The 71,934-nt window shown below is 48.5% G+C and overlaps 1 long non-coding RNA gene across 1 annotated transcript; it reads left to right on the forward strand.

Moving 5' to 3' along the window:
• The first annotated feature begins 1,670 nt into the window (after positions 1-1,670).
• LOC138285419 (uncharacterized) lies at positions 1,671-32,690 on the forward strand. The gene is made up of 3 exons (XR_011201590.1): positions 1,671-4,151; positions 11,571-12,224; positions 31,269-32,690. It is a non-coding gene; the product is annotated as an uncharacterized lncRNA (long non-coding RNA).
• The last annotated feature ends 39,244 nt before the right edge of the window (positions 32,691-71,934 follow it).

Raw genomic sequence — 71,934 nt, forward strand, 5'->3', positions numbered from 1 at the left:
TCCATAGGATATAATGGACTCGTAATACGGCTGGTGGTATATCCGTCACTTTACCGTCACTTTTGGGACGGATTAACACCTCCTCCAAAGTTGTAATCAGGCCCCTAATGTCTATTTTTATTTTCATTTCTACTTTTTCATACAACCAGTATTTTTCATGGATTAATTGCTTCAATTGGGGCTGAAATCTGTGCAATTGCAGCAGGACAATAAACAGGGCATGTCTTGCAGTGCAACACACCAACACACACAGGTATGTCCTTAGCCTAATGATCTCACCAATACACTAAAGAACATTTCTATCAATTGGTTTGTTAAATCCTAGCTCTGTATTTCACAATGTGTTTTGCAATGCCTTATAACTAGTGATATGTAAATTTGATACTTATAGTGCTGCGCTATTATATATTCATATTTATATTTTAACCTTTTGAGGCTCTGTGTTGTTGTTTTATCCATCACCTGCCAAAACATCGACTTTGGCTCCTAGCACTGCACACAGATGGTAGAGACTGGTAAGTAAATTTTCTAATCTTTTGTCTTTGAAATTGACCTCCTAATTTATCACTTACAAGGGAGCTGTTTTTATTTTGTCAAACATACTATTGGCACACGGATCACAATAATGCAATTGTTTTATAAATGATATATTCTTCTATAAAAATGTTCCTCACACTTGCCATTGTGTCGCAGCACTATACGATTTCTGTTAGACTTTGTCTTAACTTGCAGGAAAGCAATCAGTTTGGGTCTCGAAATGAGAATGGAAACCATATAAATAGTACCTTCTTATATGATATACAATGATGTATTCCCTATGTATGACTCACCCTCTCTCTCTCACTCCTGTCACCTTCTGCAATACAACAGTGTTAGATCGGTCAGTCCTGGGTTTGCCTCCCCCTGGATTTTTTGCCTTTCCTTCTCCATTTTGCTGGACTTATTTATGTTGGCCTTAGGACTCTTCACACTTTACCATTGCTAATCAGTGCTAAAGTGCATGTGCTTACTCCTCAAAATGTGGTAACATTGGGGCTCATTACGGCATTGGCGGGTGGATACCGCCGCCCGACAAGCGGTAACCGCCGTGCGGCCGCCAATACGGCCGCACTCCAGCGGCCCCCATCACGACATTCCCGCTGGGTTGGCGGGATAGGAGCCGGCTCCTAATGGAGCCGGCGGTGTTGCGGCCGTGCGACGGGTGCAGTTGCACCTGTCGCGCTTTTCACTGTCTGCTATGCAGACAGTGAAAAGCTGGCCGGGGCCCTGTTAGGGGGCCCCTGCACTGCCCATGCCAGTGGCATGGGCAGTGCAGGGGCCCCCAGGGGCCCCAGGACACCCCTTACTGCCAGCCTCTTCCTGGCGGTGCAAACCGCCAGAAACAGGCTGGTGGTAGGGATGTCATAATCCCCAGGGCAGCGCTGCTTGCAGCGCTGCCCTGTCGGATTATCACGGCCGGGGCTAAAACGGCGGGAAACCGCCGGCCCCGGCGATGCGACCGCGGCGCTACCGCCGCGGTCGTAATAAGGGCCTCCGTACCGCCAGCCTGTTGGCGGTACGGACGCTACATTACCCGTCGTAATGACCCCCATTGTCTTATTCCCCAATTGGCATATTTAATTTAATTACACTTCCCTAGTAAGGTGCACTACATATGCCCTGGGCCTGTAAATTTAATGCTACTAGTAGGCCTGCAGCATTAATTGTGCCACCCAAGTAAGTCGCCCTTAAAAAATTTCTCATGCCTATCATTGCAGAGCCTGTGTATGCAGTTTAAACTGCCATGTAGACTTGTCAATAAGCCTTTAGCCAGGCCCAAATCTTCCTCTTTAATAGATATATGTCACCCCTAGGGTAGGCCCTGGACAGCCTAGAGGGCAGGGTGTAATGTAGTTAAAGAGTAGAACACATACCTTTTAGTTTCACATGTCCTCATGGTGAAAAACTCTGAAATTCATTTTTCACTACTGGAAGGCCTATCTCTTTTATTGGATAACATTTGAGTTGCCTTATTACATTACATTTACAAATGTAACTTCCAAAGAGTAGGAGGTGACCTGTTCATGTCTGGTGTCTCTGAAATCACATTTAAAATCCTATATTATGGTAAAGTCTTATTTTAAATTCTAATTCTGAAAATACCTCTTTTAGAAAGTTGGCATTTTCTTACCTTAGCCATTTGGTGCCTGTAGCCTGTCTCTGGCCATGTGACTGGGTGTAGCAGGGCTTTGTTTATTCCTCCTAGAGTTTCGGTTTGACTTAATGGGTCATCGTGGACAGGATGCGAGGGAGCAGCTGCACACAGCCTCACCTACACCTGGATAGGCTGTGGCCTCTCCACACACAAAGGGCTTAATAACTCTGTATTGTCACTTCAGCCAACTTGGAGCCACGTCAGGGAAGGAAACGGATTCCTTGCATTGCAAAGCCACTGCATAGAAGCTTCGCCCACCTTCCAGAACCTGGACTGCAAAGTATAAATACTGGACCTCAGACATCACTACTTCAGTACACTTTTGGACTTGTAAATACTCTGCCAGGAAGAAGGACTGCTGTGCTGATGAAGGCCTGCCACTCTGTTGGACTGCTGTCTTGCTGCACTCCTGCTCTGCTGACCTGTGTCCGCTACTTTCTTAACTGGGAGTGAGCATGACTGGACCTGCATCTTTCGACCACCTAACCCAGAGTGACTCCATGGGCTAGTTGGCTGGCCTCTTGATTTGAAGTCTTAGGGACATAAAAGACTTCCAACCGCCTTGCATCTGCACCTGGACTCTGCCAACTGTGAATCTGCCCTGCCAAGTGATGCCCCCCCAATCCTGGACCCTTGGACGGGGACCTGAGGTGCTTGCTCCAGCGTAACCGATGCATCATCTGCTGCGGGACCAGACATGATGCATCACTGCTTTTTTCATGGAACAGAACTGGTGCATCACCACAAAGCGTGGGTCAGAACAGACTCACATCGTCGCATCGTGGGACCAGCGCATTGCCTTCGGAATCAAATGGCATAACGCTTTCCCTGGTGAAAGGTTCGCACATCTCTCATCGATGACAGCCTTGGCAATACTGCTGAACCTCTGCATCACTCACACTGCATGTATCAGAAGCAACGCATTATCTCAACTGCACCACACATCTTCAACACCAGTTTTTGCATCACAAGCCCCGTCGACTGGATCCTCAATGTCAACGCACCAGGATCACACACCACACGCTTGATGCATCTCGGAACCAATGCATGACCCCAGCTGTATAATGCACGTGTATTTTGGACCCATGCAATGCTCCACAACCAAGATTTAAGGTACTTTGGTTCAGCAGGCTTAACTAGGTCCCTGTAGCTGACTCGCACTCCATTGCGGCCAGCCTGAACATTTGACTGTACCGGTTTGGTGCGAACAAATATCCCTGGTTGGTTTCGAAATGCTGTTTTACAGTTTATTCTTTAAAAATTCTTAACCCAAGTTGGGATTTTGCTTTTTTTAGTATTGTTTTATTTATTACATTAACTTCTATTTTTCTAACTTGGTGTGGGGTCCTTTTTGTGTGTTGTTTTCATTGTTTGAAGTGTTGCACAAATACTTTACACATTGCCTCTATGTTAAGCCTGACTACTCTGTGCCAAGCTACCATAGGTTGAGCACAGGTTAATTTGGGGTTGCTTGTGCCTTACCATGACTAGGATTGTGGTTGCTGCTTGGCAAGGGCTCACACGCCACTCAACCAGTTACCCAATTTCTAACAAACAGCCAAATGTGTTGACTTTGAGAGCATCAGCACCAATGACATCGGGGGACATCCTGGCAGCAGCTATTAGACCCTTTGCCATCTATTGGTAAGTAGGTCTGGGAAACTCTGATCTTACCTTCTGCATTTCATCATTAGGCTGTTCAGTATCGCAATTATCTATCAAATGTTAAACCTTTTTTTTATTTGTGTTGAAGATTTTTCTTTCTTGTACATATCTCTAATATGTCAGCATTTTTTGTTATTCTTTTTTATAGACTAGCAATATCCATTGAGCAAAATTATTGTCTTTATAGCTGCTAGATCAAGGAATAAATTGGAAGCAACAATTACAAGGACGTAGGTTCAGCAGCTGTCCTCAAAGGTTGTCTCCAAAAATGTAATGCCTGTGGCTGGAGCTGGTGAGTTAACATGGCTGAGATATAATAATACCACCCATGTGTTAGCCCTTCATATTTTTTTTTTTTTTTTTATGTTCACCTGGTACTAACTTTATTATTTATTTGCATAACAATGTTTACTAAAATACTGTTTTGAAATGTAGACATTTTTGATGTAACTCAGCTATGTAGATCTTTTTCTTCCAAGTACTGGGGACATTGCATTGGCCATGATGCTGAACTATCTACAAGCAGAGGATGGTGACCAATCTGAAGAGAAACTCCAATCTTCCTCCAAACAACAATTTCAGCAGACAACACTACTCAATAAGAAATGGAGAAGGAGGAGTGGGAGCTGCTCAAGAAGGGGAAGGGCCTGAATGAGGAGAGAGACACTACTGCCCCACACAGAATGTGAAAACAACTTTTACCTAATCTACAAAACTTGCAAACAACAAGAAAGACATTCATTTTGTAATTTTAGTATTTACATATATAGATAATTACATTGAAAATGTTTTTAAAACTTCATTATTTTTAGGAAAACTAAAATCTGTCCTTGGAAATGGGTGAAATTTAACTAAATGGATTCTTAAAGCACAGAGGAAATTAAAACTTGGAGGAGGTGAGCAAATAATAAAAACATATGAAGAAGCATCAATTTACGAAGCTTTTATACAAAGGAGAACAATCAAAGCACAAGGTAAATAGGCCAAAAAAAGATTCCACTGTCTGAAAATATAAAAAAGTAATAAAGTAATTCCACCAGGGGACTGTTTGAGTAATGTTCCTAGCTTGGGAAAAAAAGCTACTGGCCATCTTCGCTCTCTGTCTTCACCTCAACAATGGTGAAGTCTGTTTCTGATACAGATGTTAAAAGACTGGCCGTGGTGGCAGAACCAGGCACCCCAAGGGAAGAAGGTAAACACCGAATTAGCAGGAGAAACTGGGATGACAGATGAAATGGGAGTTGAGACAACATTAGGTGGGATGGCTTGGCAAGACAGACACAACATAAATACTGCTATCAAGGAAGTCATGAGGCCTCACATAATTCAGAACTGTTCAGTGACCATCTCTCAAAGTATCCAGCCTTCTCCAACTAAGTCCTGGATATCCTGAGAGCTCACTTCATTAATTGCTGGTGGTCTTCTAAGACAAACTCTGGGAGAAGGAGGTGATGGCTGTGCTGGGTTGCAGCTTGAAGTCTCTATGGAATGGTGGAATGGAGTTCTTGTTGGAAAACTTTCTCACATGGTGAGAGATATGTACCCCGGCCTGGAGTGCCCAAGATGCATTGATCTCTGGATCCCTAATACTGATGTTGTTGTCATGGGTGAACACCGATTATGTGTGTGCACCATGACATAGGCTTGTCTCACAAATTGCAGTCTTGTTGACTGGGAGGGGAGCTTATAGCGCAACCCTCATAATGGTGAAAGGCAATTGCCTTTACCAGGAGTTAAGCAGCACAAGCACAGTGGTGGCAGCATGCTATGTAGTGATCTGTAGACGTGAACGGGCCTTTCTACCTGTGTCACTGGAATTAGGCCTGCCATCTCACATATGTAAAGTTCCTCTGCTGTGTGCTTAAGTCACCTTTGGCTGCGGTGTGTGTGCATTGTATGCATGTGCTGGGTGTATGTGTGCCTGTGAGTAGTACAATACATGGAAGAATCTTGGTTCAATTTTGGGAGACCCAGGGCTGACTGGAAGTGGAGAATTCCCCCAGACAGGTTGGTGAATTGCTTCATTTCTGTGAGCTGGCTGCGACACACTGGAGGAAGGAGAGTCAGGCTCTCCAACACACTTCAAAGAGTGCTCTTTGATTGAGGAAGAGGTCACTGGCAAGGGGTGTGGGCACATCTGAGAAACAAGATGTGGCTGAAAAGAAAATAATAAAGACTAGGGCTGAGGCCTTGGGGTAACCTTTTGATACACATATCAATGTGACAGACACCCAGGTGTGAAACTTGATCCCCCCCATGACCTGTATTGTATGGCAGATTTGGAATCACTCATGAGGTGACAGACTGATTTATGGAGAAAAGGCAAGGTAGAGGAGAGGCCACCTCAAAAGGGAGCAGAGTCCAAACTTCAAAGATTCAGACCCAAAATGACATTTTGAGTCTGGAAATGGACTGTAAGAAGGAGAGCTCAAAATCCTCAATATCATCAACTGTCCGGCAGCCAGATGGGATGTGCGAGGAGCAGATGCTCTGCAAGACATCTGCATGTGACCAGCTGGATGATGGGACACAACCCAGGGGCATTCAAGACCACTTGCTCCTGGAGCCTGGAGCACCAGTACCTTTCTGCTTTCCAATACCAGTGTGCCCTCTGAGGAAGAAGATATTGCTGGAGGGAGCAATGTCCAGTGGGAGATCCTGATGAGTGGTTCTCTCTAGTAAGATATGATGAGGTGGCTGCTGCATCGATCCGATCATTGCCTGTGTGTAGCTTTAAGTTGGAGATCCTTTAGCCCAGAGGGGATGGCCATGAAGTTCTCAGTGCCAATCCGGCTGTCATTCATGTGCATTGCATAAGTCAGTGAACGTTATGCCAGATGGGGCCATTGGGAAGAGGAAGCAGCTGCTAAGCCGATTGGGCCATCACCTGAGGGAGGAGCAGGTTTGGTGACCCTGAATGCCAAAGGCGGCACTGTAACAAGACAGGGATCATAGCCTGGTTTATTCTACCATCTCGAGGAGAGACTCAGTGGAGAACACCAAAGGAAACTTACTGTCACTCCAGAGGAGCACCAAGGGCACTCAGCCATGGACCCTGAAGAACTGCATGTGTGATACTCATCAGAGGCAGTCAAGGCAACCACAAGGAAGAAGTTTTCGAAGATCAGATCCAAACAAAACTACAACTATACATACATGTTAGTAATTGTAAATGTTCAGTCCTTTCATAACACACAAGTAACATAAGTTTAAGACAACATGGAATGTTAGAACAGAGCTCTAAAGGAACACATAATCCAACACCTCTCTTAAGATGCATGTGCACTTACGTGAATATTCAAAAATAAACTTATTGTCTGTCTACTGCTCAAACTCTTCCAGCTACGTAGGGAGGGTCAGCCAGGCTGCTCCCAGGACCCTCCTGTACAGTAATGTAATTCATGGGATATCAGAACAGTGGCTGGGAGGACAAGTACAGAATGTCCTTAGCCTTAATTAGGGCCCAGCAACGATGGTCCTCCCAGTGCTTACAACAGAACTTCACCCGCCGGGTGTTGACACCCAATGCTTTGCAGGGCAGGTCAATTGTAGTGTTAAGATGTTTGCTCAGAATGACCTCAAAATGGCAGACTTCCTTGTTCGGTTTGTTGCAGTAGGCAGAGATGTCCACCCAAGTGCAGAGTTCTTCGTCATGCATCTGGGGCAGAGACTCCACATGCATGGCTGAGACTCCCCAGGTGGGAGGGAACTATCTGTATGCAGGAAAGAATGTGAGATACCAAAAACACATGCAGGAGGGAGAACCCTGTGTGTAGAGAAAACCCAAAACAATTGAAAGAATTGCAAAACTGATAACGTAATGCCTGTGTAACTAATGTATGTGTGTACAATAAGGTTTTAGTATGTTTTATCTATATGAGAGTTTGTACCTGTCTTGGTAATGACATTTGTTTGAATGTTTTGGGAAATGAAGAGGCCAATTATTTTTGACTAGAATATAGACTCTTTATGACATTGTGTGAAATAAATAGAGATCCCTGAGAATGGTATGTAAGAACAGTGTGGTAGTAGCCCACCCCTCATCATTGATAAGAGATTGTCCACCCACATAACTGCCGGAACCAAACCAGCATTTCAAGGAAAGAAAATACTTACCTAGCCAATCCTGCATTTGAGTACCCTGATCCCTATTCTGTCCTCCACCCCGAGTGCCTGCCTGGATGTGGTTGTAGATCAGAGTCAAGAGCTATATGAAATGGGCGTTGCATGGCAATGTTGTGCAACACACAACAGGACACAACAGTCTTGCACATAACATCTAGGGGTACCCACCCTTACAGTCAAGGTATCTGAATCACAACGTAAGGATTCCAAAAGTGCATTAAATAATGGCACATGTATGTATGGGTTCTCTGCAACAAAGATGTGATATTTCGTAAAAGAGAGTTCTTTTCTAAATGTAGTATATCATATCTGCTTATATGCAGTGAGTGTCAGGGTAATGTCTTTGTATTGCCCTCTAGTGATTAATGAGTATGTACAAGATGCACATTTAGGCCTAGAGTGAGATGTTCTTACTTACCCCGAGCCATGTCACCAAACTCTCTAACAACCAAGCAACCTGACTGACAGGAGTGGTAGCTGTCATGTGCACTTGCAGACACATCAGATAAGCAGCAGGCACCATAAACATTAGTAAAGCAGAAGTTGCACTGCTGACAGGTTGCACTTTGATGGAGTGCCAGATGTGTATGTTGCAGAAAAGGTGTGCTGTGAGGTGGCTGAAGTGCCGCATGGGTACAGTCAATGGTATCTAGCACATGAGTAAAGTGAGCAAAGGCATAAAATTCCCTTGTCATCCTTTGCCTTTCCACCAGTGAGAGTGGCATGGTGATAAACGTGTGTACTCTGGTGTTGATACATTTCAGTACCTCATAAATGCATTAAAACTGGCTTGCATCTGAGATTCCATCACTGTCAGAGCTGAAAGATCCAGTGGCCATGAAATGGGATCCAGCCACTATTTTGATATAGGTAGGGATAGCCTGAGAGTTAGTTCTAGCTGAAATTAGCTCATGCTCCCAGCCTGCAATCAGGTCGAGGATCACATCAGGTGAGAACCAGCATCTGGCATGACTCTTTACTGGTCATGCAAAAAAATGTTGATCCTTTGCCTGTAAAACATGTCTCCCCTCCCACTCTAATAATTACTCCTCAAAATGAGAGACAGACCAAAAAACACATTCACCTACATAGTGAAGGCATAAAATGTTGTTTGGTGTTTGAGCAGCTGGGCTGTGATTGATTGGTGTGAGGTGTTTCTTCTATAGATGAGTGGTAGAGTTCAGAAAAATCACTCCTTACATTACCTGGTGCATTGTGAGTGTTGTAAACCTTGTTATAATATTCAGAAGCATTTCCTTTGAAGGTAAAATTAGGACTTTAAAATAATATTAGCATATTTATAAAATACAACAGGGTTTGCTTTTTAGAAAGAAATACAAGGGTAAGAAATATTAGCCTTGGCTTAAAATGTAACTGGATTTGATATAAAAAATAAAACAAATGTTTGGGTGATTAAAAAAGGGAAATAAAAGTACATTGAATTTAATTACAAAGTATACAAATTAGGATCTTCAAATACAAAAAAAGTTCCATTATTTTGCAATATATTTCAATAGTTATTTCTTAGCTCCATTGTTCTTTATATCTTGCAGTATCATTTGTGATGATGTGCAGTGTTGGACTTACTCCAGGTCGAGTTGGAACACATTTACTAATGTGCTGGGTTCTTTTTGGCTGCAGTAACTTTAGAAGTACAGTTTGAGAACAGCAATGGTATTCTTCTTTTGTGGGCGGTACTTACCCATCTCTAAACCCCTCCTATTTAGTATTAAGAAATGTTCCTTCCAGAGCTGGACTGGGAACCCAAAGCAGCCCTGGCAATTCTGTCAGACCAGCCCTCGCACAGAGGCTGAAAACGAGAGTGAGTGGGTTACGCTGGATTGCTGCTGAACGCCTGATGCCAACTACGGCCAGTCTGGCCCTGCTCCCTTACATATTTACTACAAAAACGTTTGGGTACATGTGTGAAGATCTCTGCACTCTGGCAATGATCTCTGCCAAGAAAAGATAGGAGAAGCAGAGGCAGGCACCCCACACATAAATTGGTTAATTGCATTTTGTAGTATCCGAGTAGCACTATTGTACTACTAAACGAACTACAGAATGCAGTTTATGAAAAGACCTGTAAGTGTGTAACGCACGGCTGTTTGTTACCTACATGCAATCCTTCTCTTGCATGCTCGGAGGACCTACTTCTGTGCCACATCTGGTTAAGTTCATTGTGACAACAGTGATGACTAATTTACAACCTACAAATATGCTGCTTTAAACAAGCGTTGGCCTGTAAACCAATAGACATTAGAGAGCACACAACTAATGTGTTTATTGCCATCATTCACTACACGAAGTGCAATTGATCTCTGCTTAAAGTCCAGTTGTTAATTGTTAGTAAAAGGGGAAATCTGTACAGGCGTTTTGTAGCCTAGGGTTTGACTTCATAATTCACCGTGTCAGTTGCACTAAAGAAAAGATAAATTGAAGCCGCATGCTTACATACCTTTAACAAGTGCTTGGAAATTAGTTTATAAACCCCAAAGACCCCGGCAGTCTGTGTTTAAGTGCCTGATAAAAACAGCCGTCTGATTGTATCTGGACTCGTGTCACTGACAGGGAAACAGAGTTAAATACAAGAAAGCACTTGTTTGTGCTGTTGTCCTGGCAGGTCTCTCATTCGAATTCCACTGATAAGAGTTTAATCATCCTCTAATCTCGTTATCACTTCTTGGGTGTTGATCAATTTTAAGTGCTTAACGTTTTGCAGAACCCCTTCAGAAATTTTCACTTCAAAGTCAGATGCAGAACATGCCAGTGCTCCTAATCTTGCTGTTCCATTAATCTGGTTGAGAATGGATAGCTGTCATCAGTATGGCAGGTTTCATGATAGAGAAGTGCAAAACTGTTTCTACTTCATACTTCGCCGACTTCCATCCGAAAGGGAAAGACATTTTCATCATGGCCGCCAAGTTTTCCCTAGGTAAATGTGAGACTTACTTCTGCAAAATTATATATTTTTGTATCTGTAGAGTCTGTGTGATTCACTAAGGCATATAACACACTGATACGTGCATTTTGCATGATATGTACATTGATCACGTACGCATTCTGATAGCGACTGTATGGTTGTCCTGCCCAGGGAAATGTCAGGGTAGTGCCAAGCTAATGCAATGAATACAATGCAACACAACCCTCCAATACCGAATGTGCGAGAATCAATTACAGTAAACTTAAGTCACTGTCATGAATTTTGATCTGTGCGATACTATTGTATCACATGTCAGACATTTGATGTCAGGTAGTCGCCAACAGAACACTATAGAAACAAAAAATGCAAACAAGAGGTAAAATGTGCAGCTGCACTGTTACAGTGCGTTACTATTAATAACGGTGCAATAAGGTTACTCTTAATATTGCTTCGGGTATTAGCCCCTTGTTTACCAGAGGACTCTGTATTGACATTTTTGGGGGAATTCACTAACAGGGGTAGTTCTAGTTTGTAACTCTGTTTAGCATGAACCATGTGCCAGGTGGCATTAGAACACTTTACGGAAATCCGATTAAGACAAATGTAGCACGATATTAATACCGAATTATGCATATAAAGCATTTCTATATTTCTGTTTTACAGATGTGGAGTACAGCATAGCGCTGACAGAGAAAATACCTACAATGAATGACATGAAGGAATAACAAGAGTCCCAAAGCAGAGAGAGAGCCTCCTGCATTTCTAGCATAATAGTGGGCATTAAGAGGATCGGGAGAGAACATGTATCCTAAATAGAAGGCCAGATAGCATGTAAAGGGCATACATACCCAGGCTTTGGGGCAAGGGAGTTTCAGAGACTCCAGTCACGTCCTGTGAATGATTGTTCCACGTTGCAGCGTTTTTTAAAACACGACTGTTTCAAGAGGAGGAGACCCCTGAGAAGTTCATTTTCTGAGCCGGGGTACCAGGGAGTACAAGTGTGCAGAATTCTATGCACCATGCAGGACATTTTGCAAATGTACTTTGTATTAATAGGTAGCCATTGCAGCATGTTATGGACGCAGATAATATGACCAAACTGCAGCTATCTGAGACAAAGCAGGCCGCAGCCAATAGGACAGCCCTACGAGAGGGAATTACCATACTCTAACCTTGATACTTATGCACTTCTGCACAATCCCCTAAAGTCGGTTATCCTAATTATCCAAATTTGGGGGTAGAATACGAATTGCCACATTCCAAATCAGCTGATATTTGTTGGACATGAAGACACCAGATCCATAGATCTCGGTCCTGGTAAGTATATCCATTCCAGTAACTGTCTCTTATGAGATTCCAGGCCTATAATTTTGGAAAACGTGATAGCCCTATTTAATGAGTTCCATCCCACATGCAATTCCTGATTTCAGGCCTGATGCGGTGTTATGGAGAGCCTTCCTGCGCTCATCAAAACTTAGATTCAGGAGGAGCATATCTCTCCAGGGAATGCCTTTCCTTCTGACTCACAATAAAGACCAGAAGGAAGCTAGAGCAAAGTTTTGGAATGAACTTTCTGCAGTTCTGGGGCTAGAACATAACAATACGAGTTTTAACCCCTTAGCAGCCAAGGACGTAACGGTTACGTCCTTGACTGCGGCGCTGAGGTGCCAAGTCTTGACTGTGGCGCTGCGGCGCCAAGGACGTAACCGTTACGTCCCTGACCTGGCTCATGGGGGGATCATAGGAGCCTCTTTCCACCTCTGACCCGCTCCCCCCAGTGAGGCTGCCCCTCACACTGGAAGCTCAGCTTCCAGCGTGGATCGGAAGAGAAATGCAAAAGCATTTCTCTTCCGATCATGTGCTGGGGACGGAAGAGGCATCAAAGGAAAGGAAAGGTCTTTCCTTTCCTTTGATGTCTCTCTGAGCATTTCTGCTGCCCCATTGTGAAGATATCGGCAGCATAAATGCCCACTAGACACCAGGGAATATTTTAAAAACATTTTTTATGGTGAGTGTAATATGCATGAGGGGAGCGACCCATTGAGCAAGGGTTGATCGGGGGGGGGGCATTTTTTAGAAGGCCTTTTCTGCCCCCCTGGGGGCAGATCGCCTATCTTAATTAGGCTGATCTGCCCCTGTGGGGTCAGAACCCACTAGACACCAGGGATGTTTTTTTATTTTTTTATTCTTGGTTTAGGTAGAAGGAGAGCGGCCCCTTAGGCAAGGGCCGCTCCCCAGGGGGACAGTTTATTATTAGGCCTTTCCTGCACCCCTGGGGCAGATCGGCCTATTGTAATTAGGCCAATCTGCCCCCGGAGGGGCAGAAATCACTTGGCACCAGGGATTTTTTGTTTTGTTTATTTTGTTCTACAGATGGGGAGCGACCCCTTAGACAAGGGTCGCTCCCTTTTGGGACAAATTTATTTCAGGCCATTTCTGCCCCCCCTCGGGGGAAAATCAGCCTATTTTTCTTAGGCTAATCTGCCGCCAAGGGGAGCAGAAACCACCAAGACACCAGGGATTTTAATTTTTTTGAGACAATTTCACACAAGGGGAGCGACCCCTTTGGCAAGGGTCGCTCCCCGGGGGGGCAAATTTATTTTAGGACATTTCTGCCCTCCCACTTAGGCACCAGGGACTGGTGTGTGTGTGTGTATTGTTTTGGGTGGGGCAGCCCCTTGGGCAAGGGTTGCTCCCCAAGGTGGCAAATTACTGTTGGCCATTTCTGCCCCTCTTGGGGGCAGATCGGCCTATTTTTGTAAGGCCCTTCTGCCCCCAGGGCAGGGAATTTGTTTTAAAAAAAGAGAGTAGGGGAATTGCCATACCCCCCATACCAACTAAATGGGGACAAAGTTGTTTTGCCCAACGATGGGCAGATGGGGCAATTGCCCCCGATCCACTCCCTGGGGAGGCAGAAAGCCTACTAGATGACAGGGAATTTTAAAAAAATAAAAAAATAGTGGGGTGGTGGCTACCAACCAGTATTGGCATGGTTATGACCCCACCCCAACTGAAGGGGATAATAGTCTTTCAGCTCTCCCCCTGTACATGAAAACATCTTATCCCATGGCAAGCAAGAGGACATTTGATTATTTTGGGTTTTGGTTTTACATATGGGCCATGAGAGCTTTTTTAACTCTCAAAATGGTCCCACTTGGAATGGTGAGGGCTGCACTTTTAGTCTTTAGGACACTACCATGTATAAAAATCTATGAGACCGAGAACATCTGAAAACTAACCATGTAGGTGAGTCCCGGGTGGTGTGCTTCACTTGCACCCCACACCATTTTCTTACCCACACTGCCCTGCAAACCTCCAACTTTGCTGGAACTCACACATTTTTCCCACATTTTTTAGATGGAACCTTCTGGAATCTGCAGGAATCCACAAAATTCCTACCACCCAGCATTGTTGCATCTCTACTGATAAAAATTCTGCTCCACTTGTCAGCCTAAAAATGTTTTTTTCAAACTGCCCTTTTGGACCCACTTTGGTTCCCCCTCAATTTTGACATGTTTTTGGCTCTTCCCTGTCACAGACACTTGGCCCACTTACACAAGTGAGATATAAGTTTTACAAGGCGACTGACGGGAATGTTGGGAGGAAGGAAACTTGTGCCGCTGTGGTGATCCCACACAGAAATGTGGGAAAAATATGATTTATTAGCTAAATTTCAGGTGTGCTGAGGATTCTGGGTAAGAAAACACTGGGGGATCCACGCAAGTCACTCCTCCCTGCACTACCTCGGGTGTCTAGTTTTCAGAAATGTTTGGGTTTGGTAGGTTTCCTTATATGGCTGCTGAGCCCAGGACCAAAAATGCAGATGCCTCCCCTGCAAAAACAGGTAGTTTTGAATTTGTTAATTGTGATGTGTCCACATAGTGTTTTGGGGCATTTCCTTCCGCTGGCACTAGGCCTACCCACACAAGTGAGGTACCATTTTTATTGGGAGACTTGGCAGAATGCTGGGTGGAAGGAAATTTGTGGCTCCTCTCAGATTCCAGAACTTTCTGTCACTGAAATGTGTGGAAAAAGTGTTTTTTTTGCCAAATGTTGAGGTTTGCAAAGGATTCTGGGTAACAGAACCTGGTGAGAGCCCCACATGTCACCCCATCTTGGATTCCCATAGGTGTCTAGTTTTCAAAAATGCATAGATTTGGTAGGTTTTCCTAGGTGCCAGCTGAACTAGAGTCTAAAATCCACAGCTAGGCACTTTGCAAAAAACAGGTCTGTTTTCTTTAGGAAAATGTGATGTGTCCACGTTGTGTTTTGGGGCGTTTCCTGTCGCGGGCGCTAGGCCTACCCACACAAGTGAGGGACAGTTATTATCGGGAGACTTGGTAGAATGCCAGGTGGAAGGAAATGTGTGGCTCCTCTCAGATTCCTGAACTTTCTGTCACCAAAATGTGTGGCAAAAGTGTTTTTTGCCAAATTTTGAGTTTTGCAAATGATTCTGGGTAACAGAGCCTGGTGAGAGCCCCACAAGTCACCCCATCTTTGATTCCCCTAGGTGTCTAGTATAAAAAATGCACAGGTTTGCTAGGTTTTCCTAAGTGCCAGCTGTGCTAGAGGCCAAAATCCACAGCTAGGCACTTTGCAAACAAATCTCTGTTTTCTTTGGGAAAATGTGATGTGTCCACGTTGTGTTTTGGGGCATTTCCTGTCGCCGGCACTAGGCCTACCCACACAAGTGAGATACAATTTTTATCTGGAGACTTGGGGGAACGCTGGGTGGAAGGACATTTGTGGCTCCTCTCAGATTCAAAAAATTTCTGTCACTGAAATGTGTGGAAAAGGTGTTTTTTGCCAAATTTTGAGGTTTGCAAATGATTTTGGGTAACAGAGCCTGGTGAGAGCCTCACAAGTCACCCCATCTTGGATTCCCGTTCGTGTCTGGGTTTAAAAAATGCATAGGTTTGGTAGGTTTCCCTATGTGCCGGCTGAACTAGAGGCCAAAATCCACAGCTAGGCACTTTCCAAAAAACAAGTCAGATTTCAATGTAAAAATGTGATGTGTCCATGTTGCGTTTCCTGTCACGGGCATTGGGCTTACCCACACAAGTGAGGTACAATTTGTATTGGGAGACTTCGGGGAACACAGAATAGCTGAACAAGTGTTATTGCCCCTTGTCTTTCTCTTCATGTTTTCCTTCCAAACGTAAGACAGTGTGTAAAAGAGATGTCTATTTGAGAAATGCCCTGTAATTCACATGCCAGTATGGGCACCCCGGAATTCAGAGATGTGCAAATAACCACTGCTTCTCAACACCTTATCTTGAGCCCATTTTGGAAATACAAAGGTTTCCTTGCTACCTTTTTTTCACTCTTTATATTTCACCAAATTAACTGCTATATACCCGGTATACAATGAAAACCCATTGCAACGTGCAGTTCCTTTACTGGCTCTGGGTACATAGGGTTCTTGATGAACCTACACACCCTATATATCCCCGCAACCAGAAGAGTCCAGCAGACGTAACAGTATATTACTTTTGAAAATCTGACATGGCAGGAAAAAGTAACAGAGTAAAACGTTGAGAAAAATTGCTTTTTTTTCACCTCAATTTCAATATTTTTTATTTCAACTGTTATTTTCTGTAGGAAAACCTTGTAGGATCTACACAAATGACTCTTTTGTGGATTCAGAATGTTGTCTACTTTCCAGAAATGTTTAGCTCTCTGGGATCCAGCATTCGTTTCACACCATTTTCTGTCACTAAATGGAAGGAGGCAAAAAGCACAAAAAATAGTAAAAATGGGGTATATCCCAGTAAAATGCCAAAATTGTGTTGGAAAATGTGGTTTTCTGATTCAAGTCTGCCTGTTCCTGAAAGCTGGGAAGATGGTGATTTTAGCTCCGCAAACTCTTTGTTGATGCCCTTTTTAGGGAAAAAGTCACAAGTCTCCATATGCAGCCCTTTTTCCCATTTAAAATAAAATAAAAAATGAAATTTTCGCTGTATTTTGGTTAATTTCTTGGTCTCCTCCAGGGGAACCCTCAAACTTTGGGTACCTCTAGAATCCCTAGGATGTCAGAAAAAAAGGACGCAAATTTGCCATGGGTATTTTATGTGGACAAAAAGTTATGAGGGCCTAAGCGCAAACTGCCCCAAATTGCCCAAAAAGGCCTAGCACCTGAGGGGGAAAACGCCTGGCAGCGAAGGGGGTTAAGTAGTAATTAAAGCAGCAAACTCTCTAGCTATGGGCATCAATGACAAATGACATTGACGCTGGATTTTTTTCAACTCTCTTTATAATTGCTTTCATTTTTCTGTGTTCCTTTTGGTTGTTTTACTTCACTGTAAATAGGCTACTTTCTGCCTATAATTATGCATTATTTCTTATCACATCTCTGTTGATTGTTTATGTCATTCAAAGAAAGAATTTGTTGTAGTTGTGTTTTTGTTATTTGATATTGTTATACTTTATGAGCTAGATGTACTAAACACCGGTCGCAATTTGTGATCAATCTTTTTACAACCAGTGTATTTTGCCCACCGACTACTAATAGGTTAGTTCACAAAATACCAAATCGTAGTGAGTCACAATCCAATCTACCGCATGAATGTTAATAAGGTAGATCACAAATTGTGACCCACTATGATTTGCTGTCTTCAAAGGAATGGTGGCCTGCTGGGATCAGCAGACCACCATGTCTGTGATTGCTGTTAAATAAAGCAGTCATTTTTTTCTTTAAATACAGCCCGTTTTCCTTAACGGCAAACAGTATGTGTCTAAAAAGGAAACAAAAATGTATGCAAACATTCTAGGGTACTGCCTACTCTTAAAACTGTTCTTTAGTCAACACACCCTATGTGAATGGGTTACCACTGCTTTTCTGTAATTGGCAAAATGTTAATACTTTGCAACCAGAATCTGGTTGCAAAATCCTATTACATCCCATTCCGAATCGCTGTTTTGGAACGGACACCCTGAACATGCCCCTTCCAAATATCATTTGGGAATCTAATCGCAAACCCAAATTGCAATTCGGTAATGGGTATCCAAATCCTAATTCTTATTTAGTACATACCAAATAGTCATTTTGTGTCGCAAATGGTCCAGTTTTGTGAAATGGACTCTTTGCGACCATAAAAGTCTTGGCGCATCCAACCCTGTATCTTTTATTTTTTACTGCACCTTGAAGCTGGACCCGGAAATTAATTGTGATTACAAATAAACAAACTTCTTTACTTGGTTATGCACCAAACTAACAAACAGATTAATCAAGCATAGGTATTCATTCTGGGAAAGGGCATCCACCTGGCCATTTTTTACAGGATGTGTGTAATAGAGTGTTTCATAAATTAATATGTAATTTCAAAAAAGGAAAGATTATACTGTAACAAAATCAAAAAGAAAGACCCATTTTTCAAAGCCATACATATCCTTACTGTTTGAAACGTAGATGTAGTAAACAAGCATAACTTATAAATGAGAGTAAACAGCATGAAGATAAGCAAATTAATTACAATATGCACTCTTTATGCATGGGTCATAGTGGAATGTGTGTGGAACATTAGTAAACTACAGTCATATATTCAAAAAAATATCCAATTGAATATTTATTGCTTGTCCAAGTCTTTGTGCATTGAGGTTTTCGGTGGTTTCTCTGTGCGGCTGCGAGAACATGGGCAAATAAGGCTGTATATTTGCTGTCTTTTCAAATGTTTTGGTTGCAAAGAACCTGCACTCTTAAGACTCCTTACTGTTTTTCAGTGAGAGCTGATGTGGTCGTAGCAAAGGAATTATGTCTACTGCAGAAATTAAAAGTGCGCCTTTCATAAAGGTGTTGATGGAAAACTAGCCATTTTTATATTACAAGGGCAGTCTTGAAAATAGTCACCAGTGTTTATGCCTTTGCAGTTGTGTTGTCGAACAAATATGATGGAGACATTTAACTTCCACAGTTCAGTCATCGATACAAGACCACTGAGAAATTGACCATCCTCCATTAGAAATATTATGCCCCATGTTGTAAACTTAATTTTGTGTCGTTGACAGGTCATGTTTATGGTTTTGCTTTACCAGTGGCTGATTTAAATTACCGAAAACCCCATATTCCTCATGCTAGGTAGATGTGATAGGTTAGGTAATGTAGATAACTATGGAATGTAGGCATGTATGATAGGTATGTAGTTGAGGTAGGTAAGCAATTATAATAGGTAGGTTTAGAAGGTGTGGCAGGTTGGGGTGGTAAGTTAGGTATGGTTGGTTGGTTTGGTAAGTCAGGTATGGTAGGAATGTCTAGTTACAGCAGATTAGGCATGGTATTTTGTGTAGTAGGCCACAGTAATGTTCTATTCTGATTTTGAAAGGTTTGCAATATTAAAGCATGTTCTAGAATTAAAAGAACAAAAGTACTGTTATTAGTACACTACACCTTTCTGCTTATATATGAGTGGTTTATTATATTTTATGCTTGAAGTGTTTATGCCAGTTGCAAACATTTCACAGCACAACATATAAAAACCTAGTGGCAGGAGAAGAAGGGCATCTTGCTGGAGAGATGTCAACAGAAGAGTTAAGCTGTATTCTTAGAACGTGTACTATGAGAAAGAGCCGAAAGATGTATTGTGTGTGCCAAATATAGAAGACATACACATCAAAATGTTGCATAGTGAATACTTTTCAAAAAGGACCAGTATTCTCATTGCCTCCTTAAGAAAGCCTATGTGTACACACATTTTTCCTTTGTGAACAAAAACAATTGTAAACCTAACAACATGCTATTATGAGAGCAAACAAAACCAATATAAACCAGAAAGAGTACAGACTACCTTTATTTTATGATGACTTGCTTTTCTTGAAGCCATACTTTTCCACTCTCTAAATCTTTGCTTTCTCGTTTCTTCTGTTAAAGTTTGGCTACTGGCCAGATTAGACAAAGGGGGGATTTGCCTGTATATTGTTTTTGATCCTGAAAGCAAACTTCTCTGTTAGACAAGAGGTAAGCAAATTATTTGTTCAGTTTGCCTGTATCATCTGTATCACAGGATTTGAAAGCAGGACAGGCAAAAGGCAGGTAAGAGATTATTGCTGGTAGTCTAACTAGAGAATCTTTATTTATCAATATTGAAAATACAGTTGTGGTGTCTTATGTTGTGACACAGCCACCATACTGATTCCAGGCCTGTTTGTTTTGCAAAGGGTGTCATGAAAGAGCTGCAGCAAAATGGAAGATCACCAGATATGCTGATTCCCCAAAATGTCAATTGTATCAGAAGTGACATTGCACACCTTTGAATCCCCTAAAGATATTATTGTTGTGCCCTCTTGTCCATCCCTAATCCCCTTAACAATATATTGTATTGAAGGTTTGAATTACCACAATGATCAAAAATATCTAAAGACATTACACTTCATTACAGAATACTCCTGGAAACCTTTTCTCAAACACACAGAAGAACATTAAAGACAACAAATAGGATTATAGGCAAACATATTGAAAAGTCTGTATGAAAACTTCTATTTCTACTTTAGAAGAGTAATATAATTGGGTATGTTTTCAGGAGTGAATATCACGCTTGAAACGTAACATAATATGGTAATTTTATCACAAAAAGTCAGTAGTACCCTTAGCGCCTGTCTTGTTTTCTGTTTAAATGGGAGAGTGATTATGTCGTAGCTGGAATCTTGCTCTAGGCAAGACTGCCGGTTTAAGGATGACAGCACTTATGTTTGTAGGTGACTAGGCCAATCCTACAACATGTCACACTGTCGGCCCAACCCTCCCCGCTCACAAGCAGTACTTCACCAAAAACTCAAATAGTAAAAGGTGATTTGTTGCAGCCTTTACGCATGGACTTAAGTGCGCAACAGTTGTGGTTAAACAGAGATTACCCTTTCTCACATGAGCAAACATTTCTCGTTCATACACAGGCAATGAAGGAGATGCTGTGAAGTTTTCAATAGGATTTATAAACAATCCACAAAATTCCTACCACCCAGCATTGTTGCATCTCTACTGATAAAAATTCTGCCCCACTTGTCAGCCTAAAAATGTTTTTTTCAAACTGCCCTTTTGGACCCACTTTGGTTGCCCCTCAATTTCAACATGTTTTTGGCTCTTCCCTGTCACAGACACTTGGCCCACTTACACAAGTGAGATATAAGTTTTACAAGGCGACTGACGGAAATGTTGGGTGGTAGGAAACTTGTGCCGCTGTGGTGATCCCACACAGAAATGTGGGAAAAATATGATTTATTAGCTAAATTTCAGGTGTGCTGAGGATTCTGGGTAAGAAAACACTGGGGGATCCACGCAAGTCACTCCTCCCTGCACTACCTCGGGTGTCTAGTTTTCAGAAATGTTTGGGTTTGGTAGGTTTCCTTATATGGCTGCTGAGCCCAGGACCAAAAACGCAGATGCCTCCCCTGCAAAATCAGGTAGTTTTGAATTTGTTAATTGTGATGTGTCCACATAGTGTTTTGGGGCATTTCCTTTCGCTGGCACTAGGCCTACCCACACAAGTGAGGTACCATTTTTATTGGGAGACTTGGCAGAATGCTGGGTGGGAGGAAATTTGTGTCTCCTCTCAGATTCCAGAACTTTCTGTCACTGAAATGTGTGGAAAAAGTGTTTTGTTTGCCAAATGTTGAGGTTTGCAAAGGATTCTGGGTAACAGAACCTGGTGAAAGCCCCACATGTCACCCCATCTTGGATTCCCATAGGTGTCTAGTTTTCAAAAATGCATAGGTTTTGTAGGTTTTCCTAGGTGCCAGCTGAACTAGAGTCTAAAATCCACAGCTAGGCACTTTGCAAAAAACAGGTCTGTTTTCTTTAGGAAGATGTGATGTGTCCACGTTGTGTTTTGGGGCATTTCCTGTCGCGGGCGCTAGGCCTACCCACACAAGTGAGGGACAGTTATTATCGGGAGACTTGGTAGAATGCCAGGTGGAAGGAAATTTGTGGCTCCTCTCAGATTCCAGAACTTTCTGTCACCGAAATGTGTGGCAAAAGTGTTTTTTGCCAAATTTTGAGTTTTGCAAATGATTCTGGGTAATAGAGCCTGGTGAGAGCCCCACAAGTCACCCCATCTTTGATTCCCCTAGTTGTCTAGTTTAAAAAATGCACAGGTTTGCTAGGTTTTCCTAAGTGCCAGCTGTGCTAGAGGCCAAAATCCACAGCTAGGCACTTTGCAAAAAAATCTCTGTTTTCTTTGGGAAAATGTGATGTGTCCACGTTGTGTTTTGGGGGATTTCCTGTCGCCGGCACTAGGCCTACCCACACAAGTGAGATACAATTTTTATCTGGAGACTTGGGGGAACGCTGGGTGGAAGGAAATTTGTGGCTCCTCTCAGATTCAAAAAATGTCTGTCACCGAAATGTGTGGAAAAGGTGTTTTTTGCCAAATTTTGAGGTTTGCAAATGATTCTGGGTAACAGAGCCTGGTGAGAGCCTCACACGTCACCCCATCTTGGATTCCCGTTCGTGTCTTTGTTTAAAAAATCATAGGTTTGGTAGGTTTCCCTATGTGCCGGCTGAACTAGAAGCCAAAATCCACAGCTAGGCACTTTCCAAAAAACAAGTCAGATTTCAATGTAAAAATGTGATGTGTCCATGTTGCGTTTTCTGTCATGGGCATTGGGCTTACCCACACAAGTGAGGTACAATTTGTATTGGGAGACTTCGGGGAACACAGAATAGCTGAACAAGTGTTATTGCCCCTTGTCTTTCTCTTCATTTTTTCCTTCCAAACGTAAGACAGTGTGTAAAAGAGATGTCTATTTGAGAAATGCCCTGTAATTCACATGCCAGTATGGGCACCCCGGAATTCAGAGATGTGCAAACAACCACTGCTTCTCAACACCTTATCTTGATCCCATTTTGGAAATACAAAGGTTTCCTTGCTACCTATTTTTCACTCTTTATATTTCACCAAATTAACTGCTATATACCCGGTATACAATGAAAAACCATTGCAACGTGCAGCTCATTTACTGGCTCTGGGTACATAGGGTTCTTGATGAACCTACACACCCTATATATCCCCGCAACCAGAAGAGTCCAGCAGACGTAACAGTATATTACGTTTGAAAATCTGACATGGCAGGAAAAAGTAACAGAGTAAAACGTTGAGAAAAATTGCTTTTTTTTCACCTCAATTTCAATATTTTTTATTTCAACTGTTATTTTCTGTAGGAAAACCTTGTATGATCTACACAAATGACTCTTTTGTGGATTCAGAATGTTGTCTATTTTCCAGAAATGTTTAGCTCTCTGGGATCCAGCATTCGTTTCACACCATTTTCTGTCACTAAATGGAAGGAGGCAAAAAGCACAAAAAATAGTAAAAATGGGGTATATCCCAGTAAAATGCCAAAATTGTGTTGGAAAATGTGGTTTTCTGATTCAAGTCTGCCTGTTCCTGAAAGCTGGGAAGATGGTGATTTTAGCTCCGCAAACTCTTTGTTGATGCCCTTTTTAGGGAAAAAGTCACAAGCCTCCATATGCAGCCCTTTTTCCCTTTTAAAATAAAATGAAAAATGAAATTTTCGCTGTATTTCGGTTAATTTCTTGGTCTCCTCCAGGGGAACCCTCAAACTTTGGGTACCTCTAGAATCCCTAGGATGTCAGAAAAAAAGGACGCAAATTTGCCGTGGGTATTTTATGTGGACAAAAAGTTATGAGGGCCTAAGTGCAAACTGCCCCAAATTGCCCAAAAAGGCCTAGCACCTGAGGGGGAAAACACCTGGCAGCGAAGGGGGTAAAGTAGTAATTAAAGCAGCAAACTCTCTAGCTATGGGCATCAATGACAAATGACATTGACGCTGGATTTTTTTCAACTCTCTTTATAATTGCTTTCATTTTTCTGTGTTCCTTTTGGTTGTTTTACTTCACTGTAAATAGGCTACTTTCTGCCTATAATTATGCATTATTTCTTATCACATCTCTGTTGATTGTTTATGTCATTCAAAGAAAGAATTTGTTGTAGTTGTGTTTTTGTTATTTGATATTGTTATACTTTATGAGCTAGATGTACTAAACACCGGTCGCAATTTGTGATCAATCTTTTTACAACCAGTGTATTTTGCCCACCGACTACTAATAGGTTAGTTCACAAAATACCAAATCGTAGTGAGTCACAATCCAATCTACCGCATGAATGTTAATAAGGTAGATCACAAATTGTGACCCACTATGATTTGCTGTCTTCAAAGGAATGGTGGCCTGCTGGGATCAGCCGACCACCATGTCTGTGATTGCTGTTAAATAAAGCAGTCATTTTTTTCTTTAAATACAGCCCGTTTTCCTTAACGGCAAACAGTATGTGTCTAAAAAGGAAACAAAAATGTATGCAAACATTCTAGGGTACTGCCTACTCTTAAAACTGTTCTTTAGTCAACACACACTACGTGAATGGGTTACCACTGCTTTTCTGTAATTGGCAAAATGTTAATACTTTGCAACCAGATTCTGTTTGCAAAATACTATTACATCCCATTCCGAATCGCTGTTTTGGAACGGACACCCTGAACATGCCCCTTCCAAATATCGTTTGGGAATCTAATCGCAAACCCAAATTGCAATTCCGTAATGGGTATCCAAATCCTAATTCTTATTTAGTACATACCAAATAGTCATTTTGTGTCGCAAATGGTCCAGTTTTGTGAACTGGACTCTTTGCGACCATAAAAGTCTTGGCGCATCCAACCCTGTATCTTTTATTTTTTACTGCACCTTGAAGCTGGACCCGGAAATTAATTGTGATTACAAATAAACAAACTTCTTTACTTGGTTATGCACCAAACTAACAAACAGATTAATCAAGCATAGGTATTCATTCTGGGAAAGGGCATCCACCTGGCCATTTTTTACAGGATGTGTGTAATAGGGTGTTTCATAAATTAATATGTAATTTCAATAAAGGAAAGATTATACTGTAACAAAATCAAAAAGAAAGACCCATTTTTCAAAGCCATACATGTCCTTACTGTTTGAAACGTAGATGTAGTAAACAAGCATAACTTATAAATGAGAGTAAACAGCATGAAGATAAGCAAATTAATTACAATATCCACTCTTTATGCATGGGTCATAGTGGAATGTGTGTGGAACATTAGTAAACTACAGTCATATATTCAAAAAAATCACCAATTGAATATTTATTGCTTGTCCAAGTCTTTGTGCATTGAGGTTTTCGGTGGTTTCTCTGTGCGGCTGCGAGAACTTGGGCAAATAAGGCTGTATATTTGCTGTCTTTTCAAATGTTTTGGTTGCAAAGAACCTGCACTCTTAAGACTCCTTACTGTTTTTCAGTGAGAGCTGATGTGGTCGTAGCAAAGGAATTATGTCTACTGCAGAAATTAAAAGTGCGCCTTTCATAAAGGTGTTGATGGAAAACTAGCCATTTTTATATTACAAGGGCAGTCTTGAAAATAGTCACCAGTGTTTATGCCTTTGCAGTTGTGTTGTTGAACAAATATGATGGAGACATTTAACTTCCGCAGTTCAGTCATCGATACAAGACCACTGAGAAATTGACCATCCTCCATTAGAAATATTATGCCCCATGTTGTAAACTTAATTTTGTGTCGTTGACAGGTCATGTTTATGGTTTTGCTTTAACAGTGGCTGATTTAAATTACCGAAAACCCCATATTCCTCATGCTAGGTAGATGTGATAGGTTAGGTAATGTAGATAACTATGGAATGTAGGCATGTATGATAGGTATGTAGTTGAGGTAGGTAAGCAATTATAATAGGTAGGTTTAGAAGGTGTGGCAGGTTGGGGTGGTAAGTTAGGTATGGTTGGTTGGTTTGGTAAGTCAGGTATGGTAGGAATGTCTAGTTACAGCAGATTAGGCATGGTATTTTGTGTAGTAGGCCACAGTAATGTTCTATTCTGATTTTGAAAGGTTTGCAATATTAAAGCATGTTCTAGAATTAAAAGAACAAAAGTACTGTTATTAGTACACTACACCTTTCTGCTTATATATGAGTGGTTTATTATATTTTATGCTTGAAGTGTTTATGCCAGTTGCAAACATTTCACAGCACAACATATAAAAACCTAGTGGCAGGAGAAGAAGGGCATCTTGCTGTAGAGATGTCAACAGAAGAGTTAAGCTGTATTCTTAGAACGTGTACTATGAGAAAGAGCCGAAAGATGTATTGTGTGTGCCAAATATAGAAGACATACACATCAAAATGTTGCATAGTGAATACTTTTCAAAAAGCACCAGTATTCTCATTGCCTCCTTAACAAAGCCTATGTGTACACACATTTTTCCTTTGTGAACAAAAACAATTGCAAATCTAACAACATGCTATTATGAGAGCAAACAAAACCAATATAAACCAGAAAGAGTACAGACTACCTTTATTTTATGATGACTTGCTTTTCTTGAAGCCATACTTTTCCACTCTCTAAATCTTTGCTTTCTCGTTTCTTCTGTTAAAGTTTGGCTACTGGCCAGATTAGACAAAGGGGGGATTTGCCTGTATATTGTTTTTGATCCTGAAAGCAAACTTCTCTGTTAGACAAGAGGTAAGCAAATTATTTGTTCAGTTTGCCTGTATCATCTGTATCACGGGATTTGAAAGCAGGACAGGCAAAAGGCAGGTAAGAGATTATTGCTGGTAGTCTAACTAGAGAATCTTTATTTATCAATATTGAAAATACAGCTGTGGTGTCTTATGTTGTGACACAGCCACCATACTGATTCCAGGCCTGTTTGTTTTGCAAAGGGTGTCATGAAAGAGCTGCAGCAACATGGAAGATCACCAGATATGCTGATTCCCCAAAATGTCAATTGTATCAGAAGTGACATTGCACACCTTTGAATCCCCTAAAGATATTATTGTTGTGCCCTCTTGTCCATCCCTAATCCCCTTAACAATATATTGTATTGAAGGTTTGAATTACCACAATGATCAAAAATATCTAAAGACATTACACTTCATTACAGAATACTCCTGGAAACCTTTTCTCAAACACACAGAAGAACATTAAAGACAACAAATAGGATTATAGGCAAACATATTGAAAAGTCTGTATGAAAACTTCTATTTCTACTTTAGAAGAGTAATATAATTGGGTATGTTTTCAGGAGTGAATATCACGCTTGAAACGTAACATAATATGGTAATTTTATCACAAAAAGTCAGTAGTACCCTTAGCGCCTGTCTTGTTTTCTGTTTAAATGGGAGAGTGATTATGTCGTAGCTGGAATCTTGCTCTAGGCAAGACTGCCGGTTTAAGGATGACAGCACTTATGTTTGTAGGTGACTAGGCCAATCCTACAACATGTCACACTGTCGGCCCAACCCTCCCCGCTCACAAGCAGTACTTCACCAAAAACTCAAATAGTAAAAGGTGATTTGTGGCAGCCTTTACGCATGGACTTAAGTGCGCAACAGTTGTGGTTAAACAGAGATTACCCTTTCTCACGTGAGCAAACATTTCTCGTTCATACACAGGCAATGAAGGAGATGCTGTGAAGTTTTCAATAGGATTTATAAACAAGACTGCAATCTACTATAAATTGCATTTGCTGCAATGATTAGGATAATGGATAATGCAAGAAACAGAATGGTAAAAATGAGAGTCATGAATTCAAAGATCCCCACCATCTTGCAATAGCATAAGATGTAAAACAGATGTGAAATAAACCTTAATAACCTAGCATGAGGAACCTAATCTCTAACCTAGAACAGGGCTAGGTGTGTCAAACCTAATCTACTAGTACCATGTCCATGAGAAGAGCCCCCCCAACACTCGTTACTTTGGAATGAGGACCCTAGATCAGACTCCATGGGAACATGAATGCTGGGTCCATGACATGTAGCATAGATAACTGTGATGGCATCTGGTAGGAATCCCTCTGATTATCTTGTCTGTGTGAGTTGTATTTGTACAGATCTGGTAGGACCCCTGATGCAGGTACGTTCCCAAAGCCAGTAGAGCTCCTTCAGGTGTAGTGTGATGTGAGTAGGTTGTGGGAGATTGAGGGTGATTCTGGCCGCTATGTTCTGAATGGACTGTGGTCTTCTAGTGAGTTTTTTGTTGATCCCCACATAGAAGGTGTTCCTGTAGACCTGCTTGCTTGTGACAAGGGCATGCATGATGATTTTCCGGAAGCTGATTGGGAGCATTTGAAAATCTTCCTCAGCCTCTTCAGGGCATGAGTTGATGACAGTATTGACTTGTGCGGTCAAGTTTGCTGTTGATAATGATTACAAGGTTCTTATTGTGGATGGTGAGGGTGGGTGTCATTCCTAGCTCTATTGCCCACCAGGCGGATATCCACAGTGATGTGCTCTTCTCAAAGGTCACAATTTCAGTCTTGTTGGTGTTCAGCTTTAGACAGTTGTACTTTAGCCAGTGGATGATTTCAGTCATACAGGCATTGAACTTGATCCAGGTACAGGGCGACTTGTCCTTTTGGGAGAAAATGAGTTGTGTGTTGTTGGCACAGGAGACGATGTTTATGTCATGAGATTGTATGATGCTGGCTATTAGGATCATGTATGTGCTGAGAGGATCGGGCTCACGGAGGATCTTTGCAGAATTTGGTAGATGAGGTCGCAGGCGTCTAAGGTGTACGGTGCCTGGCTGACTGACTGGGTCCTTCAGTCAGGAAGGAACAAATCCATTGGAGTGTGTGTCCTTGGATTCTGATGTCATGTAAGTGCTTGTTGAGAATGGTGTGGAAGACTGTGTCAAATGCCCGCAAAGGAAACACACCATGGACATATCACATTTTTACATTGAAATCTCTTGGAAAGTGCCTAGCTGTGGATTTTGGCCTCTAGCTCAGCCGGCACCAGGGGAAACCTACCAAACCTGTTCATTTTTTAAAACTAGACACCTAGAGGAATCCAGGATGGGGTGACTTGTGGGGTTCTCACCAGGTTTTGTTACCCAGAATCCTTTGCAAACCTCAAACTTTGGCAAAAAAATACTTTTCCCTCACATTACGGTGCTGCAAAGTTCTAGTATCTGAGAGGAGCCACAAACTTTCTACCACCACGCATTCCCCCAAGTCTCCCAATAAAATGGTACCTCACTTGTGTGGGTAGGCCTAGTGCCCACGACAGGAAATGCGCCACAACATGGACACATCACATTTTCCCCCCAAAAAACGGACCTGTTTTTTGCAAAGTGCCTAGCTGTGGATTTTGGCATCTAGCTCATCTGGCACCTAGGAAAACCTAGCAAACCTGGACAATTCGGATAACTAGATACCTAGGGGAACCCAGGATGGGGTAACTTGTGGCACTCTCACAAGTTCTGTTACCCAGAATTCTTAGCAAACCTCAAAATTTGAAAAAAAAACACTTTTTCCTCACATTTCGGTGCTGCAAAGTTCTGGAATCTGAGGGGAGCCACAAACTTCCTTCTACCCAGCATTCCCACATATCTCCCAATAAAAATGGTACCTCACTTTTGCGGGTAGGCCTAGTGCCCGCGACAGGAAATGCCCCAAAACACTATGTGGATACATCAATTACAAAACTACCTGTTTTTGTGGGGGGCATCTGCGTTTTTGGTCCTGGGCTCAGCAGCCATCTAGGGAAATCGACCAAACACAGACATTTCTGAAAACCAGACCCCCAACGGAGTCCAGGGATGTGTGACTTGCGTGGATCCCCAGTGTTTTCTTACCCAGAATCCTCAGCAAACCTGAAATTTAGGTAAAAAATCACATTTCCCCTCATTTCTGTGTGGGATCACCGTACCGGCACAAATTTCCTACCACCCAATGTTCCCCTCGGTCTCCTGATAAAAATGAGACCTCACTTGTGTACGTGGGCCAAGTTCCTGTGACAGGGAAGAGCCAAAAACAAGTTGAAATTGAAAGGGAACCAAAAGGGCAGTTTGAGAAAAAAACTTTTTTCGTCTGACAACTGGGGCAGAAATATTATCAGTATAGATGCGACAATGCTGGGTGGTAGGAATTTTGTGGATTCCTGCAGATTTCGGAAGGTTCCATCACAAAAATGTGTGAAAAATGTGAGATTTCAAGCAAAGTTGGAGGTTTGCAGTGCATTGTGGGTAAGAAAATGGTGGGGGTGCATGTTAAGCACACCACCCTGGACTCACCCAGATGTTTAGTTTTCAGATGTGTCTAGGTCTCGTAGATTTTTCTAGATGGCAGCGTCCCAAAGTCTAGAAAGTGCAGCCCTCACCATTCCAAGTGGGACGATTTTGAGAGTTAGACAAGCTCTCATGGCCCAAATGTAAAGCCAAAACTCAAAATAATCAAATGTCCTCTTGCTTGCCATTGTGATAAGATCTTTTAGTGTGCAGGGGAGAGCTGAAAGATTGTTACCCCCTTCAGTGGGGGCAGGGGCATACCCATGCCCATATTGGTTGGTAGCCACCCCCCCACTATTTATTTTTTTAATTCCCTGGTATTTAGTAGCCTTTCTGCTCCCAGGGAGTGGATATGGGGTAATTGCCCCATCTGCCCACAGTGAGAAGAACAATCTTGTCCCCATTTATTTGGGGTGGGGTTATGGCCATACCCTCACCCAAAAAATCTCCCCTGGTCTCTAGTGAGCTTTCTGCCCCCCTTGGGGCAAAAATAGTCCGATCTGTCCCCAAGGGGGGCAGAAATGGCCAACAGTAATGTGCCCCTGTGGGGTAGCTCCCCTTGCATGAAATTGGCATTAAAAAGATCCCTGGTGTCCAGTGGTTTCTGCCCCCCTTTAATAAATAAATGTGTTCCCCTTGGGCAGTGACCCTTGCCTAAGGGGCTGCTCAGACCCTCTGTAAAAAACAATAGAAAAATTATCCTTGGTGTCTAGTGTTTTCTGTCCCCCTTGGGGGCAGATCGACCTAATTAAAATTGGGGGCAGAAATAGCCTAAAAATATTTTGGCCCCCTGGGGAGAGAACCTTGCCTAAGTGGTTGCTCCCCTTATATGTAAATAACAAAAATCAAATGCCTGGTGTCTAGTAGCCATTTTTGCAGCTCGATCGCTATGCATTTCCTTTCCTTTTCATGCCTCCCTGACCTCCCCTGCCCCTGTACTGAGGAGAAACTAATCACTTTCTCCTCGGTCACACTGGAAGCATGGAGGTGACCGCTGATGAGGTCAGTGCGCGATCGTCATCAGACGTCACTGGGGAAAGCTAGGGAGGGGTCAGGGTGTAAGGGCAAGCGATTCCCCTTCCTACCTGCCCAGGGGAGGGGGGTGGGAGGCCCACGGGGGAACGCTAGAGCTCCCCCCATTAGCCGGGTGCAGGTCCTGGTTACGTCTTCGACATCCGAGCACCGAGGCCGAGGACATAACCATTACGTACTGGGCACCCAAGGGGTTAATACATGTTGTTCACTTTATAAATATATAAAATGTCAATCGAACATGTACACTGTATCATTTATACAATGCACTTTTATTTTGCAGAGATGCCTGTCATTCGCCCCAGGCAAAATGGAGGACACATCAACTTAATGACTGTGTGTTCAGACATCAGTTCACTAAGGCATGATGAAGAAAGGCACATCTACTTAATGATTGTGTGTACAGACATCAGTTCACTAACATTTACTTATGTGATGATTTTGTTCAGTGGACTCAGGGTATCCGAGTCATACCTGGCTATTGATACCTCTGAATAGCCCAACAACGCCAAGGGATGTCTGCTTCAATGAGTCATAGGGGCAAACAAGGGGCCTTGTTGAGTGGGTTTTTGGGATCCTAAAGGCCAGGTTCTGGTGCCTGGATGAAGACAGTGGGAAAAGAGGGCCGGCCCATCTACTCTCCTGGGAAGGTTTGCAAGATTGTGCTGCTCCGCTGTATGCTTCACAGTACTGCCCAATGGAGGAACCTAAAATTGATTCTGGGTTTCTCCAGGTTGATGTTGGTGACATGCGTCAGCAAGATGACTGTGAGGAGGATGAAGGCACTGAACCCATACATGAACTCATTGAAAACATCTTTCCCTGATGTTAAGTGAATGTGATGAAAGTATCATTTGGTGGTCAGGGGTTTGGACATATTTCCTTTGACAATTGTACTTAACGATCAAAGAAAATAATTTCAGAATGTAGTTTGTTTTGTGTTTTAAATATACTATTGAGATAAATATTGTGTTTGAGCTTAGAGATGTATTTTTTTTAAATACCATCATGACCATGCATGACAAATTCTGTTGTACAGCAGCTGAGGATGTCTTGTATAAATGTTGGAGTAATCAACAAAATTAAAGGCAATGGGCCTGATTTAAACTTTGATGGATAGAATATTATATCATAAACATGATTCTATCCAGTCCACCGTATTACAAGTGTACTATATCCAAATAGCAGACAGAATATTTGGTACCTTTGTGATGGAGGATCCCATCCACCTAACCCAGGCACCTTGTTAGGATGACATGTCCTAGGAAGGATTAAGAGAATAAAATCATGAGTATTAGCCTGTCAGTTATTGGTGCACTAGCAAAGTCATTGGATTGTTGCACAGATATGTTTTTTGGAGAGATCTGCAGTGTGAGTTGCCTGATCATTGGTAGAATGATGATGATTTGGTTTGCGGTATACTTCTTCTCAGTAATGGAGTGATGCCAATGGACATTTCAGCAAAGTCACCTAACTTATGGTGTGTGACTCAAAACCTAGAACTCTGACTTTATGTCATCAGTTCCACCCTATCTATGAAAATCTGGTGTGCTTTTTGCCTGACTCCTAGCATGATGTTTAAGGAGAAATCGCAGGCAGCCAAATGTGTTGGTGAAAACTACCATTTGGTCTCCAAATAGAGACTCAGGGGGTGATTCTAACATTGGCGGGCGGCGGAGGCCGCCCGCCAATGTTCCCCCGTCAAAATACCGCTCCGCGGTCGCAAGACCGCTGAGGGTATTTTGAGATTTGCCCTGGGCTGGCGGGCGGCCGCCAAAAGGCCGCCCGCCAGCCCAGGGCAAATCTACCTTCCCACGAGGACGCCGAGTCAGAATTGAGCCGGCGTAGTGGGAAGGTGCGACGGGTGCAGTTGCACCCGTCGCGTATTTCAGTGTCTGCTTTGCAGACACTGAAATACTTTGTGGGGCCCTCTTACGGGGGCCCCTGCAGTGCCCATGCCATTGGCATGGGCACTGCAGGGGCCCCCAGGGGCCCCGCGGCACCCCCTACCGCCATCCTGTTCCTGGCGGGAGACCTGCCGCCATGGAGGATTCTGGAGGGCAGTGGTAAACCAGCGGGAGACCGCCGGTTTACCCTTTCTGGCCGCGGCTGAACCGCCGCGGTCAGAATGCCCTTGGGAGCACCGCCAGCCTGTTGGCGGTGCTCCCGTGGTCGGTGACCCTGGCGGTCACCGGCCGCCAGGGTCAGAATGACCCCCTCAGTTGTCACTGATATGTAACAATGCTTTAAGATCTTCAAAGTAGGTGGAATGTTTACAAAGTTTACATTGGAGCAATCATATTACAATGTTCAATGTCCCTATTAAACTTTGTATATTCATATCTGTGTTCCTACTATTGTGTCTTCTCTGCAAGATCTGTTTTTAGTGTCTGTATGCTTCGCTGACTTGTCTTTCTCTCTTATTGAGGTTTTGGAATGCTACTCCTTTTTTATCACTAACAGAAATCACACTTGTTTTAGATACTCAATCAATCAATCAATCAAATAATTTCTTAAGCACGCTACTCACCCGGTAGGGTCTCAAGGCGCTGGGAGGAGGGGATGGGGGTGCAGGTTACTGCTCAAAAAGCCATGCTTTAAGGTGCTTTCTGAAGGTTAGGAGGTCCTGGGTCTTGCGTAGGTTGGTGGGGAGGGAGTTCCAGGTCTTGGTGGCGAGGTGGGAGAAGGATCTGCTGCCCGAGGTGGTGCGTTGGATGCGGGGACTGTAGCGAGGGCGAGGTGGGTGGAGCGGAGCTGTCGATTTGGTATGTGGATGTTTACTGATGTAAGTTTGTCTATGATTGCTTATGGTAATGAAATATGTATTGTCAGTCCAAACTACATGACTGGAAAACATACTAACTTTGATTTGAAGTATTTGACTGTAACAAGATTTCTTTTGCAAAATGATTCCACGAAGGAGGTGCTTACAGACATTATGGGGGTCATTATGACCCTGGCGGTCTTTGACCGCTAGGGCCAAAACGTCGGGAGCACCGCCAACAGGCTGGCGGTGCCTCCCAGCGTATTTGGACCGCGGCGGTAGGGCTGCGGTCGCACCGCCGGGGCCGGCGGTATACCGCCATTTTAGCCCCAGCGGTGATAATCCGCCAGGGCAGCGCTGCAAGCAGCGCTGCCCTGGGGATTATGACTCCCCTACCACCAGCCTGTTTCTGGCGGTTTGCACCGGCAGGAAGAGGCTGGCGGTAAGGGACTCAGGGGGCCCCTGAGGGCGCCTGCACTGCCCATGCACTTGGCATGGGCAGTGCAGGGGCCCCCAGGCAGAGCCCCGTCGCGCATTTCGCAACGGGTGCTACTGCACCCGCTGCACATCAGCATTGCCGCCGGCTCAATTACGAGCCGGTGGCAATGTTGATGTGACTTTTCCGCTGGGCCAGCAGACGGTAACTCTGTTACCGTCCGCTGGCCCAGCGGAAATGTCAAAATAGGGAGCCAGCCATACCGCCAGCAATGGCGGTATTCTGGCGCCCGCAACCTCGGCGGTCTGCCATGCAGACCGCCGAGGTTGTAATGACCCCCTATGTGTATACTGTATTGGTTCAATTTATTTTCACATATTTAAATTTTGCAGAATCTGTAAGGTAACTTATGATTCACGATTAGCCAGCACATGCATAGAGTTCTTTCCTGTCTACTATGAACAGATGGGAAACGCATGGTCTTTGGGAAGATAAAGAGAATAGTCAGGATGCTCACATTAGGACATCACGTTTTGCATCTCTTGGTAACGTAGATTGCTTGGTGTTGTCCTCGGCCAGGTCAAATTAATGACCTCTCCTTAAGGCCGCTGAAGTGGTCTAAGTGTGAACTGGGGGTGGTGACAGGAGACTCTGTGTGAAGAATGCAGCATGCATAGAAAGAAAATAAAATGAAGAGAAATTAAGATATTTCTCCTTGATGCACCAACCCTCTGGAGGAGTAAGATTTTGACACATCCCCAGGTTTACAGGTACTCATAAATCTGGGGATGTGTCAAAATCCATGAGTGTGTATGGGAAAACGCACAACAGCGCCCATGGAACACCTCCCGGGAAAGAGTAAGGCAATACAGTGATTTGTGCTACCTTGCCTTACTTTAATATGAGGCCATTCAAAGCCATGCGAAGTTGCCTTGCGTAGCCTTATAGATATTGTTGAGAGGTTTGCAACACTATTTCATCACTAAAAGTGAAGCAATGGTGGCGAAAGCCTCTCATAAATATGTCCTCCACTGTCTACACACTCATCCTTTTCACTAATTATGACTCCCATTGTGGCATTGCTTCTCTTGCAAGCATAATTGTTTGTCCCATCTTAGGCCACATGGGCTATGCATGCCTCTTCCCCAACAGCGTGTTGGGTGTTGTCAACAAAGTGTGTAAACATTTCACAGTGCACAACTTCTCTTCTTCAGTGGATATTTTACTTTTTCCCTCACAGGTCTAGCTAGACTATAATAGATATCATCAAGATATTGGTTGCACCTGACTGCTTCTTTATCAAACACCTGCAAGTGTTCTGTGTCTTTTTTCTGCCCTGGATCTTCTTGGCTGAGCATTGTTCATCATTTCCCCAGGAGAAAGAAAATATGGCTGCAGTTGCAGTGGAGTTGAATCAAACTCATCTTTTGGCAGGCACTGTTCAGCCCCTGCACCCAGGAGATGGTCACCTCCTGTACAGTATGGGTGATTCCTCTTCCTGCCTTCGTTAGGAGGACTTGAGTTCCATTTGTTCTGACTCTTAGGTGATTCAGTCAATTGGGCTGCAGAAGGTGTCACTTGGCATTTGAGTTGCAGAGTCCAGCTGGGAATCCTGCAATTCAGGGTGTTTAGATCTGCATCATTATCTTTCCTATGGGATCCATACTTCTTGTAGTTCTTTTAGGTTGGGTTTGCCAATGTCTGGCTATTCTTCGTTAAAGCATGTGAGGGGATCAAGTTTGGGTCTTCCAAATGCTGTAGGATGTGTAACTATAATTAGGCGTGGGTGGAGTTCGCAGAGTTCTGCTACGTGGTACTCCATGTAGTGACGAAAAAAGTCAGCTGAGCTATGCAGTGTTCCGTGAGTGGCAGAGTTTTTGTAAGTCACGCTGTTCATGCTGATTTTCAGCACCATGAGTTTCTCCCATGCAGCGCGAATGGCATCACGAGGAGTTCCACATGGCGTTAACTTCTTTTTGCCGCTCGAGTAGATTTTCTTCTCGAGCGACAGCTTCCTCAATGTGGCAGCTTTCTCATCGTGAGCGGTCACGGCCAGCCGCTCATGCTCAGAAATCTTATTCGCACTCGCCAACTTAGTGATTTCTCTCAGTCGCGCTTGCCAACTTAACATTGGCAAAGAAAAGAAAAAGCTCTGCTCCGCATCACTTCATGGAATTTTTCAGAACTCCACACAGAGCAGAATTCTTTGCCCTCCCCTACCTATAATCCATTTGACATGCAGTTTTTAATTGCTCATATATGTCATCTTTCATTAACTCCTTGTTTGAGGTACAGCTGTCACATCCTTTCATACCAACAAAGGCCATTAAACAACTACGCTTTATCAAATAAATATCCTTTTCGCAAAATTACCCTTTGCCAGGAGATTTTATTACTGAACATACAGATATTTTGGGACTTGTTTGTTTGTTGTTATTAAGTCCACTTGGATATGTGGGACTTCATCCATTCCTGGGTTTTAGACATGGGGTTGCCTTTAATGGTATGGTTTCCAGGATACTATTCTCTCTTACCTTTCCTCTACGAATTCTATTAGCTTAAATAGACATAATAGCCTTGCCTGTCATGTTTTATTTGTTCATTTTGAGGATTGGTCTTGTCCCCATAGATAATATGGTAGCTTGTTTGCCCTTTGAGTGGCGGGGCAAACATGGGCTGGTGGCCAACAGAAGTGACCTTTGACTACTGATTTGTCATTCTTCTCTTACTCAAACATTCTCCGTGACTGGTGTATCTATAGCAGTGGTGATCCAATGACATAGCATGTGATAACTGTTGAAATGCCAGTGTTCATTGAGATTGTTTTCTCTGACACAGCTGATACCTTGCCTTATATATTTACCTTTGTGAATGGCTGCTCAAGGCAGGGCTGGGGCCATGTAGCAGAACATTTGGTTTTAGAGCCCTTTGGGCTTTACTCACTTCTGGGTTTAAGTTAGGTTATTTGGTCTCGTCAGCATCTGCGGCTCCTTATGACTGATTTAGGTTTGGCACTGAAGCTTCTCCTTTGGTATACCTCTTTAGTAAAGACATTGATAAGAAGGAGGGATGTGGAGGCAATGCAGAATTACTTTCCAGTATTTTGTATTGCTGTTAGTTCTACACTAACTCATCAACATCATCATCATTTTAAGTTCAGTGTTTGGTAGAGTATTGGGTATATCATAAGTATGCCTAGAATTCAAACTCTGTTTATGGCAAATAGTGCAGGTTGGTGAGGCTTTCATCTTCAACATTTTACGTTTATCGTTTCCTTTTTGAATGTGACTGAATTGAATTGAATTGTGATGATAAATCACTACTAAGAGATCACTCGTGCTGCAGGAAAGCCACTAGACACCAAGGAGCTTTGGGCAAGGGTCGCTCCCCTGGGGGGCGTTTTTTGTAAGGCCTTTTTATTTTGTTAGGCCAATCTGCCCCGAAGGGGGACAGAAACCACTTAGGCACCACGGATTGGTGTGTGTGTGTGTTTTGTTTGGGGGGCATCCCCTTGGTCAAGGGTCGCTCCCCATGGGGGCACATTCCTGAAGCCATTTCAGCCCACTTTGAGAGCAGATTGGCCCATTTTTGTAAGACACATCTGCCCCCAAGGGAGGCAGAAAGCCCACTAGACACTGGGGAAGATTTCTTTTTAAAAAGAGGGTGGGAGTATGGCCATACCCCCACCCCGAATAGATGGAGACAAAGTTATTCTGCCCACTGATGGGCAGATCGGGCAATTACCCCTGATCCACTCCGTGGAGGGGCAGGAAGCCTACTAGATGCCAGGGAATTAAAAAAATATATATATTGTGGGTTGGTGGCTACCAACCAATTTGGGCATGGTTATACCCTCACCCTAGCTGAAGGGGGTAGCAGTCTTTCAGCTCTCCCCCCCCACACACTAAAAGATCTTATCCTAATGGCAAGCAAGAGGACATTTGATTATTTTGGGCTTTGGTTTTACATTTGGGTCATGAGAGCTTGCTAACTCTCAAAATCGTCCCATTTGGAATAGTGATGGGTGCACTTTCTAGACTTTGGGACACTGCCATCTAGAAAAATCTACAAGACCTAGACACATCTGAAAACTAAACATCTGGGTGAGTCCAGGGTGGTGTGCTTCACATGCACTCAAAGCCATTTTCTTACCCACAATGCCCTGCAAACCTCCAACTTTGCTTGAAATCACACATTTTCCCCACATTTTTGTCATGGAACCTTCCGGAATCTGCAGGAATCCACAAAATTCCTAACACTCAGCATTGTCGCATCTATAACGATAAAAGTTCTGCCCCACTTGTCAGCCTAAAAATGTTTTTTTCTCAAACTGTCCTATTGGACCCGCTTTGGTTCCCGCTCAATTTCAACATGTTTTGGCTCTTCCCTATCATAGGCACTTGGCCCACCTACACAAGTGAGGTATCATTTTTATCCAGAGGCTGAGGGGAACATTGAGTAGTAGGAAATCTGTTCCGGTGCAGTGACCCCACACAGAAATTTGGGGAAAATGTGATTTTTTAGCTAAATTTGAGGTTTGCTGAGGATTCTGGGTAAGAAAACACTGGGGGATCCACGCAAGTCATACCTTCCTGGATCCCCTCGGGTGTCTAGTTTCCAGAAATGTCTAGGTTTGGTAGTTTTCCCTAGATGGCTGCTGAGCCCAGGACCAAAAACTCAGGTGCCCCCCACTGCAAAAACAGGTAGTTTTGTAATTGATAATTTTGATGTGTTCATGTAGTGTTTTGGGGCATTTCCTGATGCAGGCACTAGGCCTACCCACACAAGTGAGGTACCATTTTTATCAGGAGATGTGGGGGAATGCTGGGTAGAAGGATGTTTGTGGCTCCCCTCAGATTCCAGAACTGTGCAGCACCGAAATACGAGGGAAAAGTGTTTTTTTGACAAATGTTGAGGTTTGTAAAGGATTCTGGGTAACAGAAACTGGTGAGAGTGCCACCAGTTATCCCATCCTGGGTTCCCCTAGGTGTCTAGTTTTCAGAAATGCCCAGGGTTGCTAGGTTTCCTTAGTTGCCGGAAAAGCTAGAGGTCAAAATCCACAGCTAGACGCTTTCCAAAAAACACATCAGATTTCAATGTGAAAATGTGATGTGTCCATGTTTTTTTGGGAGGCGTTCCATGTCGCATGCACTAGGCCCACCCACACAAGTGAGGTGCCATTTTTATAGAGAGACTTGCAGCCTGGCGGTCCCGGCGGTTGTATCCGCCAGCGCAGCGCTCCAAGCAGCTCTGCCCTGGGGATTACGAGTCCCCATCCGCCAGCCTTTCCTGCCATGGAAAGACTGATGGAATGGGGGCATCAGGGGGCCCCTGAGGGCCCAGGCACTTGGCATGGGCAGTGCAGGGGCCCCCATGCACAGCCCATTGTGCATTTCCCTGCCAGAATTACGGGCAGTGAAATGCGCGATGGGTGTTGACGCCCCCGACGCACCACAACATTGCCACCGGCTCAATTCAATGTTGCGGTGAGTGTTCCGCTGGGCCAGATAGTGTAAACTCTCTTTTTGCCCACTGGTCCAGTGGAATACTCCTAATATGGCAGGCAAAAGACCTCCAGGACTGGCAGTCTTTTGATTGCAGCGCCTTCGGCGGTCCTAGAAAAGGCCAGCCGGAGTCGTAATGGGGCCCTGTATCTCTTTAGACTAAGGGGGTCATTCCGACCCTGGCGGCCAGCGGTATGTTGGCGGTAACACCGTCAAAAGGCTGGCGGTGTTCCGCCAGCAATTCTGACCGTGGCGGAAAAGCCACGGTCATACCGCCGGCCCCTCCACTTTCCCGCCAGGCTTCCGCCTGGCGGGCATAATCCCCGACCGCCAGCCTGTCCGTGGCAGTAAACACCGCCATTGAAAGGCTGGCGGTAAGGGGGCTGGGGGTGCCCATGGGGGCCCCTGCACTGCCCATGCACTTGGCATGGGCAGTGCAGGGGCCCCCAGGCATAGCCCCATCGCGCATTTCACTGCCCGAATTTCGGGCAGTGAAATGCGCGATGGGTGCTACTGCACCCGCTGCACATCAACATTGCCGCCGGCTCTATTACGAGCCAGCGGCAATGTTGATGTGCCATTTCCGCTGGCCCAGCGGAAATGTCGGAATAGGGAGGCATGAATACCGCCGGCAATGGCGGTATTCTGTCTCCCCCGGCCTCGGCGGTCTGGAGAAAAGACCGCCGAGGTCGGAATGACCCCCTAAGTCTTCAAGTTAACACCCCAACTAAACATTGACATTATAGGCACATCGCCCCACTTAATCACTTATTTTTGATCCAGTTGTTTGGTCTTTGCCTGTGGATCTTTGAAGCCTTTGTGACATGTACCAGTCTATTTATTGGCATATGATAAAAACACAATTTAATTTTGGATAGACAGCATGATGCTTGAAACCTTAGTAAGGCACACATACAAATAATGATCTACAAAGTAAGTTTTACTGTGCAAAGGTGCAGATTTTCTAGAGCTCGGAAATGGATATTTACATTGTACTGTATGGGAAAAAATGCGCAGCTCTTCAAAAATAGATCCCTACTCTTTATGCTGTAAAATGGTAGTAAAGGGCTAGATTTGCTGCTAATACGTTTTTATAGCAGAATGTGGTTTCACAGCCAGATTTACTGACTGGAATCTCCCAAGTCTAGTTGGTAATTGCACTTTTTATTCACTTCTGTAAATTCCATTTTGTGGTTCTTAGCAATTGCTGTTAAGCAGGAACATAAATGCACTAAAAGTGGTTAAATCGAACCCACAGTTTCACGACATTGTGCATATGTCTGTATAAAATCCAAACTGATGGCGCTTAAACTTTATGGTTGCAATCATTTTTGGCAATCTTATTTTTAGATATTTTATTTTATTTCACTGACTGTAAACTCCAAATAGCCGCAAATGTGTGTTTATGGTGCAGGTTTCTAAAGAGGGATGGCTGAATAGTTACAGTTTTATGGTCATCTTTAGTTGTCCTCGCATTGTTTTGGCCTTGGGCTTTCCTGGGGCTAAAACAATAGATTATGATCTAGATTAGTAGTCATCGAAGAATCGGTAAGAATACCGTTACCTTTTAGGATGTTTGCATCTCTAGCAGCACATAATGTACACCTTTTATGAGACTTTTTAGTGGCCTTTTACAATATAATTGATTGCGATTGTAGGTGTATTTTTCACAGTCGCATATATTTAAAATAATTCTCAAAACCTATGAGAAAATTGTGTACATGAAAATTATATTTTGACGATTTGCAGAGAAAGCCCATTTGAAGTACAATGCACAGTGCTAGTTGAATACCCTTCTTAAAGAGAAAAACCTATCCCGAGATTAGGCTGGCTCACTGGCCTGCTTTTCAAACCACAAGTGAAAAGGTGGCCAACTTGGTCTTCAATAACTTTCTGAAATGCTTTTTAAAATGTTACAAGATGTAAGATGTCATCTTCTTTAACCCTTTAACTGCTGGGGCTATTCCCCTACCCTCTTGAGTGCCGAGCTCTTTTTTGGCTATTTGGTGTAGTTCGTGCTCAGGGCTCCATAACTTTTGTTCAGCTTGAAGTGTCCTTCCATATCTGAGTTCTTTTTTCCAACTTCTTGTGGTTTCCACACGTAACCAGGGTCTGTGGATTCCCCTGGAGAATAGCTACATTTTGAGTTTTTTTGGGGAAAATGTCAGTTTTCTCTCCTAAAAAGGCAGCACTGAAAGATCTGCTGTAACAATCATCCCAGCTGTCAGGAACATGAAGAGCTGAATCAAAAAACTTAGGGCCAAATTTAAGAAAAGTGGCGCTGCACCCATTGCAGCGCCACTTTTCTTGCGCCCTTTTAGAGCCCCTTTAATGTCACTATAGCCTTCATTACAACATTGGTGGTAAATCCTGCTCACCGCCGTGCAGAAGACCGCCAACACACTGCTGCGCCGACGGAAATCCGCTACAGCTATTACGACCCACAGGCCGGAATACGTTAAAATCCAGACACCCACACAAGTCCGCCACACCAAAGGTCAGTGATAAACTGGCGATAACAAAACCTCCACCTTCAAGTGGGAATACGCCCACACTATCACGACCCACGAATCCACGCGGCGGTCTTTCAACCGCGGTATTCCATTGGCGGTACACACCGCCGCGCTCAAAATACACACACATTTACAAAACACAACCACATTGGACAATTCGAAATACACACACCTGATACACATACACACACCACTCCCACACACCCAATACAATATAAAACACACACCCACATCACCCACAAACCCCTATGACGAAAATTGAGAAAGAAGCACAGAGAGATACACCACCATCAACAAACTAGCATCCACAGGCACACAACACCATCACTCACACAACATCCACGCACCTCACACAACACACACAAACACATCCCCTCACACATCACAACACACACCACCACACACATCACCCACACCACACCATGGCACCGCAAAGACACCCCAGGTTCTCTGAGGAGGAGCTCAGGGTCATGGTGGAGGAAATCGTCTGGGTAGAGCCACAGCTATTCGGATCACAGGTGCAGCACACCTTCATAGCTGGGAAGATGGAGCTATGGCGCAGAATCGTAGACAGGGTCAACGCAGTGAGGCAGCATCCAAGAACTAGGGATGACATCAGAAAGAGGTGGAACGACCTACGGGGGAAGGTGCGTTCCGTGGTCTCAAGACACCAGATTGCAGTTCAGAGGACTGGCGGCAGACTCCCACCTCCTCCCCCACAACTAACAACATGGGAGGAGCAGGTCTTGGCTATACTGCATCCTGAGGGCCTCGCAGGAGTAGCAGGAGGAATGGACTCTGGTAAGTCAAATCTTAACCATTACATCCCCCACCCTACCTGCATGCTATCACATACCCCACCCTCACCCCCATCACTCCATCACCTCACATATGTCCCACTATCACAACCCACACATCCCAATACCAAGCCCTGCATTCAACACCAAAGCATGGACACCCATCACCAAAGCATGTCCGCTACAGATACCCACACAGATCCCCAAACCAAATATCACACAAGGTCATAGACAAGAATGTAAGCACTGGGGTACAGGGTCACCCACCCATTGCACACAATGGCACACACAGATGCAATAATCATGCCTTTCCACCCCTGCAGGACCCCTACCCAACGTCACCGGACAGGAGGTTCCAGACATGTCCACATCCCCCACAGGAGAGGGCCACAGTGATGACAGCAGCTCTGTCTAACTGCATCAAGATGACCAGCCCAGCCCATCTGGGACCTCAGGACAGTTGGTTCCCCACACACTGGCACATGCCACCACAGAGCCTCCCCCCTCAGGAAACACCAGCACAGCACCCACCCAGTGGGCCCATACCTCTGTCCCCAGGACACGTCAAGCAGCAGTGTGTCCACCACTACAGGGAACCCAGGCAAACCCACCAACCCAAGAACATCAGGGACCTGGCGGCAGTGGCAGTGGGCACACGGTTCAGGGGACAGAGGAACAGGAAAACCGGGGAACTGGGAGGACTGCTGTGTGACAGGGGGAGGAAAGGCCCAGGGAACCCACTCTCCACGAGGCCCTCTCCAACATCATGGGAGCGTACCATCATTCCCAGGAGACGATGGCAACGGTACTGGCCAAGTTTCAGGAGACCCTGCAGCTGCAGGAGGAACAGTATTTGGGGATCAGGGAGGAACTCAAGTCCATCAACACCACCCTGGTCACCATTGTAGGGGTGCTGAAGGACCTTGTGAACACCAGGAGGGACACTGTGGCACAACAAGGGTCCCCTGACACTAGCCTCGATGATGAACAGCCCACCACCTCCGCCGGCGCTAGTGGACAGGAGGCACTGCTACAGGACCACGACCCCAGCACCCCACCCACTGCAGATGGAGAACCCCCCCGCAAACGGTCCCTGAGATCCAGGACAAAGACAGAGAACAATGCCAAGACCCCCGCCAAGAAATGAGACCACCCTGAATGTCATCCTTCTGTCCCACTTCGTCACCCTCTCCATCCTTAACTGCCCTAGCTCCACTTCCTATGGCCCTTTGGACAATGCACCTGTGAGACAAATAACTGGACTCTGCCATGGACATTCCTCTACCATCACCCCTGACCATTTTACAACCCCCTCCACTATTTTGCACTTAAATAAACACTCTTGAATCACAAAACAATATGGAGTCAGTCTGTGCTTTCACAAATGTGTATTTGCTATAACTAAGGAAAATAGCAATGTCGATTGTATTGTCAACACACTTATGTCACACAGCTCTAGTCCATGAGGAAATATAGGAGAGGTCACACAGTGGGACCTACATCTGTGAAATGGAAATGCAAAGTGACATGTCAGGGTCCATACACTGGGTGAAAGTGACAGACATATGATAGGTCTAACAATTGTATGAAATGTAGGAGGCAGTGATGTCTTCTTACCTGTGTCTCACTGGAAGTATTGCTGGATAACGTTGTTTCTGTTGTCGATATCCTCTTATTCTGCCTCCTCTTCTTCACTGTCCACAGGCTCCACAGCTGCCACAAGACCTCCTTCTGGACCATCCCCCTGCAGAAAAGGCACCTGTCGTCGCAAAGCCAGGTTGTGCAGCATACAGCAGGCCACAATGATCTGGCACACCTTCTTTGGTGAGTAGTAGAGAGAACCACCTGTCATATGGAGGCACCGGAATCTGGCCTTCAGGAGGCCGAAGGTCCTTTCGATCACTCTCCTAGTTCGCCCATGTGCCTCATTGTAGCATTCCTCTGCCCTTGTCCTGGGATTTCTCACTGGGGTCAGTAGCCATGACTGGTTGGGGTACCCAGAGTCACCTGCAAATGTAGAGGGACAACTGTTAGACACACACTAACCCTTAGGGACAACCCCAGACAATCATTCACAAGGTATAGGGTCCTTGTCCTCACCTATTAGCCACACACGGTGCCTCTGGAGTTGCCCCATCACATAAGGGATGCTGCTATTCCTCAAAATGTAAGCGTCATGGACTGAGCCTGGAAACTTGGCATTCACATGGGATATGTACTGGTCGGCCAAACACACCATCTGCACATTCATCGAATGGTAGCTCATCCGGTTTCTGAACACCTGTTCACTCCTGCGGGGGGAGGGTACCAATGCCACATGTGTCTCATCAATGGCACCTATGATGTTGGGGATATGTCCCAGGGCATAGAAGTCACCTTTGACTGTGGGCAAATCCTCCACCTAAGAGAAAACGATGTAGCTGCGCATGTGTTTCAGCAGGGCAGACAACACTCTGGACAACACGTTTGAGAACATAGGCTGGGACATCCCTGATGCAATGGCCACTGTTGTTTGAAAAGACCCACTTGCCAGGAAATGGAGTACTGACAGGACCTGCACTAGAGGGGGGATTCCTGTGGGAGGGCAGATAGCTGAAATCAGGTCTGGCTCCAACTGGGCACACATTTCCTGGATTGTGGCATGATCAAGTCTGTAAGTGATAATGATGTGTCTGCTTTCCATTGTCGACAGGTCCACCAGCGGTCTGTACACCGGAGGATGCCGCCATCTCCTCACCTGCCCCAGCGGACGTGCCCTATGGACAAGAACAGCGAGCACAGAGTCAGCCAACACTGAGGTATTAAAAAAAGATTTTATTGCACACATTTGTCAATCCTCAATGTGCCTGTCACTGTGTGTATGCAAGGCCTAGATAGGTGTGACACATTTAAAATTAATGCCATGTGGCCCCCTGAAATGGCGGCTGCCTAACCTGTAATGTGGGACAAGGGGATATGAGGGAGCTGCGCTGGCGTTGTACACCTTCGCGGTAGGCGGTACGCACCGCCGCGAATGTGACCGCCATTTTCTCTTTGTTCACTAACTTGATACCTGACCTTCGACAGGAGAGGACCTACACTGCAAGTGCTGCTGTGACCTCAGTCTGGAAGCGACAATGGCTCATGTGTCTGGGGAAAGGGCCACTGCCTTCACTTCGGAGGAGTTGGAGAAGTTAGTGGATGGGGTCCTCCCCAATACACTCTACTGTACGGTCCTCCAGACAAACAGGTGAGTACACTGTGAGCATGCTGTATGGGCAATGCCTGTTTGGAGTGGTGTGGATGGAAGATACGGGGGAGGGACTGAGGCCTGCATGAGCGGACGGTGAGTGTATGTGCATCAGGGCAAGGGTGGGAGCGTGGGTCAATGGCTGTGACAGTCCGGACGGTTAAAGATTATCCTTTTCCCCTGTACTATTCCTCTAGGTCAGCACCCACCAGAAGAAGGATATTTGGCGTGCCATCGCCAAGGATGTCCGGAACCTGGGGGTCCACCAGAGACGGAGCACCCACTGACGTAAAAGATGGGAGGACATTCACCGCTGGAGCAAGAAGACGGCGGAGGCCCAGCTGGGGATGGCCTCCCAACGTGGGAGGGGTGCCCGTCGCACCATGACCCCCCTGATGTTCCGGATCCTGGCTGTGGCGTATCCGGAGTTGGATGGGCGCTTGAGGGCATCACAGCAGCCACAAGGGGGTGAGTACATTCACTTCCATCTAACTCTGCGCGCATTACGAGGTGTCTGGGTGGGGGAGGTGGGCTGTGGGTTCCCCTAGGCCAGGGCGAGTTTTGTAGACAAGGTCCCTTCATGAGGCAGGCTATGTGGCACCCCAACCCCACCAGTGGTAAGAGCCGTCTACTCCTAGTCAGGCTCCTGTGACTTCCATGTGTGCAGCAATCGGGCATAGGCCATGTACCCCATGTCCCATTGATTAATTACGGAACTCTAAGGGCATGGCGTAGTGCAGAGGGCTGCTGTTGCTGTAGTGTCTGCCAACGGTAGCGGTATTGCATGCACTGAACATGTCTTTCTTCTGTCTTCCCCCCCACTTTTTGTGGTCTCCCTGTTCTTGTGTGCATTAGCATCAACAGGCGGAAGAGCAGTGCCACTGGAGCAGGAGAGAGCTGCATCCCACATGGCCCTGGAGGGCGAGACAACGGAGTCTGAAGACACCAGTGGGACGGAGGGCAAGGGGAACTCTCCGGCGGGGACAGGAGGTGACATCAGGGACTCCTCCTCTGATGGGAGCTCCCTTGCGGTGGCAGGCCCCTCTGTGCCCCCCCCATCAACAGGTACAGCCGGCATCCCCCCACCAGCGCCGCCCTCCCAGCAGCCCCTCAGCATGTGTCCCTTGGCTGCTCACCCAGGAGGGTGGGCATCTACTTCGCCCCAGGCACCTCAGGCCCTGCCCCAGTCAGCCCTGCTGCCCTCAGTGAGGAGGCTATTGACCTCCTGAGATCCCTCACTGTTATGCAGTCTACCATTCTGAATGCCATCCAGGGTGTAGAGAGGCATTTGCAACAAAAAATGCCTACCTGGAGGGCATTCATTCTGGCCAGGCAGCCCAACACCGAGCATTTCAGGCTCTGGGCTCTGCACTGATGGCAGCCATTGTCCCTGTGTCCAGCCTCACCCTTCCAACTTCCTCCACCCAGGCCCAATCCTCTGTACCTCAGCCTTTCCCAAGCACACCATCAGACCAGCATGCACACACATCAACACACAAGGGTGGCTCAGGCAAACATAAGCACCACACATCCCACAGGCACTCACACAAGCATCATACCCATGCACACGTACCAACATCCACTGCCTCCACTGTGTCCTACTCCTCCACGTCTCCCTCCTTCCTCCCTGTCTCTTCTCCACTCACACCTGCACGCACTACATCTTCAGCTACTACCTCCATCACCAGCATGCCTATCACCACACACCGCTCACGTGCACTCATCACCCCCACTACCATTCATCCCCAGTGCCCTCTACCAGTGTGTCTGTGAGCCCTCCTTCCAAAGTACACAAACGCAGCCACACACCCACCCAACAGCCATCCACCTCATAACATCCTCCAGCCCATGCACCTTCACCCAAAGTCAGCAAACGTACACCTCCTACATCCACTACCTCTTCCCCCACTCCCAAATCCCCTCCATCTACCCATCCCAGTGTGTCTAAAAAGCTTTTCCTATCAAATGTTGACCTCTTCCCTACTCCTCCCCCCGTCCGTCCCCTAGGGCCCACCTTACCAGGTCCCAACCCAGAACCTCAGCCACCACATCACCGGGCACAGTGGTGCCAGCAATAGCGGGATTTTGGAGTGCGCCAAGCAACAGGGCTGGCAGTGTCCCACGGAGCAAGGGCAAGGACATTCTGCCACCTCCAAAATAAAAAAAGTTGCCCACATCCCGGAGGGAGAAGGCAAAAACATCTACCACCAAGGTCTCAGGCAAGACAAATGTGGAAAATGGCAAGACAGCTGCGCCACCATCCAAGGTGGGGAAGGGCCAAAAAATCAAGGGCAGGTCCACGTCGACGCCAACCTGCACGGCGGACAAGACTGCCACCAGCACCGCCACCTGCACTGCCGCCACAGAGACCGCCGCCAGCACCACAGACACTGAGCCCGCCACCAGCACTGCAGTCACTGAGCCCGCCACCAGCACCGCAGTCACTGAGCCTGCCACCAGCACCGCCGCCACAAAACCCGCCACAAGCACCGCCACCACAAAGACCGCCGCCAGCACCGATTCTACAGAGGCCGCCGCCAGCACCGATGCCACAGAGCCCGACGCCACCACCGATGCCACAGAGTCCGCCGCAAGCACCGACGCTACTGATACCACCACCAGCACCGATGCCACTGAGGCAGCTGCAAGCACCGCCGCGACTGACACCACTGCCAGCACCACCGGCGGCCCCACGACATCCTGAGCCAGTGGCACCACCGCAGACATGGCTGCCCTCCCCAGTGGTCAGTCATCCGAGGCTGGTGGTCAGTTCCAGGAGCTTGGGCAGCTTACATGTTGCACCACCGTCAGTGGAGTGTCACATCCCCTACCTCAGTCCTTGGCAGGATGAAGCACTCTGGGCACAAAGCCCCCTCCAGAACCAGTGGAGAAAGGTATCCACTACCTCAGTCCTTGGCAGGATGAAGCACTCTGGGCACAAAGCCCCCTCCAGAACCAGTGGAAAAAGGCATCCACTACCTCAGTCATTGGCAGGATGAAGCACTCTGGGCACAAAGCCCCCTCCAGAACCAGTGGAGAAAGGCATCCACTACATCAGTCTTTCGCAGGATGAAGCACTCTGGGCACAAAGCCCCCTCCAGAACCAATGGAGACTGTTATCCACTTGAGAGACTCTGGCTTTGCACTCCCCAGGATAAAGCAGTGGGCAAACCACCCACTGGAGAGACTTGAGAGACTGTGGCTTTGCAATCCCCAGGATAAAGCAGTGGGCAACCCACCCACTGGAGAGACTTGAGAGACTGTGGCTTTGCACTCCCCAGGATAAAGCAGTGGGCAACCCACCCACTGGAGAGACTTGAGAGACTGTGGCTTTGCACTCCCCAGGATAAATCAATGGGCATGGAGCCTCCTCGTGGAGCTGGCGTTGTGCACTCATCCGGCTGATGTGCCCCCTCTTCCCTTCCCCCTGAGGTGCCTGTTTCATTTCAATCTGATGCCCCAGCAGTGTTCTCTCCGTTTGGAGTCTGGTATCGAGTGTGGGCCTCGCCCATGCATTTTGGGCCCAGTGGTCCACGGACTATGAATGGTGCACTATCCGGACTTGTATAGTTGGTGTACATAATTGTTTATACTGTATTTCAAGTTTTGACTAATGGATTTTTATTGATTACAATCGTTCAACTCATTTCCTTTTGTCATTGCGTTCTTCCGGGGGGGGGTTGGAGGGTGTAAATGTAATGTTGCAGCATGTATTAGTGTGTATGTTGTTGTGGGTGAGGGTGGGGTGTTGCGTGTTGCGTGTGTGTGTCACTCTCTTTTCCCTCCCCCCCTCCCCTGTGTTTTAGGTGCATTACTCACCGTGGTCGTCGCCGCCGTCGTTCGTGCTCCTGGTAGAGGAGCAGGAATACTCTTGCACGGAGGATTTGGAGTTCTGGCTCCATGGTGTCCTGGTTCCTCGTGGGTTGTGAAGAGGTGAGTGTTTTCCCTTCCAAGTCCTGTTTCCGCTGTGTTTTTGTTCGTGTTGGTTCCGCCCCGGAAAAGGTGTCGGATTGGCCTCTCATAATAGTGTGGGCGGTACATTGTCTTCCGCCTGCCTGGTGGCAGTGACCGCCAAGCTGTTTGTTTGTACCGCTGTGGCGGTCGGAGTGTTAAAGTGGCTGTCTATGTTGGCGGTTTCCGCCATGGTCGTGATTCCATTTTTTTTACCGCCGGCCTGTTGGCGATCTTACCACCGCTTTAACACCGACCGCCAGGATTGTAATGAGGGCCTATGTGTGTGCTGTATCTAAGATACGGTGCAGCATGGCTGTAGTTAGGGCACTAGCGTCAAAATGTTTGACGCTAGTTCAGAGCTTTGAAGGCTTAGTGTCAAAAATGTTGACGCTAATCCTGCAAAGCCCATTGAGGCCCATTATGAATAATGGTGTGCCTCCTTTTAATGCCTGCTCTGAGCAAGCATTAAACGTGACGAGAAAAATGACACAAAAAAATCTTTTGGATTTCTTTCTGCCATTTTTTAACTCCCCTAATGGGGAAATCCCCCTTTGCATACATTATGCCTGGTGCTGGCATAATGTAGTGCAAAGGGTTGCAAAGTGGTGCAATGCATGCATTGTGCCACTTTGTACATTTGGCAAGGCAATTTTGGCCTCTTTGAGCCACATTAGAGTAAGAGCAAAATGACGCTAATGTGGTGCAAGGAGGTGGTAGGGGGCTCTTAAATCTGCCCCCTAATTTCTTACCACACTTTTGACATTTTTCTAAGAGGTAGCCTATTTGTCCTATTTTTTGGGCTTTCAACCTACTTCCAGTTTGTAGTGGAAACTAGTGTGAAACGCATGGACAATTCTGGAAACCATACATTTCTGAAAAACAGATAACATTCTGAATTCAGCAAGGGCACATATGTGTAGATCCCTCGATGTTTTCCCAAGGAAACTAACTGTTCAAATAAAGAAATATTGAAAATGAGTAGGAAAAAACAGCCATATGTCATATATATTCTTCTGTAACTGTTTGTCATGATGGGCGATTTACAAACGCAATATACCACTACATCCGATAGACGCTTATGGTTGCAGGGATATATAGAGTTGCAGGTTTTCCAAGAACCTGAGGAACCTAGAGCCAACGACTGAGCTGTACCATACAATTGTTTTTCATTACATAATGAGTAAAAACAATTAATATGGTGAAATATGTAGAGTATAAAAATAGTATCAAGGAAAACTATGTATTTCTGAAATGGGCACAACATATGGAGATTAGTAGCAATGGTTATTTTTATGTCTCTGAATTTGGGGATACCCATACTAGAATGTGATTCTGAGGGCATGTGTCAAAATGTTTTCTTTCTTACACACTGGTTTATTTTTGGAATGCAAAAATTTAGCAAAATACAATTGGTAATAACAAATGTTCTCCATTCTATGTTCTTAACCATCTTCTGATAAAAATGGTACCTCACTTGTGTGGATAGGCCTTATGCCCATGTCTGAAAATGGGCCAAAATGCAACATGGATGCATTACATTTTTCCACCAAGCATTCCCAATTAAAATGGTACCTCACTTGTGTGGGTAGGCCTAGTGCCTGCAGTAGGAAAGGGCCCAAAATGCTACATGGATACATCACGTTTTTCCACTCAGAACTGACCCTTGTTTTGCAAAGTGAGTAGCTGGGCCCTAGCTCAGCCGGCACCTAGGGAAACCTAGAAAAACAGCACATTTTTGAAAATTAGACAACCAAGGAAGTCCAGGAGTGCCTGACTTGCGTGGCTCTCCCTAGGTAATTTTACCCAGAAGCCTTTGCAAACATGAAATTGTAGTAAAAAACACATCAAACCAAGAGCAATGGGAGTCCAAGGCAAGGTCTCTCATAGAACTTAGTTTCATTTGTGACCTTTGTGGCCACTGGATCACTCCCCACGCGTACAGCGACACCCAGCTGTCCCCGTGTCCTCCACTCCTCGCCCTCGCTGCTCCCTGCTGGCCATCCCTGGTGTCTAGCGGTAAGCGCCTTCTTGGAGTCACTGTGTGTGTTTACCTTTGTCCTGACTGTATTTACCGTGTCAACCCTGTCTTAACCACAATAGCGTGTTTTGCCTTGTCTCCTCCGTGTTTTGCCTTATCTTTCTGCAACGCTCAAGTTGTGCCTTGTCTCCTCCGTAATTCCTGCGTCTGCCTGATCTTGTCTGCATCTGCCATCTGTTCTCACCTCGTTTTTCCGCTCCTACTGCAAATGTTCCTTTCTTTTTCGCCGCCATCTGTGCCCCCCTGCCCCCCCCAGTGCCTCGGCTCCCCCGAGCCGTCTCCTTTCCCGCCGCTGCGTCCCTGCGGCCCCGCCCCCACCGAGCACCCATTCGTTCACGCCTCCCGCCTCCCAGCTGCTCCTCCCTCCCTCCTTAATGGCGGTCGCTGCGCGCTACGGAGAGTGACCTTTGACCTTTGCGGCCACTGGATCACTCCCCACACGTACAGCGACACCCAGCTGTTCCCGTGTCCTCCCCTCCCCGCCCTCGCTGCTCCCTGCTGGCCATCCCTGGTGTCTAGCGGTAAGCGCCTTCTTGGAGTCACTGTGTGTGTTTACCTTTGTCCTGACTGTATTTACTGTGTCTACCCTGTCTTAACCACAATAGCCGTGTTTTGCCTTGTCTCCTCTGTAATCTCCGTGTTTTGCCTTGTCTCTCTGTGTTTTGCCTTGTCTCCTCTGTAATCTCCTTGTTTTGCCTTGTCTCTCTGTGTTTTGCCTTATCTTTCTGCAACTCTCAAGATGTGCCTTGTCTCCTCCGTAATTCCTGCGTCTGCCTGATCTTGTCTGCATCTGCCATCTGTTCTCACCTCGTTTTTCTGCTCCTACTGCAAATGTTCCTTTCTTTTTCGCCGCCATCTGTGCCCCCCTTCCCCCCCAGCGCCTCGGCTCCCCCGAGCCGTCTCCTTTCCCGCCACTGCGTCCCTGCGGACCTGCCCCCCTCGAGCCCCCATTCGTTCACGCCTCCCGCCTCCCGCCTCCCAGCTGCTCGTCCCTCCCTCCTCCCCTTCTTAATGGCGGTTGCCGCACGCTACGGAGAGTGACCTTTGACCTTTGCTGCCACTGGATCACTCAAAACGCGTACAGCAACACCCAGCTGTCCCTGTGTCCTCCCCTCCCCGCCCTCACTGCTCCCTGCTGGCCATCCCTGGTGTCTAGCGGTAAGCGCCTTCTAGGAGTCACTGTGTGTGTTTACCTTTGTCCTGACTGTATTTACCGTGTCTACCCTGTCTTAACCACAATAGCCGTGTTTTGACTTGTCTCCTCCGTAATCTCCGTGTTTTCCCTTGTCTCTCTGTGTTTTGCCTTGTCTCCTCTGTAATCTCCGTGTTTTGCCTTGTCTCTCTGTGTTTTGCCTTATCTTTCTGCAACTCTCAAGATGTGCCTTGTCTCCTCCGTAATTCCTGCGTCTGCCTGATCTTGTCTGCATCTGCCATCTGTTCTCACCTCGTTTTTCCGCTCCTACTGCAAATGTTCCTTTCTTTTTCACCGCCATCTGTGCCCCCCTGGCCCCCCCCAGCACCTCGGCTCCCCGAGCCGTCTCTTTTCACCCCGCTGCGTCCCTGCGGCCCCGCCCCCCTCGAGCCCCCATTCGTTCACGCCTCCCGCCTCCCAGCTGCTCCTCCCTCCCTCCTCCCCTTCTTAATGGCGGTCGCTGCGCGCTACGGAGAGTGACCTTTGACCTTTGCGGCCACTGGATCACTCCCCACGAGATCAGCGACACCCAGCTGTCCCCGTGTCCTCCCCTCCCCGCCCTCACTGCTCCCTGCTGGCCATCCCTGGTGTCTAGCGGTAAGCGCCTTCTTGGAGTCACTGTGTGTGTTTACATTTGTCCTGACTGTATTTACCGTGTCTACCCTGTCTTAACCACAATAGCCGTGTTTTGCCTTGTCTCCTCCATAATCTCCGTGTTTTGCCTTGTCTCTCTGTGTTTTGCCTTGTCTCCTCTGTAATCTCTGTGTTTTGCCTTGTCTCTCTGTGTTTTGGCTTATCTTTCTGCAACTCTCAAGTTGTGCCTTTTCTCCTCCGTAATTCCTGCGTCTGCCTGATCTTGTCTGCATCTGCCATCTGTTCTCACCTCGTTTTTCCGCTCCTACTGTGCCTGTTCCTTTCTTTTTCGCCGCCCTTTGTGCCCCCGGCCTCCCCCAGTGCCTTGGCTCCCCCGAGCAGTCTCCTTTCCCGCCACTACGTCCCTGCGGCCACGTCCCCCTCGAGCCCCCATTCGTTCACGCCGCCCGCTTCCCAGCTGCTCCTCTCTCCCTCCTCCCCTCTCCCCTTCTTAATGGCGGTTGCTGCGCGCTACGGAGAATGACCTTTGACCTTTGCGGCCACTGGATCACTCCGCACGCGTACAGCGACACCCAGCTGTCCCCGTGTCCTCCCCTCCCTGCCCTCGCTGCTCCCTGCTGGCCATCCCTGGTGTCTAGCGGTAAGCGCCTTCTTGGAGTCACTGTGTGTGTTTACCTTTGTCCTGACTGTATTTACTGTGTCTACCCTGTCTTAACCACAATAGCAGTGTTTTGCCTTGTCTCCTCCGCAATCTCCGTGTTTTGCCTTGTCTCTCTGTGTTTTGCCTTGTCTCCTCTGTAATCTCCGTGTTTTGCCCTGTCTCTCTGTGTTTTGCCTTATCTTTCTGCAACTCTCAAGTCGTGCCTTGTCTCCTCCGTAATTCCCGCGACTGCCTGATCTTGTCTTCATCTGCCATCTGTTCTCACCTCGTTTTTCCGCTCCTACTGCGCCTGTTCCTTTCTTTTTCGCCGCACTCTGTGCCCCCCTGCAACCCCAGCGTCTCGGCTCCCCCGAGCCGTCTCCTTTCCCGCTGCTGCGTCCCTGCGGCCCCGCCCCCCTCTAGCCCCCATTCGTTCACGCCTCCCGCCTCCCAGCTGCTCCTCCCTCCCTCCTCCCCTTCTTAATGGCGGTCACTGCGCACTACGGAGAGTGACCTTTGACCTTTGTGGCCACTGGAACACTCCCCACGCGTACAGTGACACCCAACTGTCCCTGTGTCCTCCCCTCCCCGCCCTCACTGCTCCCTGCTGGCCATCCCTGGTGTCTAGCGGTAAGCGCCTTCTTGGAGTCACTGTGTGTGTTTACCTTTGTCCTGACTGTATTTACCGTGTCTACCCTGTCTTAACCACAATAGCCGTGTTTTGACTTGTCTCCTCCGTAATCTCCGTGTTTTGCCTTGTCTCTCTGTGTTTTGCCTTGTCTCCTCTGTAATCTCCGTGTTTTGCCTTGTCTCTCTGTGTTTTGCCTTCTCTTTCTCCAACTCTCAAGTTGTGCCTTGTCTCCTCCGTAACTCCTGCGTCTGCCTGATCTTGTCTGAATCTGCCATCTGTTCTCACCTCGTTTTTCGTCTCCTACTGTGCCTGTTCCTTTCTTTTTCGCCGCCCTCTGTGCCCCCCTGCCCCCCCCCAGTGCCTCGGCTCCCCCGAGCCGTCTCCTTTCCCGCCGCTGCATCCCTGCGGCCCCGCCCCCACCAAGCCCCCATTCGTTCACGCCTCCCAGCTGCTCCTCCCTCCCTCCTCCCCTTCTTAATGGCGGTCGCTGGGTGCTACGGAAAGTGACCTTTGACCTTTGCGGCCACTGGATCACTCCCCACACGTACAGCGACACCCAGCTGTTCCCGTGTCCTTCCCTCCCCGCCCTCGCTGCTCCCTGCTGGCCATCCCTGGTGTCTAGCGGTAAGCGCCTTCTTGGAGTCACTGTGTGTGTTTACCTTTGTCCTGACTGTATTTACCGTGTCTACCCTGTCTTAACTACAATAGGCGTGTTTTGCCTTGTCTCTCTGTGTTTTGCGTTGTCTCCTCTGTAATCTCCGTGTTTTGCCTTGTCTCTCTGTGTTTTGCCTTATCTTTCTGCAACTCTCAAGTTGTGCCTTGTCTCCTCCGTAATTCCTTCGTCTGCCTGATCTTGTCTGCATCTGCCATCTGTTCTCACCTCGTTTTTCCGTTCCTACTGCGCCTGTTCCTTTCTTTTTCGCCGCCCTCTCTGCCCCCCTGGCCCCCCCCAGCGCCTCGGCTCCCCGAGCCGTCTCCTTTCATCCCGCTGCGTCCCTGCGGCCCCGCCCCCCTCGAGCCCCCATTCGTTCACGCCTCCCGCCTCCCAGCTGCTCCTCCCTCCCTCCTCCCCTTCTTAATGGCGGTCGCTGCGCGCTACGGAGAGTGACCTTTGACCTTTGCGGCCACTGGATCACTCCCCACGCGTACAGCGACACCCAGCTGTCCCCGTGTCCTCCCCTCCCCGCCCTCGCTGCTCCCTGCTGGCCATCCCTGGTGTCTAGCGGTAAGCGCCTTCTTGTAGTCACTGTGTGTGTTTACCTTTGTCCTGACTGTATTTACCGTGTCTACCCTGTCTTAACCACAATAGCCGCGTTTTGCCTTGTCTCCTCCGTAATCTCTGTGTTTTGCCTTGTCTCTCTGTGTTTTGCCTTGTCTCCTTTGTAATCTCTGTGTTTTGCCTTGTCTCTCTGTGTTTTGCCTTATCTTTCTGCAACTCTCAAGTTGTGCCTTGTCTCCTCCGTAATTCCCGCGTCTGCCTGATCTTGTCTGCATCTGCCATCTGTTCTCACCTCGTTTTTCCGCTCCTACTGCGCCTGTTCCTTTCTTTTTCGCAGCCCTCTGTGCCCACCTGCCCCCCACAGCGCCTCGGCTCCCCCGAGCCATCTCCTTTCCCGCCGCTGCGTCCCTGCGGCCCCTCCCCCCTCGAGCCCCCATTCGGTCACTCCTCCCGCCTCCCAGCTGCTCCTCCCTCCCTCCTCCCCTTCTTAATGGCGGTCACTGCGCGCTATAGAGAGTGACCTTTGACCTTTGCGGCCACTGGATCACTCCCCACGTGTACAGCGACACCCAGCTGTCCCCGTGTCCTCCCCTCCCCGCCCTCGCTGCTGGCCATCCCTGGTGTCTAGCGGTAAGCGCCTTCTTGGAGTCACTGTGTGTGTTTACCTTTGTCCTGACTGTATTTACCGTGTCTAGCCTGTCTTAACCACAATAGCCGTGTTTTGACTTGTCTTCTCCGTAATCTCCGTGTTTTGCCTTGTCTCTCTGTGTTTTGCCTTGTCTCCTCTGTAATCTCCGTGTTTTGCCTTGTCTCTCTGTGTTTTGCCTTGTCTTTCTCCAACTCTCAAGTTGTGCCTTGTCTCCTCCGTAATTCCCGCGTCTGCCTGATCTTGGCTGCATCTGCCATCTGTTCTCACCTCGTTTTTCGTCTCCTACTGCGCCTGTTCCTTTCTTTTTCGCTGCCCTCTGTGCCCCCCTGCCCCCCCCAGCGCCTAGGCTCCCCCGAGCCGTCTCCTTTCCCGCCGCTGCGTCCCTGCGGCCCCGCCCCCACCAAGCCCCCATTTGTTCACGCCTCCCGCCTCCCAGCTGCTCCTCCCTCCCTCCTCCCCTTCTTAATGGCGGTCGCTGCGCGCTACGGAGAGTGACCTTTGACCTTTACGGCCACTGGATCACTCCCCACACGTACAGCGACACCCAGCTGTCCCCGTGTCCTCCCCTCCCCGCCCTCGCTGCTCCCTGCTGGCCATCCCTGGTGTCTAGCGGTAAGCACCTTCTTGGAGTCACTGTGTGTGTTTACCTTTGTCCTGACTGTATTTACCGTGTCTACCCTGTCTTAACCATAATAGCTGTGTTTTGCCTTGTCTCCTCCGTAATCTCTGTGTTTTGCCTTGTCTCTCTGTGTTTTGCCTTGTCTCCTCTGTAATCTCTGTGTTTTGCCTTGTCTCTCTGTGTTTTGCCTTATCTTTCTGCAACTCTCAAGTTGTGCCTTGTCTCCTCCATAATTCCCGCGTCTGCCTGATCTTGTCTGCATCTCCCATCTGTTCTCACCTCGTTTTTCTGCTCCTACTGCGCCTGTTCCTTTCTTTTTCCCCGCCCTCTGTGCCCCCCTGCCCCCCCAGCACCTCGGCTCCCCCGAGCTGTCTCCTTTCCCGCCGCTGCGTCCCTGCGGCCCCGCCCCCCTCGAGCCCCCATTCGTTCACGCCTCCCGCCTCCCAGCTGCTCCTCCCTCCCTCCTCCCCTTCTTAATGGTGGTCGCTGCGCGCTGCTGAGAGTGACCTTTGAACTTTACGCCCACTGGATCACTCCCCACGCGTACAGCGACACCCAGCTGTCCACGTGTCCTCCCCTCCCCGCCCTCGCTGCTCCCTGCTGGCCATCCCTGGTGTCTAGCGGTAAGCACCTTCTTGGAGTCACTGTGTGTGTTTACCTTTGTCCTGACTGTATTTACCGTGTCTACCCTGTCTTAACCACAATAGCCGTGTTTTGCCTTGTCTCCTCCGTAATCTCCGTGTTTTGCCTTGTCTCTCTGTGTTTTGCCTTGTCTCCTCTGTAATCTCTGTGTTTTGCCTTGTCTCTCTGTGTTTTGCCTTATCTTTCTGCAGCTCTCAAGTTGTGCCTTGTCTTCTCCGTAATTCCAGCGTCTGTCTGAACTTGTCTGCATCTGCCATCTGTTCTCACCTCGTTTTTCTGCTCCTACTGCGCCTGTTCCTTTCTTTTTCGCCGCCCTCTGTGCCCCCCTGCCCCCCCCAGCGCCTCGGCTCCCCCTAGCCGTCTCATTTCCCGTCGCTGCATCCCTGCGGCCCCACCCCTCTCGAGCCCCCATTCGTTCACGCCTCCCGCCTCCCAGCTGCTCCTCCCTCCCTGTTCCCCTTCATAATTGCGGTCGCTGCGCGCTGCAGAGAGTGACCTTTGCGGCCACTGGATCACTCCCCACGCGTACAGCGACACCCAGCTGTCCCCGTGTCCTCCCCTCCCCACCCTCGCTGCTCCCTGCTGGCCTTCCCTGGTGTCTAGCGGTAAGCGCCTTCTTGGAGTCACTGCGTGTGTTTACCTTTGTCCTGACTGTATTTACTGTGTCTACCCTGTCTTAACCACAATAGCCCTGTTTTGCCTTGTCTCCTCCGTAATCTCTGTGTTTTGACTTGTCTCTCTGTGTTTTGCCTTGTCTCCTCTGTAATCTCCGTGTTTTGCCTTGTCTCTCTGTGTTTTGTCTTATCTTTCTGCAACTCTCAAGTTGTGCCTTGTCTCCTCCGTAATTCCTGCGTCTGCCCGATCTTGTCTGCATCTGCCATCTGTTCTCACCTCGTTTTTCCGCTCCTACTGCGCCTGTTCCTTTCTTTTTCGCCGCCCACTGTGCCCCCCTTCCCCCCAGTGCCTCGGCTCCCCCGATCCGTCTCCTTTCCCGCCGCTGCGTCCCTGCGGCCCAGCCCCCCTCGAGCCCCCATTTGTTCACGCCTCCCGCCTCCCAGCTGCTCCTCCCTCCCTCCTCCCCTTCTTAATGGCGGTCGCTGCGCGCTACGGAGAGTGACCTTTGACCTTTGCAGCCACTGGATCACTCCCCACGCGTACAGTGACACCCAGCTGTCCCCGTGTCCTCCCCTCCTCGCCCTCGCTGCTCCCTGCTGGCCATCCCTGGTGTCTAGCGGTAAGCACCTTCTTGGAGTCACTGTGTGTGTTTACCTTTGTCCTGACTGTATTTACCGTGTCTACCCTGTCTTAACCATAATAGCTGTGTTTTGCCTTGTCTCCTCCGTAATCTCTGTGTTTTGCCTTGTCTCTCTGTGTTTTGCCTTGTCTCCTCTGTAATCTCTGTGTTTTGCCTTGTCTCTCTGTGTTTTGCCTTATCTTTCTGCAACTCTCAAGTTGTGCCTTGTCTCCTCCGTAATTCCCGCGTCTGCCTGATCTTGTCTGCATCTCCCATCTGTTCTCACCTCGTTTTTCTGCTCCTACTGCGCCTGTTCCTTTCTTTTTCCCCGCCCTCTGTGCCCCCCTGCCCCCCCAGCACCTCAGCTCCCCCGAGCTGTCTCCTTTCCCGCCGCTGCGTCCCTGCGGCCCCGCCCCCCTCGAGCCCCCATTCGTTCACGCCTCCCGCCTCCCAGCTGCTCCTCCCTCCCTCCTCCCCTTCTTAATGGTGGTCGCTGCGCGCTGCTGAGAGTGACCTTTGAACTTTACGCCCACTGGATCACTCCCCACGCGTACAGCGACACCCAGCTGTCCACGTGTCCTCCCCTCCCCGCCCTCGCTGCTCCCTGCTGGCCATCCCTGGTGTCTAGCGGTAAGCACCTTCTTGGAGTCACTGTGTGTGTTTACCTTTGTCCTGACTGTATTTACCGTGTCTACCCTGTCTTAACCACAATAGCCGTGTTTTGCCTTGTCTCCTCCGTAATCTCCGTGTTTTGCCTTGTCTCTCTGTGTTTTGCCTTGTCTCCTCTGTAATCTCTGTGTTTTGCCTTGTCTCTCTGTGTTTTGCCTTATCTTTCTGCAGCTCTCAAGTTGTGCCTTGTCTTCTCCGTAATTCCAGCGTCTGTCTGAACTTGTCTGCATCTGCCATCTGTTCTCACCTCGTTTTTCTGCTCCTACTGCGCCTGTTCCTTTCTTTTTCGCCGCCCTCTGTGCCCCCCTGCCCCCCCCAGCGCCTCAGCTCCCCCTAGCCGTCTCATTTCCCGTCGCTGCATCCCTGCGGCCCCACCCCTCTCGAGCCCCCATTCGTTCACGCCTCCCGCCTCCCAGCTGCTCCTCCCTCCCTGTTCCCCTTCATAATTGCGGTCGCTGCGCGCTGCAGAGAGTGACCTTTGCGGCCACTGGATCACTCCCCACGCGTACAGCGACACCCAGCTGTCCCCGTGTCCTCCCCTCCCCACCCTCGCTGCTCCCTGCTGGCCTTCCCTGGTGTCTAGCGGTAAGCGCCTTCTTGGAGTCACTGCGTGTGTTTACCTTTGTCCTGACTGTATTTACTGTGTCTACCCTGTCTTAACCACAATAGCCCTGTTTTGCCTTGTCTCCTCCGTAATCTCTGTGTTTTGACTTGTCTCTCTGTGTTTTGCCTTGTCTCCTCTGTAATCTCCGTGTTTTGCCTTGTCTCTCTGTGTTTTGTCTTATCTTTCTGCAACTCTCAAGTTGTGCCTTGTCTCCTCCGTAATTCCTGCGTCTGCCCGATCTTGTCTGCATCTGCCATCTGTTCTCACCTCGTTTTTCCGCTCCTACTGCGCCTGTTCCTTTCTTTTTCGCCGCCCACTGTGCCCCCCTTCCCCCCAGTGCCTCGGCTCCCCCGATCCGTCTCCTTTCCCGCCGCTGCGTCCCTGCGGCCCAGCCCCCCTCGAGCCCCCATTTGTTCACGCCTCCCGCCTCCCAGCTGCTCCTCCCTCCCTCCTCCCCTTCTTAATGGCGGTCGCTGCGCGCTACGGAGAGTGACCTTTGACCTTTGCAGCCACTGGATCACTCCCCACGCGTACAGTGACACCCAGCTGTCCCCGTGTCCTCCCCTCCCCACCCTCGCTGCTGGCCATCCCTGGTGTCTAGCGGTAAGCGCCTTCTTGGAGTCACTGCGTGTGTTTACCTTTGTTCTGACTGTATTTACTGTGTCTACCCTGTCTTAACCACAATAGCCCTGTTTTGCCTTGTCTCCTCCGTATTCACTGTGTTTTGACTTGTCTCTCTGTGTTTTGCCTTGTCTCCTCTGTAATCTCCGTGTTTTGCCTTGTCTCTCTGTGTTTTGTCTTATCTTTCTGCAACTCTCAAGTTGTGCCTTGTCTCCTCCGTAATTCCCGCGTCTGCCCGATCTTGTCTGCATCTGCCATCTGTTCTCACCTCGTTTTTCCGCTCCTACTGGGCCTGTTCCTTTGTTTTTCGCCGCCCACTGTGCCCCCCACCGCCTCGGCTCCCCCGATCCGTCTCCTTTCCCGCCGCTGCGTCCCTGCAGCCCAGCCCCCCTCGAGCCCCCATTTGTTCACGCCTCTCGCCTCCCAGCTGCTCCTCCCTACCTCCTCCCCTTCTTAATGGCGGTCGCTGCGCGCTACGGAGAGTGACCTTTGACCTTTGCAGCCACTGGATCACTCCCCACGCGTACAGAGACACCCAGCTATCCCCGTGTCCTCCCCTCCCCACCCTCGCTGCTCCCTGCTGGCCATCCCTGGTGTCTAGCGGTAAGCGCCTTCTTGGAGTCACTGTGTGTGTTTACCTTTGTCCTGACTGTATTTACCGTGTCTACCCTGTCTTAACCATAATAGCTGTGTTTTGCCTTGTCTCCTCCGTAATCTCTGTGTTTTGCCTTGTCTCTCTGTGTTTTGCCTTGTCTCCTCTGTAATCTCTGTGTTTTGCCTTGTCTCTCTGTGTTTTGCCTTATCTTTCTGCAACTCTCAAGTTGTGCCTTGTCTCCTCCGTAATTCCCGCGTCTGCCTGATCTTGTCTGCATCTCCCATCTGTTCTCACCTCGTTTTTCTGCTCCTACTGCGCCTGTTCCTTTCTTTTTCCCCGCCCTCTGTGCCCCCCTGCCCCCCCAGCACCTCAGCTCCCCCGAGCTGTCTCCTTTCCCGCCGCTGCGTCCCTGCGGCCCCGCCCCCCTCGAGCCCCCATTCGTTCACGCCTCCCGCCTCCCAGCTGCTCCTCCCTCCCTCCTCCCCTTCTTAATGGTGGTCGCTGCGCGCTGCTGAGAGTGACCTTTGAACTTTACGCCCACTGGATCACTCCCCACGCGTACAGCGACACCCAGCTGTCCACGTGTCCTCCCCTCCCCGCCCTCGCTGCTCCCTGCTGGCCATCCCTGGTGTCTAGCGGTAAGCACCTTCTTGGAGTCACTGTGTGTGTTTACCTTTGTCCTGACTGTATTTACCGTGTCTACCCTGTCTTAACCACAATAGCCGTGTTTTGCCTTGTCTCCTCCGTAATCTCCGTGTTTTGCCTTGTCTCTCTGTGTTTTGCCTTGTCTCCTCTGTAATCTCTGTGTTTTGCCTTGTCTCTCTGTGTTTTGCCTTATCTTTCTGCAGCTCTCAAGTTGTGCCTTGTCTTCTCCGTAATTCCAGCGTCTGTCTGAACTTGTCTGCATCTGCCATCTGTTCTCACCTCGTTTTTCTGCTCATACTGCGCCTGTTCCTTTCTTTTTCGCCGCCCTCTGTGCCCCCCTGCCCCCCCCAGCGCCTCGGCTCCCCCTAGCCGTCTCATTTCCCGTCGCTGCATCCCTGCGGCCCCACCCCTCTCGAGCCCCCATTCGTTCACGCCTCCCGCCTCCCAGCTGCTCCTCCCTCCCTGTTCCCCTTCATAATTGCGGTCGCTGCGCGCTGCAGAGAGTGACCTTTGCGGCCACTGGATCACTCCCCACGCGTACAGCGACACCCAGCTGTCCCCGTGTCCTCCCCTCCCCACCCTCGCTGCTCCCTGCTGGCCTTCCCTGGTGTCTAGCGGTAAGCGCCTTCTTGGAGTCACTGCGTGTGTTTACCTTTGTCCTGACTGTATTTACTGTGTCTACCCTGTCTTAACCACAATAGCCCTGTTTTGCCTTGTCTCCTCCGTAATCTCTGTGTTTTGACTTGTCTCTCTGTGTTTTGCCTTGTCTCCTCTGTAATCTCCGTGTTTTGCCTTGTCTCTCTGTGTTTTGTCTTATCTTTCTGCAACTCTCAAGTTGTGCCTTGTCTCCTCCGTAATTCCTGCGTCTGCCCGATCTTGTCTGCATCTGCCATCTGTTCTCACCTCGTTTTTCCGCTCCTACTGCGCCTGTTCCTTTCTTTTTCGCCGCCCACTGTGCCCCCCTTCCCCCCAGTGCCTCGGCTCCCCCGATCCGTCTCCTTTCCCGCCGCTGCGTCCCTGCGGCCCAGCCCCCCTCGAGCCCCCATTTGTTCACGCCTCCCGCCTCCCAGCTGCTCCTCCCTCCCTCCTCCCCTTCTTAATGGCGGTCGCTGCGCGCTACGGAGAGTGACCTTTGACCTTTGCAGCCACTGGATCACTCCCCACGCGTACAGTGACACCCAGCTGTCCCCGTGTCCTCCCCTCCCCACCCTCGCTGCTGGCCATCCCTGGTGTCTAGCGGTAAGCGCCTTCTTGGAGTCACTGCGTGTGTTTACCTTTGTTCTGACTGTATTTACTGTGTCTACCCTGTCTTAACCACAATAGCCCTGTTTTGCCTTGTCTCCTCCGTATTCACTGTGTTTTGACTTGTCTCTCTGTGTTTTGCCTTGTCTCCTCTGTAATCTCTGTGTTTTGCCTTGTCTCTCTGTGTTTTGTCTTATCTTTCTGCAACTCTCAAGTTGTGCCTTGTCTCCTCCGTAATTCCCGCGTCTGCCCGATCTTGTCTGCATCTGCCATCTGTTCTCACCTCGTTTTTCCGCTCCTACTGGGCCTGTTCCTTTGTTTTTCGCCGCCCACTGTGCCCCCCACCGCCTCGGCTCCCCCGATCCGTCTCCTTTCCCGCCGCTGCGTCCCTGCAGCCCAGCCCCCCTCGAGCCCCCATTTGTTCACGCCTCTCGCCTCCCAGCTGCTCCTCCCTACCTCCTCCCCTTCTTAATGGCGGTCGCTGCGCGCTACGGAGAGTGACCTTTGACCTTTGCAGCCACTGGATCACTCCCCACGCGTACAGAGACACCCAGCTATCCCCGTGTCCTCCCCTCCCCACCCTCGCTGCTCCCTGCTGGCCATCCCTGGTGTCTAGCGGTAAGCGCCTTCTTGGAGTCACTGTGTGTGTTTACCTTTGTCCTGACTGTATTTACCGTGTCTACCCTGTCTTAACCATAATAGCTGTGTTTTGCCTTGTCTCCTCCGTAATCTCTGTGTTTTGCCTTGTCTCTCTGTGTTTTGCCTTGTCTCCTCTGTAATCTCTGTGTTTTGCCTTGTCTCTCTGTGTTTTGCCTTATCTTTCTGCAACTCTCAAGTTGTGCCTTGTCTCCTCCGTAATTCCCGCGTCTGCCTGATCTTGTCTGCATCTCCCATCTGTTCTCACCTCGTTTTTCTGCTCCTACTGCGCCTGTTCCTTTCTTTTTCCCCGCCCTCTGTGCCCCCCTGCCCCCCCAGCACCTCAGCTCCCCCGAGCTGTCTCCTTTCCCGCCGCTGCGTCCCTGCGGCCCCGCCCCCCTCGAGCCCCCATTCGTTCACGCCTCCCGCCTCCCAGCTGCTCCTCCCTCCCTCCTCCCCTTCTTAATGGTGGTCGCTGCGCGCTGCTGAGAGTGACCTTTGAACTTTACGCCCACTGGATCACTCCCCACGCGTACAGCGACACCCAGCTGTCCACGTGTCCTCCCCTCCCCGCCCTCGCTGCTGGCCATCCCTGGTGTCTAGCGGTAAGCACCTTCTTGGAGTCACTGTGTGTGTTTACCTTTGTCCTGACTGTATTTACCGTGTCTACCCTGTCTTAACCACAATAGCCGTGTTTTGCCTTGTCTCCTCCGTAATCTCCGTGTTTTGCCTTGTCTCTCTGTGTTTTGCCTTGTCTCCTCTGTAATCTCTGTGTTTTGCCTTGTCTCTCTGTGTTTTGCCTTATCTTTCTGCAGCTCTCAAGTTGTGCCTTGTCTTCTCCGTAATTCCAGCGTCTGTCTGAACTTGTCTGCATCTGCCATCTGTTCTCACCTCGTTTTTCTGCTCCTACTGCGCCTGTTCCTTTCTTTTTCGCCGCCCTCTGTGCCCCCCTGCCCCCCCCAGCGCCTCGGCTCCCCCTAGCCGTCTCATTTCCCGTCGCTGCATCCCTGCGGCCCCACCCCTCTCGAGCCCCCATTCGTTCACGCCTCCCGCCTCCCAGCTGCTCCTCCCTCCCTGTTCCCCTTCATAATTGCGGTCGCTGCGCGCTGCAGAGAGTGACCTTTGCGGCCACTGGATCACTCCCCACGCGTACAGCGACACCCAGCTGTCCCCGTGTCCTCCCCTCCCCACCCTCGCTGCTCCCTGCTGGCCTTCCCTGGTGTCTAGCGGTAAGCGCCTTCTTGGAGTCACTGCGTGTGTTTACCTTTGTCCTGACTGTATTTACTGTGTCTACCCTGTCTTAACCACAATAGCCCTGTTTTGCCTTGTCTCCTCCGTAATCTCTGTGTTTTGACTTGTCTCTCTGTGTTTTGCCTTGTCTCCTCTGTAATCTCCGTGTTTTGCCTTGTCTCTCTGTGTTTTGTCTTATCTTTCTGCAACTCTCAAGTTGTGCCTTGTCTCCTCCGTAATTCCTGCGTCTGCCCGATCTTGTCTGCATCTGCCATCTGTTCTCACCTCGTTTTTCCGCTCCTACTGCGCCTGTTCCTTTCTTTTTCGCCGCCCACTGTGCCCCCCTTCCCCCCAGTGCCTCGGCTCCCCCGATCCGTCTCCTTTCCCGCCGCTGCGTCCCTGCGGCCCAGCCCCCCTCGAGCCCCCATTTGTTCACGCCTCCCGCCTCCCAGCTGCTCCTCCCTCCCTCCTCCCCTTCTTAATGGCGGTCGCTGCGCGCTACGGAGAGTGACCTTTGACCTTTGCAGCCACTGGATCACTCCCCACGCGTACAGTGACACCCAGCTGTCCCCGTGTCCTCCCCTCCCCACCCTCGCTGCTGGCCATCCCTGGTGTCTAGCGGTAAGCGCCTTCTTGGAGTCACTGCGTGTGTTTACCTTTGTTCTGACTGTATTTACTGTGTCTACCCTGTCTTAACCACAATAGCCCTGTTTTGCCTTGTCTCCTCCGTATTCACTGTGTTTTGACTTGTCTCTCTGTGTTTTGCCTTGTCTCCTCTGTAATCTCCGTGTTTTGCCTTGTCTCTCTGTGTTTTGTCTTATCTTTCTGCAACTCTCAAGTTGTGCCTTGTCTCCTCCGTAATTCCCGCGTCTGCCCGATCTTGTCTGCATCTGCCATCTGTTCTCACCTCGTTTTTCCGCTCCTACTGGGCCTGTTCCTTTGTTTTTCGCCGCCCACTGTGCCCCCCACCGCCTCGGCTCCCCCGATCCGTCTCCTTTCCCGCCGCTGCGTCCCTGCAGCCCAGCCCCCCTCGAGCCCCCATTTGTTCACGCCTCTCGCCTCCCAGCTGCTCCTCCCTACCTCCTCCCCTTCTTAATGGCGGTCGCTGCGCGCTACGGAGAGTGACCTTTGACCTTTGCAGCCACTGGATCACTCCCCACGCGTACAGAGACACCCAGCTATCCCCGTGTCCTCCCCTCCCCACCCTCGCTGCTCCCTGCTGGCCATCCCTGGTGTCTAGCGGTAAGCGCCTTCTTGGAGTCACTGTGTGTGTTTACCTTTGTCCTGACTGTATTTACCGTGTCTACCCTGTCTTAACCATAATAGCTGTGTTTTGCCTTGTCTCCTCCGTAATCTCTGTGTTTTGCCTTGTCTCTCTGTGTTTTGCCTTGTCTCCTCTGTAATCTCTGTGTTTTGCCTTGTCTCTCTGTGTTTTGCCTTATCTTTCTGCAACTCTCAAGTTGTGCCTTGTCTCCTCCGTAATTCCCGCGTCTGCCTGATCTTGTCTGCATCTCCCATCTGTTCTCACCTCGTTTTTCTGCTCCTACTGCGCCTGTTCCTTTCTTTTTCCCCGCCCTCTGTGCCCCCCTGCCCCCCCAGCACCTCAGCTCCCCCGAGCTGTCTCCTTTCCCGCCGCTGCGTCCCTGCGGCCCCGCCCCCCTCGAGCCCCCATTCGTTCACGCCTCCCGCCTCCCAGCTGCTCCTCCCTCCCTCCTCCCCTTCTTAATGGTGGTCGCTGCGCGCTGCTGAGAGTGACCTTTGAACTTTACGCCCACTGGATCACTCCCCACGCGTACAGCGACACCCAGCTGTCCACGTGTCCTCCCCTCCCCGCCCTCGCTGCTCCCTGCTGGCCATCCCTGGTGTCTAGCGGTAAGCACCTTCTTGGAGTCACTGTGTGTGTTTACCTTTGTCCTGACTGTATTTACCGTGTCTACCCTGTCTTAACCACAATAGCCGTGTTTTGCCTTGTCTCCTCCGTAATCTCCGTGTTTTGCCTTGTCTCTCTGTGTTTTGCCTTGTCTCCTCTGTAATCTCTGTGTTTTGCCTTGTCTCTCTGTGTTTTGCCTTATCTTTCTGCAGCTCTCAAGTTGTGCCTTGTCTTCTCCGTAATTCCAGCGTCTGTCTGAACTTGTCTGCATCTGCCATCTGTTCTCACCTCGTTTTTCTGCTCCTACTGCGCCTGTTCCTTTCTTTTTCGCCGCCCTCTGTGCCCCCCTGCCCCCCCCAGCGCCTCGGCTCCCCCTAGCCGTCTCATTTCCCGTCGCTGCATCCCTGCGGCCCCACCCCTCTCGAGCCCCCATTCGTTCACGCCTCCCGCCTCCCAGCTGCTCCTCCCTCCCTGTTCCCCTTCATAATTGCGGTCGCTGCGCGCTGCAGAGAGTGACCTTTGCGGCCACTGGATCACTCCCCACGCGTACAGCGACACCCAGCTGTCCCCGTGTCCTCCCCTCCCCACCCTCGCTGCTCCCTGCTGGCCTTCCCTGGTGTCTAGCGGTAAGCGCCTTCTTGGAGTCACTGCGTGTGTTTACCTTTGTCCTGACTGTATTTACTGTGTCTACCCTGTCTTAACCACAATAGCCCTGTTTTGCCTTGTCTCCTCCGTAATCTCTGTGTTTTGACTTGTCTCTCTGTGTTTTGCCTTGTCTCCTCTGTAATCTCCGTGTTTTGCCTTGTCTCTCTGTGTTTTGTCTTATCTTTCTGCAACTCTCAAGTTGTGCCTTGTCTCCTCCGTAATTCCTGCGTCTGCCCGATCTTGTCTGCATCTGCCATCTGTTCTCACCTCGTTTTTCCGCTCCTACTGCGCCTGTTCCTTTCTTTTTCGCCGCCCACTGTGCCCCCCTTCCCCCCAGTGCCTCGGCTCCCCCGATCCGTCTCCTTTCCCGCCGCTGCGTCCCTGCGGCCCAGCCCCCCTCGAGCCCCCATTTGTTCACGCCTCCCGCCTCCCAGCTGCTCCTCCCTCCCTCCTCCCCTTCTTAATGGCGGTCGCTGCGCGCTACGGAGAGTGACCTTTGACCTTTGCAGCCACTGGATCACTCCCCACGCGTACAGTGACACCCAGCTGTCCCCGTGTCCTCCCCTCCCCACCCTCGCTGCTGGCCATCCCTGGTGTCTAGCGGTAAGCGCCTTCTTGGAGTCACTGCGTGTGTTTACCTTTGTTCTGACTGTATTTACTGTGTCTACCCTGTCTTAACCACAATAGCCCTGTTTTGCCTTGTCTCCTCCGTATTCACTGTGTTTTGACTTGTCTCTCTGTGTTTTGCCTTGTCTCCTCTGTAATCTCCGTGTTTTGCCTTGTCTCTCTGTTTTGTCTTATCTTTCTGCAACTCTCAAGTTGTGCCTTGTCTCCTCCGTAATTCCCGCGTCTGCCCGATCTTGTCTGCATCTGCCATCTGTTCTCACCTCGTTTTTCCGCTCCTACTGGGCCTGTTCCTTTGTTTTTCGCCGCCCACTGTGCCCCCCACCGCCTCGGCTCCCCCGATCCATCTCCTTTCCCGCCGCTGCGTCCCTGCAGCCCAGCCCCCCTCGAGCCCCCATTTGTTCACGCCTCTCGCCTCCCAGCTGCTCCTCCCTACCTCCTCCCCTTCTTAATGGCGGTCGCTGCGCGCTACGGAGAGTGACCTTTGACCTTTGCAGCCACTGGATCACTCCCCACGCGTACAGAGACACCCAGCTATCCCCGTGTCCTCCCCTCCCCACCCTCGCTGCTCCCTGCTGGCCATCCCTGGTGTCTAGCGGTAAGCGCCTTCTTGGAGTCACTGTGTGTGTTTACCTTTGTCCTGACTGTATTTACCGTGTCTACCCTGTCTTAACCACAATAGCTGTGTTTTGCCTTGTCTCCTCCGTAATCTCCGTGTTTTGCCTCGTCTCTCTGTGTTTTGCCTTGTCTCTCTGTGTTTTGCCTTATCTTTCTGCAACTCTCAAGTTGTGCCTTGTCTCCTCCGTAATTCCTGCGTCTGCCTGATCTTGTCTGCATCTGCCATCTGTTCTCACCTCGTTTTTCCGCTCCTACTGCGCCTGTTCCTTTCTTTTTCGCCGCACTCTGTGCCCCCCTGCCCCACCCAGCGCCTCGGCTCCCCCGAGCCGTCTCCTTTCCCGCCGCTGCGTCCCTGCGGCCCCGCCCCCCTCGAGCCCCCATTCGTTCACGCCTCCCGCCTTCCAGCTGCTCCTCCCTCCCTCCTCCCCTTCTTAATGGCCGTCGCTGCGCGCTACGGAAAGTGACCTTTGCGGCCACCGGATCACTCCCCACGCGTACAGCGACACCCAGCTGTCCCCGTGTGCTCCCCTCCCCGCGCTCGCTGCTCCCTGCTGGCCATCCCTGGTGTCTAGCGGTAAGCGCCTTCTTGGAGTCACTGTGTGTGTTTACCTTTGTCCTGACTGTATTTACTGTGTCTACCCTGTCTTAACCACAATAGCCGTGTTTTGCCTTGTCTCCTCCGTAATCTATGTGTTTTGCCTTGTCTCTCTGTGTTTTGCCTGGTCTCCTCTGTAATCTCCGTGTTTTGCCTTGTCTCTCTGTGTTTTGCCTTATCTTTCTGAAACTCTCAAGTTGTGCCTTGTCTCCTCCGTAATTCCCGCGTCTGCCTGATCTTGTCTGCATCTGCCATCTGTTCTCACCTCGTTTTTCCGCTCCTACTGCGCCTGTTCCTTTCTTTTTCGCCGCCCTCTGTGCCCCCCTGCCCCCCCACCGCCTCGGCTCCCCAGAGCCGTCTCCTTTCCCGCCGCTGCGTCCCTGCGGCCCTGCCCCCCTCGAGCCCCCATTGGTTCACGCATCCCGCCTCCCAGCTGCTCCTCCCTCCCTCCTCCCCTTCTTAATGGCGGTCGCTGCACGCTACGGAGAGTGACCTTTGACCTTTGCGGCCACTGGATCACTCCCCACGCGTACAGTGACACCCAGCTGTCCCAGTGTCCTCCCCTCCCCGCCCTCGCTGCTGGCCATCCCTGGTGTCTAGCGGTAAGCGCCTTCTTGGAGTCACTGTGTGTGTTTACCTTTGTCCTGACTGTATTTACCGTGTCTAACCTGTCTTAACCACAATAGCCGTGTTTTGCCTTGTCTACTCCGTAATCTCCGTGTTTTGCCTCGTCTCTCTGTGTTTTGCTTTGTCTCCTCTGTAATCTCTGTGTTTTGCCTTGCCTCTCTGTGTTTTGCCTTATCTTTCTGCAACTCTCAAGTTGTGCCTTGTCTCCTCTGTAATTCCCGCATCTGCCTGATCTTGTCTGCATCTGCCATCTGTTCTCACCTCATTTTTCCGCTCCTACTGCACCTGTTCCTTTCTTTTTCGCCGCCCTCTGTGCCCCCTGACCCCCCCAGCGCCTCGGCTCCCCCGAGCTGTCTCCTTTCCCGCTGCTGCGTCCCTGCGGCCCCGCCCCCTCGAGCCCCCATTCGTTCACGCCTCCCGCCTCCCAGCTGCTCCTCCCTCCCTCCTCCCCTTCTTAATGGCGGTCGCTGCACACTACGCAGAGTGACCTTTGCGGCCACTGGATCACTCCCCACGCGTACAGCGACACCCAGCTGTCCCCGTGTCCTCCCCTCCCCGCCCTCGCTGCTCCCTGCTGGCCATCCCTGGTGTCTAGCGGTAAGCGCTTTCTTGGAGCCACTGTGTGTGTTTACCTTTGTCCTGACTGTATTTACCGTATCTACCCTGTCTTAACCTCAAAAGCCGTGTTTTGCCTTGTCTCCTCCGTAATCTCCGTGTTTTGCCTTGTCTCTCTGTGTTTTGCCTTGTCTCCTCTGTAATCTCCGTGTTTCGCCTTGTATCTCTGTGTTTTGCCTTATCTTTCTGCAACTCTCAAGTTGTGCCTTGTCTCCTCCATAATTCCCACGTCTGCCTGATCTTGTCTGCATCTGCCATCTGTTCTCACCTCGTTTTTCCTCTCCTACTGCACCTGTTCCTTTTTTTTTTGCCACCCTCTGTGCCCCCCTGCCCTCCCCAGCGCCTCGGCTCCCCCGAGCCGTCTCCTTTCCCGCCGCTGCGTCCCTGCGGCCCCGCCCCCTCGAGCCCCCATTCGTTCACGCCTCCCACCTCCCAGCTGCTCATCCCTCCCTCCTCCC

This window comes from Pleurodeles waltl, chromosome 1_1 (genome assembly GCF_031143425.1).
Source record: "Pleurodeles waltl isolate 20211129_DDA chromosome 1_1, aPleWal1.hap1.20221129, whole genome shotgun sequence".
Lineage (NCBI taxonomy): Eukaryota > Metazoa > Chordata > Amphibia > Caudata > Salamandridae > Pleurodeles > Pleurodeles waltl.